Source organism: Rattus rattus, chromosome 6 (genome assembly GCF_011064425.1).
Source record: "Rattus rattus isolate New Zealand chromosome 6, Rrattus_CSIRO_v1, whole genome shotgun sequence".
Classification (NCBI taxonomy): Eukaryota; Metazoa; Chordata; class Mammalia; order Rodentia; family Muridae; genus Rattus; species Rattus rattus.
The window spans coordinates 124173916-124246004 of NC_046159.1; the positions used below are offsets into that span (position 1 = coordinate 124173916).

General features: G+C 40.3%; 2 protein-coding genes across 2 annotated transcripts; one reads left to right on the top strand and one right to left on the bottom strand.

Moving 5' to 3' along the window:
* The first annotated feature begins 28845 nt into the window (after positions 1-28845).
* LOC116902953 (vomeronasal type-1 receptor 100-like) lies at positions 28846-29844 on the top strand. The gene is given in 3 exon segments (XM_032905278.1): positions 28846-29406; positions 29408-29806; positions 29809-29844. Coding segments are annotated over 3 exon segments (990 nt in total). The 5' UTR covers positions 28846-28851.
* Positions 29845-43675: 13831 nt separating this feature from the next.
* On the bottom strand, positions 43676-44823 carry LOC116902954 (vomeronasal type-1 receptor 101). Its single transcript, XM_032905279.1, has one exon. The coding sequence runs from the start codon at positions 44796-44798 to the stop codon at positions 43866-43868; it is 933 nt and encodes a 310-aa protein (XP_032761170.1). The 5' UTR covers positions 44799-44823; the 3' UTR covers positions 43676-43865.
* Between the last annotated feature and the right edge of the window lie 27266 nt (positions 44824-72089).

The following is a 72089-nucleotide window of genomic DNA, read 5'->3' on the forward strand; positions in this document are numbered from 1 at the left end:
TCTGACAGTGATTACCTCCTTTCTGTGTGTGTCTGTTTTCCTGTTCTGTTTCCATGGAAGAGTGTTCTGCTCAGTCGGTATTGTTTCTACTGTCTTTTCCTGTGGGCAGTCCACCATCATCAAAAAAAGTTGGTCTTACCTCGGTCTCTGAGTCACTTAAATGCTGGGTTTCAGCTCTCCATGGGGCTTTGCCTGCCCTTTCTGGACCCTGTGCACAGAGGGCCCAGATGGCATTAGGTGTTTTTTTTAGAGTCAGAAATGTGGGCAGAGAGTAGTCTCCTCTGGTTTCCCAGGTGTGTCTGGCCCTCTGATCTAGACTCCCTCCAATGGGATTTGGGTGCAACCGGTCCCCCCATTGGTCTGACCACAGCATTCCTGCTTGGTGCCCCATATCTTCCTGTTCCCAGGTTCAGTTTCCTCTTGGGCCAGGGATGTGTGGGGAAGTGTGGGCAATACTGGCAGTCTTTCCTGACCCGCACTCTCAGGGGTGCCCAACTGTCTGGGCAATTAGATCTCTCTCCCACGGGGTTTGGGAGCAGGGAGCTATGGGCCGGAATCAGTGAGGTTAGGGCCCCAGCAAGAAACCCTGTTCACCTCTCAATATCTATTCAATATAGTGCTTAAAAAATTCTAACTATAGTAGGTCAGTAGATCAAAAGATACAAATTGAAAAGTAAAGTGTATCATTATTTGCAGATGATAGATCTGTTTTCTGTTCTACAAGGGGTCTTCAGCTGAAAACACCTTCACCAAGTGTCTAGATTAAATATTAGTACAAAAAGAATCAATAGTCCTATATACAATTGACAAACAGACTCACAAAAGTTAAAAAAACAACACCCTTCACAATAGCCACAAATGATATAAAATATGTTGGGGTAATGCGAACCAAGCATGGGAGAGGCCTAAATGACAGTAATTTAACAGTCTTGAGGAAAGAAATTGAAGAAGATATCAAGAGGTGGAAAGATCTTCCAAGGTCAGCGGATCAGTAGGATTAACACAGTAAAATGAACATTCTACCAAAAGCAATCTACAGACTCAACACAAGTTTTATAAAAGTTCCAACACAAGCCTTTGAAGACCATGAAAGAGCAATATTCAACTTCATGGGGAAATTTTTTAAAAATCTCTAGATAACTAAAACAATCTTGTACAAAAAAATTCTGAGGGTTACATTATACCTGATTTCAAGTTTTATTACAGAACTATAGTGATAAAATCCACATTGTATTTCCATAAAAACATACAGGTTTATCAATGGAATTGAATTTAAGACTCAGATATTAATCCACACACCGATGGGCATCTGATTTTTGATAAAGAAGACAGAATTATGTATTCGGAGGGGGGGCATATTCAGCAGCTGGTGCTAGACTTACTGGGTCTCTGTGTTTGGAAGAATGCAAACAGATCCTTATATTTCACCCTGCACAAACTCAAGTTCAAGTGGATGAAAGCCCAGATACAAACCTCATAAAAAAATATGGGGTCTTAAACACACTATTGATTCAATACCTATTTGAATGTTTCATATGTGGCTGATTTGCTTGATAAGGTCTCTGTGAGTCACGCAGACTTCCATTGAACTACACATTCCCAATCTCCATCTCCTGAGTCCTCAGTGCAGGTGTGTGCACCATGCCTGCACAGGAGACAGGAGCACAATGCCTATAGTTCCATTGAGACAAAGCACAGCCTCTCCCTGACTTCATCAGTGGGGATAAGGTGGACATTTCTGCTCCTCAGAGGCTGTGGTCCAGTCAGACATAGCATCATTCATGGCCAACTATGTTCAACTTGCCTGTGGCCACCTCACCTCTGAAGTTTGTCTCTTGTCTCTGTTTACTATTTCACTTCTTTTAAGTTCACTTTTAGAATATACTCATGTCTTAAATCCTGAAACACAGGTCAGAAGTCTTGGAACACAGAAACAACACTAAATGGAAACAAGGCACTCCATGAAAGGACTGGTCTAGTGAGAGTCTGTCAGTCAACACTATAAGGAGAGAGAGGACCCTCAGAGCCTTGAGAATTAATGGGAGAGGCACAGGAGTCATACATCTTAATGAGAGGCAGTAAGAAGAATTAAATTGGTCCCAATTAAGTCTAGGGAGTAAAGGGAGAAAAGTTAGAGTGGTCTGTAGGGCATAAACTTTCTGATCCCAACCACAGGTGTGACTAGGCAACTCAAAGTTGTCCTCGGCCTTCTGCAGATGACTACCATCCAGGAAAGTATAAGTAAGATCAGTAAGGAGGTAGAATGCTCCTCTGAGATGCCATGCTTCTGTCCTCCCCAGCAGTTACTTTTTAAGTTGCAAGCTGAAGAGATGCATTAAAAAGTCCCTTCACCAAAGTAGGATCTCTTCAGTCACAATGCCCTCCCCTCATGCAATGCCCATCTGGGTAAGTGCCCTGTATCCAAGTGCAAAACTAGAAGGGTGATGTCCCAGGCTGGATAAGGAAGGAGGATCAGGGGGCAGCAGGATGGTTTTCAGCATCTATAGAGGAGAAGATGAGCTCTAATGGCCCTTCAGCTTAGGGGACTGTGCTTTGCATGGGTACGTGCTCTTAGGATATTTCCTGAAATCTCTAAAAGTTAGTTACTTTTTGTTTGGAATCATCAAAGTTTTATATTTACATTTTGCTTTAATTAAATGACTCACAATGAAGAACTCCATCGTTGCTCCTTGTATGATGTTGTATACTATAGTAATTTAAAACACTTTTGTGTACCTTTTTTTTTTTTTTTTTTTTTTCTTTTTTTTTGGAGTGGGGACCAACTCAGGGCCTTATCTTCCTAGGCAAGCGCTTAAAGCTAAATCCAACCCCTTGTGTACCTTTTGTGTATGTTTTAATTTCACATCTTTATTAAAATCCATCCTTTTATTTTGTTATATCCTTAACTGAAACAAAACTGTTTATGATGTATGTCATTCTGTATTTTGAGTAATGAAAATCAATTCCAGTGTCTTTAGTAGGAAATGTTCTCAGTGTGCCAGCATCATCTAGTAGGAGTAAACCTCCCATTATTTCAAAGTTCCCATTATTTCAAAGTTCCCACCAATATTTTATCCTGAAGTCATTTTATCCAGATTCACTTTCAAAAATTACACACCAATGCTCTTGGCTAGTTTTCTGTGAGGAGACCTTCATGAGGAGATTTCTAGATATTAAGTACACAGTGAACACAGTGATAGTTTCCACTCCTGGTATATAAAGAACCAGGATACAAATTCCATGAGCTTAAGAGAAACAATGTCCCTCAATTCTTCCATTGTCCTAGTCAGAGAAAGTTGGTCAAGCCTCACTTTGTCCTTTTCTGTTCTTAGCTTTCAGATTTTTGCCATCTGTATCTTTTCATAAACCCCTCAGAACAAACACGAACACATGCTTTCTTATTGCTCACATGCAGTGACTAAGGCTCAGATGGAGAGAAAGAAGGAGAGGGAGAGGGATAGGGAGAGAGAGACAGAGAGGGAGACGGAGATGGAGATGGAGAGGGAAAGGAGGAGAGAGAGAGAGAGAGTGATGTGCAAAGAACTGGTCTTGACTGGTGTTTCCTCACTGAGCTCTAAAGGCAAGCAGAGCCTGCTAAACACTGTGGTCTCCCAGGCTGACAGCTGGGACAAAGGTGAGGCTTCTCTGCAGACACCTGTGTCTGTATTTTAAGAAAGGAATTAACTCTGATGCTGCTTCTGGGCATGAATTTGGGGCTTTCTCTTCTCTATTTATATTAAAACCAAATTTCTTCATATATTCATAAAGCAAATGTTGGGAATTGTGATCTGTCAATTCAAACCTTTCTCATTCCACCTACAATTCACCATTTCCTCCAAGTGTGATCTTAATTACTCTAAGGCTGAGCTCCCGTCATCTCCTCCTGAACATATACACAGCCATGTGCCAGTGACAGGTGGACACTAGTTGTATAAGAACGTGCTGTTTACACACCAAACATGGGAGTGTCAAAGCACAAGCAGGCCTCTGTGAATATTTCACATTCTGGTTCTCTCATGTACATGTTCTTAGGGAGAGATAAGGCAAATAGATCATAGTGACTGGTCAGCTCCATTTCTGCCAGAAAAAGAAAATAAAAGATAACAATTACAATACAGCAGAACATTGGAATAGAATCCCTTCCAGGTCCTTGCACCCAAATCCCATGGAGAAGAGAGCTGAACATCCGGGAGTGCAGGCATTCTGAGACCGCAGGACAGACTGACACCTCTGCATACCTCTGTCCACATCCCCAGTCCAAGGGAAAACTGCACAGTGCCTCTGGACACAGGGATATAGGAAGAGACAGCTGCTGGTACGCATGGTTCTGCTGTGTGCCCAGGAATGACCTGAACTGGCCAAACATCTCCCTGCACCCAAATCCCGTGGCAGAGAGAGCTGGACCCTCATAAGTGTGAATACTCCTTAGAAATCCGAAGAGACTATTCTCTTCCCACAATCCAGACCCAAGAGGGAATCACATAGTGCCAACTGTGCCTTCTGGGTGCAAGGACCGAGGAGCAATCAGGGACAGGACCCTTTGATTACTGCCCATGCCAAGAGCTGGGAGACAATCTCCAGAAGCGCCAACACACCTGAGAGCAGAGGTAAGACCCACTTTTCTGCTATTAAGTGACCTGGCTGGTGGATTCAGGATGCATAGAGGCAGAAGTCCTCTGGGTAAGGGCACTAACAGTTTCTGGCTCTGCCCAGAAGTGAACTGATAAAATCCCAGTTACAAGCACTCAAATCCTATGGGGAAGAGAGTTAAACAGCCAGGAGTGCAGACATCCTGAGATCACAGGACAGACTGCAACCTCTGCACACCTCTGCCCACACCCCCAGTCCAAGAGAAAACTGCACAGTGCCTCTGGACCCAGGGATATAGGAACATACAGTCGCCAATGTCCATGGTTCTGGTCTGCGCCCAGGACCAAACTGAACTGGCCAAACAGCTCCCTGCACCCAAATCCCTTGGGGAAGAGATCTGGACCCTCAAAAGTGTGGACACTCCTGAGAAGTCTGCCCACTGTCCGGACCCAAGTGGGAATCACCTAGTGCCAACTGTGCCCCCTTGGTGCAAAGACCTAGGAGCAATCAGGCGCAGGGCCCTTTGATTGCTGCCCATGCTGAGAGCTAAAAGACAGTCGCCAGGAGCACAGACACAACTGAAATCAAAGTGCCTGTTCTCAGAAAAGGCTGAAAGAAAACAGGAAAACAGTTCTACAGGACTGCTAACAGAGAGGCCTACAGCAGGGTCAAGTCACTCTCAGAAACAGCAAGACAATAAACACCAGAGGCAACCCAATGGCTAGGGGCAAGAGCAGGAAACTAAGAAACCAATATTACTTAGCATCATCAGAGCCCAGTTCTCCCACCAAAGAAAATACTGGATATCTGAACACACCTGAAAAGCAAGACTTAGATTTAAAATCACATTTTTAATAATGATGAAGGACTTTAAGAAAGACATAAAGAACTCCCTTAGAGAAATGCAGGAAAACACAAATAAACAAGTAGAAGCCTTTAGAGAGGAAACACAAAAATCCCTGAAAGAATTAGAAGAAAACAGTACCAAATAGGTGAATAAATTGAAATTGGAAATAGAAACAATAAAGAAAGCACAAAGGGAGACAAACCTGGATATAGAAAACCTAAGGAAGAGACAAGGACCCATAGATACAAGAATCACCAACAGAATACAAGAGATAGAACAGAGAATCTCAGGGGCAGAAGATACCATAGAAAACATTGACACAATTGTCAAAGATAATGTAAAATGCAAAAAGCTCCTAGCATAAAACCTACAGGAAATCCAGGACACAATGAGAAGATCAAACTTAAGGATAAAAGGTATAGAAGAAAGTAGACTCACAAATTAAAGGGCCAGTAAATATATTCAAAGAATTATAGAAGAAAACTTCCCTAACTTAAAGAAACAGATGCCCATAGACATACAAGAGGCCTACAGAACTCCAAACAGATTGGACCAGAATAGAAATTCCTCCCGTCACATAATAGTGAAAACACCAAATGCACAAACAAAGAAAGAACATTAAAAACAGTAAGGGGAAAAGGTCAAATGACATATGAAGGCAGACCTATAAGAATTACACCAGACATCTCACCGGAGACTGTGAAAGTCAGAAGATCCTGGACAGATGTCATACAGGCCACAAGAGAACACAAATGCCAGCCCAAGTTACTGTATCCAGCAAAACATTCAATAAAAATTGATGGGGAAACCAAGATATTCCATGACAAAACTGACAAAACCAAATTTATGCAGTATCTTCCTACAAATCCAGCCCTACAAAGGATTATAGATGGAAAACTCCAACACAGGGAGAGACAATACACTGTACAGAAATCAAGAATATAATTTCCTTGCAATGAAACAAAGAGACAAAGAAACATAATTCCATGTCTAACAATGAAAATAGCAGGAAGCAACAATCACTATTCCATAAAATCTCTCAACATCAACGGCCTCAATTCCTCAATAAAAAGACATAGACTAACAGAATGGAAAACTAAAGAGGACCCAGCATTTTGCTGCATGCAGGAAACACACCTCAGAGACAAAGACAGACACTACCTCAGAGTAAATGGTTGGAAAAAATTTTTCCAAGGAAATGGCCTGAAGAAACAAGCTGGAATTGCTATTCTAATATCAAATAAAATTGACTTTCAACCAAAAGCCATTAAAAAAAGATAAAGAAGGACACTTCATGTTCATCAAAGGAAAAATCCACCAAGATGAACTCTCAATCCTAAATATCTGTGCTCCAAATGCAAGGGCAACTGCATTCATAAAAGTAGCCTTACTAAAGCTCAAACCACACATTGCACTTTATACAATATTAGTAGGAGGTTTCAACACCCCATTCTAATCAATGAACAGACCATGGAAACAGAAATTAAACAAAGACATACACAGAATAAGAAAAATCATGAACCAAATGGACTTAACAGATATTTATAGAACATTCTATCCTAAGAGAAAAGGATATACCTTCTTCTCACCACCTCATGGTACTTTCTCCAAAATTGACCATATAATGGGTCATAAAACAGGCCTTAACAGATACAGAAAGATAGAAATAATCCCATTCATCCTATCAGACCACCACAGGCTAAAGCTGGTCTTCAATAACAACAATAATAACAGAAATATGCATGAAAGTTAAACAATGCTCTACTCAATGACAACTTGGTCAAGGAAGAAATAAAAAAAGAAATTAAAGACTTCTTAGAATTTAATCAAAATGATGATACAACATTCTCAAACGTATGGGACACAATGAGAGTGGTACTAAGAGGAAAACTCATAGCTCTGAGTGCCTGCAAAAAGACACAGGAGAGAACATAGGTCATCAGCTTGACAGCATACCTAAAAACTCTAGAACAAAAAGAAATAAATAAACCCAAGAAGACTAGAAGGCAGGAAATAATCAGACTCAGGCCTGAAATCAACCATGTAAAAACAGAAAAGACTATACAAATAATTAACAAAACCAGGAGCTGGTTCTCTGAGAAAATAAACAAGATAGATAAAATCATTAGCCAAGCAAACCAGAGGACACAGAGAATATAGCCAAATTAACAAATTAATAAATGGAAAGGGAGACATAATAATAGAATCTGAAGAAATTTAAAAAATCAGATGCTATTTCAAAAGTCTATGTTCAACAAAACTGGAAAATCTGGAGGAAATGAACAATTCTACAGACAGATACCAGGTACCAAAGATAAATCAGGAACAAATACAGCATTTAAACAATGCCATAAAATCTAAAGAAATAGAAGCAGTTATTAAAAGTCTCCCAACCAAAAAGAGCCCATAAACAGATGAGTTTAGTGCAGAATTCTATCAAACTTTCATAGAAGACCTTATACCAATACTGTCCAACCTATTCCACAAAATTGAAACAGATGGAGCACTACTGAATTCCTTCTATGAAGCCACAATTACTCTTATACTGAAACCACACAAAGACCCAACAAAGAAAGAAAATGTCAGGCCAATTTCCCTTATGAATATTGATGCAAAAATGCTCAATAAAATTCTTGCAAACCGAATTCAAAACGATCATCCACCATGATCAAGTAGGCTTCATCCCAGAGATGCAGGGATGGTTTAATATATGAAAATCCATCAATGTAATCCAGTATATGAACAAACTCAAAGATAAGAACCACATGATAATTTCATTAGATGCTGAGAAATCATTTGACAAAATTGAACACCCCTTCATGATAAAAGTCCTGGAAAGATCAGGAATTCAAAGTCCATATCTAAACATAGTAAAAGCAATATATAGCAAACCAGTAGCTAACATCAAACTAAATGGAGAGAAACTTGAAACAATCCCACTAAAATCAGGGACTAGACAGGGTTGCCCACTCTCTCCCTATTTATTCAATATAGTAATTGAAGTCCTAGCCAGAGCAATAGGACTGTGAAAGGAGGTAAAAGGGATACAAATTGGAAGGGAAGAAATCAAAATATCACGATTTTTAGATGATATAATAGTGTACTTAAGTGACCCCAAAGGTTCCAACAGAAAACTCCTTAACCTGATAAACAATTTCAGCAAAGTGTCAGGGTATAAAAATAACTCAAACAAATCAGTAGACTTCCTCTACTCAAATGATAAATAGGCTGAGAAAGAAATTAAGGAAATGACACCCTTCACAATAGTCTCAAATAATATGAAATATCTTGGTGTGACTTTAACCAAGAAAGTGAAAGATCCATATGACAAGAACTTCAAGTCTCTGAAGAAAGAAATTGAGGAAGATCTCAGAAGATGGAAAGATCTTCCATGCTCATGAATTGTCAAAATTAATATAGTAAAGATGGCCATTTTGCCAAAAGCAATCCATAGATTCAATGCAATCCCCATCAAAATCCCTACTCAATTCTTTATAGAGACAGAAAAAGGAATTTGCAAATTCATTTGGAATAACAAAAAACCCAGGCTAGCAAAAACTATACTCAACAATAAAAGAACTTCTGGGGTAATCACCATCCCTGACTTCAAGCAGTATTACAGAGTAATAGTCATAAAACTGTATGGTATTGGTACAGAGATAGGCAGATAGATCAGTGGAACCGAACTGAAGACCCAGAAAGGAACCCACACATGTATGGTCACTTGATCTTTGACAAAGGAGCTAAAACCATCCAATGGAAGAAAGATAGCATTTTCAACAAATGGTGCTGGTGCAACTGGAGGTCAGCATGTGGAAGAATGCAAACCAATCCATTCTTATCACCATATACAAAGCTTAAGTGCAAGTGGATCAATGACCTCCACATCAAACCAGATACACTCAAACTAATAGCAGAAAAAGTGAGGAAGAGTCTCAAACACTTGGGCACGGAGGAAAATTTCCTGAACAAAAACACCAATGGCTTATGCTCTATGATCAAGGATCAACAAATGGGACCTCATAATCTGCAAAACTTCTGTAAGGCAAAAGAAACACTACCATTAGAACAAAATGGCAACCAACAGATTGGAAAAAAATCTTTACCAATCCTACATCTGATAGAAGGATAATATCCAAAATATACAAAGAATTCAAGAAGCTAAACTCCAGAGAGCCAAATAACTCTATTAAAAATGGGGTACACAGCTAAACAAAACATTCTCAGCTGAGGATTATTGAATGGCCAAAAAGCATCTAATGAAATGTTCAACATCCTTAATCATCAGGGAAATGCAAATGAAAACAACACTGAGATTCCACCTCACCCCAGTCAGAATGGCCTAGATAAAAAACTCAGGTAGTAGCAGATGCTAGCAAGGATGTGAGGAAAGAGGAACACTCCTCCATTGTTGGTGTGATTGCAAACTAGAACAACCACTCTAGAAATCAGTCTGGGTTTCCTCAGAAAATTGAACATTCTATTACCTGCGGACCCAGCTATACCTCTCCCAAAAGATGCTCCAACATACAACAAAGACATAGGCTCCACTATGTTCATAGAAGCCTTATTTATAATAGCCAGAAGCTGGAAAAAATTCTGATGCCCTTCAACAGAGGAATGGATTCAAAAAATGTGGTTCATCTACACAATGGAGTACTATTCATCTATCAAAAACAATGACCTCATGAAATTCATAGGCAAATGGATGGAACTGGAAATATCATCCTGATTGAGGTAACCTAATCACAGGAAAACACACTTGGTATGCACTCATTAATAAGTGGATATTAGCCTAATAACTCGAATCACCCAAAATGCAATCCACAGGCCACAGGAAGCTCAAGAAGAGAGATAACCAAACTGCGGATGCTCCCACTCCTTAAAAGGTGAAAAAATATCCATAGGAGAGGATATGGAAGCAAAGTTTAAAGCAGTGACTCAAGCAAAGGATATTCAGAGCCTGTCCCACATGTGGCCCATATATATACAGCCACCAAAACTAGGGAAAATTGATGAAGCTAAAAAAATGCATGCTGAAAGGGACCGGATATTAATCTTTCCTGAGAGACACATCCAGAGCATGTCCAATATAGAGGTCAATGCTAGCAGCAAACCACTAAGCTGAGAAAAGGACCCCTTTGGGAGGAATTAGAGGAAGTATTGAAAGAGTTGGAGGAGCTTGCAACCCCATAAAAACAATAATGCCAACATCCAGAGCTTCCAGGGACTAAACCACTACCGAAAGAATATACATGGATGGACTCAGGGCTCCAACTGCATATAAAGCAGAGAATAGCCTTGTTGAGACACCAGTGGAAGGGGAAGCCCTTGGTCCTGCCAAGGTTGAAGCCCCATGCAGGATAATGGGGGGTGCAGTAAGGAGGATGTATGGGGGTAATACCGGTATGGTGGAGGGGAGGGGCGGGGAGGAGATTTATGGACAGGAAACTGGGATGCAGAATAACATTTGAAATGTAAGTAAAGCCAGTCAGAATGGCTAAGATAAAAAACTCCGGCCACAGCAAATGCTGGTGAGGATGTGGAGAAAGGAACATTCCTCTATTGTTGGTGGGATTGCAGATTTGTACAACAATTCTGGAAATCAGTCTGGAGGTCCCTCAGAAAATTGGACATTGAACTACCTGAGGACACAGCTATACCTCTCTTGGGCATATACTCAAAAGATACTCCAACAAATAACAAAGACACATGCTCCACTATGTTCATAGCAGCCTCATTTATAATAGCCAAAAGCTGGAAAGAACCCAAATGCCCTTCAACAGAGGAATGGATACAGAAAATGTGGTACATCTACACAATGGAATACTATTTAGCTATCAAAAACAATGACTTTATGAAATTCATAGACAAATGGACTGAACTGGAAAATATCATCTTGAGTGAAGTAATACAATCACAGAAGAGCACACATGGTATGCAGTCATTGATAAATACATATTAGCCCAAATGCTTGAATTACCGTTGATGCACAGAACACATGAAACTCAAGAAGGATGACCAAAATGTGGATGCTTCACTCCTTTAAATGGGGAACAAGAATACCCTTGGGAGGGAATAGGGAGGCAAAGTTTAGAACAGAGGTTGAAGGAATGACCATTCTGATCCTGGCTCACATGTGGCCCATATATATACAGCCACCAAACTAGATAAGATGGATGAAGCAAAGAAGTGCAAGCTGACAGGAACTGCATGTAGATTTCTCCTGAGAGACACAGCCAGAATATGGCAAATACATAGGCAAATGCCAGCAGCAAACCACTGAACTGAGAACAGGACCCCCGTTGAAGGAATCAGAGAAAGGACTGGAAGAGCTTGAAGGGGCTCAAGACCCCATATGAACAACAATGCCAAGCAACAAGAGCTTCCAGGGACTAAGCCACTACCCAAAGACTATACATGGACTGACCCTGGGCTCCAACCTCATAGGTAGCAGTGAATTGCCTAGTAAGAGCACCAGTGGAAGGGTAAGCCCTTGGTCCTGCCAGGACTGAACCCCCAGTGAATGTGATTTTTGGGGGGAGGGCAGTAATGGGGGGGAGGATGGGTAGGGGAACACCCATATAGAAGGGAAAGGGGAGGGGTTAGGGTGATGTTGGCCCAGAAACCTGGAAAGAGAGTAACAATCGAAATGTAAATAAGAAATACCCAATTTAATAAAGATGGAAAAAATGTAAGTAAAGAAATATACCTAGTAAAAATATTTTTGAAAAAAACCTAATACCAATATTCTTCAAAATTTTCCACAACATAGATACAGAAGGAACATTACCCAATTCCTTCTTTGAAGCCATGATTATGCTTATATCTGAAGCACAAAGACCCTACATTGAAAGAGAACTTCAGACCAATTTGTCTTATGAATATCAAGGCAAAAATACTCTCAATGATCAAGTGGGCTTTATCCCAGTGATGCAGGAATGGTTAAATAAATGAAAATCCACCAACGTAATCCACTATATAACTAAACTCAAAAACACACACACACACACACACACACACACACACAATTATCTCATGAAACGTCCAGAGAGCATTTACAATATATATCATGCCTTCATGATGAATGTCTTGGAAAGGTCAGAGATTCAAGGGCCACACAAAAACATAGTAAAACCAATATACAGCACACCAGGAAGCAATATCAAACTAAAAGGAAAGAAATTTGAAGCAATTCCATTAAAAGCAGGGACTAGAAAAGGCTGCCCATTGTCTTCCAATCTCTTCAATATACTATTTGATGTCCCAGTCCGTGCCATTAGGCAAAAAAAGTAGGACAAATGTATACAAGTTGGAAAGAAGCAAATAAAAATATCACTATGTTTGGTCGATATGATTGTATACTTAAATGACCCCTAAAAGTTCCCCCAGAGAACAACTTAGCCTGATAAACAACTTCAGCAAAGTGGCTGGGTACAAAATTAACTCAAAAGAATCCGCATTCCTCCTCTACTCAAAGGATAAACAGGCCGAGAAAGAAATAAGGGAGACAACACCCTTTGCAAAAGTCACAAATAACATAAAATACCTTGGTGTGACTCTAACCAAGCAAATGAAAGATTTGTATAACAAGAACTTTAAGTCTCCAAAGAAAGATAACAAAGACGATATCAGAAGATGCAAAGATCTTACATGCTCAGGGATTAGCAGGATTAATATAGGGAAAATAGCCATCTTGCAATTAGCAATCTACAGATTCCATGCAGTCCCCATCAAAATGACAACTCACTTCTTCATAGACCTAAAAGGAGCAATTTGGAAATTCATTCTTATCTCCTAGTACATAGCTCAAGTCCAAGTGGATCAAAGACCCCACATAAAACCAGATACACTGAAACTAATATAAGAGAAAGTGGGGAAGAGTCTCAAACACATAGGCACAAGGAAAATTTTCCTGAACATAACAACAATGGCTTATGCTCTAAGACCAAGAATCAACAAGTGAGACCTCAGAAAATTCCAAAACTTCTGTAAGGCACAGGACACAATCAATATGGAAAAAATGGCATCCAAATGACTGGAAAAAGACCTTTACCAATTCTACATCAGATAGAGGTCTAATATCCAATATATACAATGAACTCAAGAAGTTAGACCCCAGAGAACCAAATAATCCTATTAAAAATAGGGTACAGAGCTAAACAAAAATTCTCAACTGAGGAATCTTGAATAGCTGAGAAGTACCTAAAGGAATGTTCAACATCTTTAATCATTGGTGAAATGCAAATCCAAACAATCCTGAGATTCCATACCACACCAGTCTGAAAGGCTAAGATAAAAACTCAGGTCACAGCAGATGCAAGTGAAGATGTGGAGAAAGAGGAACACTCTTCCACTGTTGGTGGGATTGCATGCTGGTACAACCCCTGTGGAAATCAGTCTGACGATTCCTCACAAAATTGGACAGAGTACTAACTGAGGACTTAGCTATAACATTCTTGGCCATATACCCAGATGTTACTCCCACATACATGAAACAATATGCTCTATTATGTTCATAGCAGCCTTACTTATAATAGCTAGAAGCTGGAAAGTTCCCAGATGTCCTTGAACAAGGAATGGGTACAGAAAATGTGGTACAATTATACAACGGGGTACTACATAACTATTAAAATTAATGACTTCATGAAATTCTTAGGTAAATGCACAGAGCTAGAAAATATCATTCTTAGTGAGATAACATAATCAGAAAAGAACACAGATTGTATGCACTCACTGATAAGTGGATATTAGCCACAACAATCGATATACCCAAGATAAAGTCATAAACCACATGAAGTTCAAGAAGAAGGAAGAACAAAGTATGGATGCTACAGTCCTTCTTAGATGGGGGAAGATAATACACATAAGAAGAAATACAGAGACAAAAGTGTGGGGCAGAGACTGAAGGGAATGCCATCCAGGAACTGTCAGACCTGAGGATCCATCCCACATACAGTCACCAAACCCAGACATTATAGTGGGTACCAAGAAATGCATGCTGACAGGAGCCTAATAAATGATCTGTCGGAGCTTGACAAATACAGAGAAGAATGCTTGCAGCCAAACATTGGGCTACAAATGGGGCTCCTCAATGGAGAAGATAGAGAAAGGACTAAAATAGATGCAGTGGTTTGCAACTCCATAGGAAGAACAAAACTATCAAAAAACTTGATGGCCCCTGATCCCCCAGGGACTACAGCACAAACCAAAGAGGACAAATGGAGAAACCCATTACTCCATCTGCATATGTAGCAGAAGATCGCCTTTTTGGGCATCAATGGATGGAGAGGCCATTGGTCCTCTAAAGGATCAATTCCCCAGTGTAGGAGAATGTCTGGGTTGGGAGGAGGGAGTCAGTTTGTGTGTGATTGGGGGAGCAACCATATAGAAGCATATGAACTGGTGATGTTATACAGGGTTTCTGGACAAAAACTGGGAAATGGGATAACAGTAAAAATGGAAATATCCAAGAAAAGAATAGAAAAGAAGAGTGCTTGTGACGTTGTGCACTGGTGGTTATTGTAAGATGCACAGACTGGAGTATCACAGCAGTGAGTCTAGACAACAAATATCATAGAGAGCTCGCAAACGGGTCAGTGAGCATGAAAGCTTGACCTTGAGTCACTCCGCACAACCTACATAAAGTTAGTAAGAGAACAAACTCTACAAAATGGTCCTCTGGCACACAGAAGGACATAATGATTTTTTTTTAATCTTTATTAATTTGGGTATTTCTTATTTATATTTTGATTGTTATTCCCTTTCCCGGTTACCAGGACAACATCCCCCTAACCCCTCCTCTTTCCCTTCTCTATGGGTGTTCCCTTCCTCATCCTCCCCGGATTACTGCCATTCCCCCAACAATCACGTTCACTGGGGGTTCAGTCTTGGCAGGACCAAGGGTTTCCCCTTCCACTGGTGCTCTGGTTGGTTGGCAAGGTTGTTCATGTGGGGGTCTCGAGCCCCTTCAAGCTCTTTCAGTTCTTTCTCTGATTCCTTCAATGGGGGTCCCATTCTCAGTTCAGTGGTTTGCTGCTGGCTGCTCAGAAACCAGCACCTAGGAATATATTCATTCAAACCTCAGATGCCTACGTAGCAACCACATGAATACAACCAACATCAGCCAGGGCAATATGGCACCACCAGCACCTAGCTATCCTGTGACAGCAAGACATGAATACTCCAATGCAATAGAACATAAGAAAACTACCTTAAAATCAAATTTATTAAGATGATAGAGGTTCTTAAAGACGAAATAAATAAAAAATCCCTTAAGGAAAATGATAAAAAGAAAAAATATTCAGGATATCAAAAAATCCCTTAAAGACTGTCACGAAAAAACAAAAACAACAACAAAAACAAGGATAAAAATAGGTGAAGGAAATTGTTCAAGACCTGAATATTGAAAGAGAAACAACAAAGAAAACACAAAATGAAGGAATTCTGAAAAGGAAAATCTAGATAAGTAAAGAGGAACAATAGATGTACGCATCATCAACAGAACACAGGAGTTGAAAGAGAATCTTGGGTGTTGACACATGATAGAAGAAATAGAATCCTTAGTCAAAGAATATGATAACATTAAAAATTCCTCACAAAAACATTGAGGAAATCTGGGGCACCATGAAAAGACCAAACACAACAGTAATAGTAATAGAAGAATGACAAGGTTCCCAGCTCAAAGGCCACCAAAAAAGGACACCAAAGTCAAAGAAAATTTACCTAATCTAAAGAAAGGGATGCCTATAAATTTGATTACAACCAGAATACTAAATGTACCAAACAAAAAAAAGAAATTAAAATCTGCAAGGAAAAGGAGCCAGACAACATGTAAAACAAACCTATTAGAATTACAACTGACTTCTCAACAGAGATTCCATAAGTCAGAATGGTTTGGACAGATAGCTAGCCAATTTTTGGACACCACAGCTACCATCCCAGATTACTATACCAATAAAAACTTTCAATCATCATACATGGAGAAACCAAGATATTCTATGACAAAATAAAATTTGCACAATATATATCTACTAAACCAAACCTATAGTAGATAATAGAAGGAAAACTCTCGCAAAAGGAGAGTACTACACCCAAGAAAACACAAGACATTAGTTGTCCTACAACAAATGTAGAGAATCACACATCCACACAATGCAACCACCAGCATCAAAACAAAGTAACTATCAATGGTCACTAACATCTCTCAACATCAGTGGACGTGATTGCCCAGTAAAAACACAGACTAACAGAATGGATGTGAAAATAGGATCCATCTTGCTGCTGCATGCAAGTAACACACATCAACATAAAAGATATATATTACGTCAAAAAATGACCTTCAAAAGCTTTTCCAAACAAATGGATTTAAAAAATCAAGCTTTGTTGGAGAGATGGCTCAGCAATTAATAGTATTATCTTCTCTTCCAGGGAGCCTGGGTTCAATTCCCAGCTCTCATGTCTCAGCTAACAACTGTCGATAAATTCAGTTGCAGGGCATGAAACACCTTCACATAGACATACATGCAAACAAAACACCAATGAACATGAAAAATGAAAAATTTTAAATCATTAAAAAACACTTTTAAAGTATGCATCTGACTCTTTCAGCTGCTCCTTGGGCGCCTCAGAGGGCAGCCATGCTAGGCTCCTGAATGTATGCACAGCATCCTATCAGGAGTAGTGTCTGGCCTTAGAGTCTCCCCTTGAGAGCTAGATACCAATTCAGGACATTCACTAAATCTCTTTTCCTCAGGCTCTACTCCAATTTTTCCCTACAGTTCTCTTGGACAGGAAAAATTCTGGGTCAGAATTTTTGAATGTGGAATTGCCACTTAGGCCCTCCAGTCTTTCTACTGGAGATGGACTATACAAGTTCCTCCTACCCACTATTGAGCATTTCTTCTAATGTGAGGCTGCCGTGCCTGGGGAAAGGGGCTCTCCACAGAGATCTCTGGCCTGGCTAAGTGCATGTGTTTGGGCAAAGGGAAGAGAGATCATACAGAGAAAGGGGACTGCTTCAGCCTACTCTGCTGCTGGTCCTGCTCCTTTCCACCACAGCCAATTCAGTTGCTGGGGCTGGGCTGATCAAGCAGGAGACAGACTAGCTGGCAAAGGGAGCAGGGGAGCTTCTGGTGGCGATTTCAGGATAGCCAAACTCTTCTCCAAGCAGTGGTGTTACAGCTCTTATGACAGAAGCTCTCAGAAGATAGAATAATTCCTGCACCCTGCACCCTTCAATCTTGAACACAATTCTTAAATACAGTTTTTGGATGGGTGAGTGTCTGACAGCAGGTACTTCCTATATGTTTTGCCTGAAAGCTTGGGAAGACCTCATTTACTTATTTGGGAGTGTGTTCCTGTTTCCAGGATTGATCTGTCTCTACCCTATTTTACCTGTGGTCACCACTTCGACTGTAGAGGAGGAGCTTGGGGCATTTCCCTACGTGATTAGTCTATCTCAAACCTCTCTACAGGGTTTTGTGTGGGACTGCAGCTAGTGAGCCCTTCTTCTCCTAAAAGGCTGGGAATGTGCCTGCCATCCCTTTTAGAGTATCTGGGGACCAGCCTATCTTAACCAGGAATCAGGGTAGCTTTCACAGCCTGACAGTCCACAACCTAAGGTCCCTCCCTTTGAGTCTCAAGCATCAATCACCTCCTAGGTCTCTAGTACACTAGATGGTCCCTCCACCTTCCTTAGGGAAAGGTTGTAATGAACTGAGGAGGAAGAAAAATCCATAGTAAGAGCAGCAGTCTCAACTAACCTGGAAATCAGAGATCTCTCAGACATTAAGCCACCAACCAGGCAGCATACACCAGCAGATATGAGGTCCCTGACACATACACAGCAAAGGACTGCCTGGTCTGACCACAATGAGAGAACATGTAATTAACACCTGATATACGTGAGGGTGTAGAGATTGTGGAGGTCTGGTGCAGTGAGGTTGGGTGTGGGGACAACCTCTTGCTGATGGGGGAGGAGGTAGTGGATGAGGAGCATTTAGAAAGGGGGCTGGGCCGAACCTTGCTGATCCCATCCCACAGCTCCCTGCTCCCAAACCCCGTGGGAGAGAGCTGATCACCCAGAAGTGTGGGCAATCCCGAGACTGCAGGACAGGAGAGACTGCCACTTCTGCCCACCTTTGCCCACATCCTTGGCCCAAGAGGAAACTCTATAGTGCCTCTCAGCATGGGAAGTTAGGAGCAGTCAAGCTGGAGGAGCCCTGAGGTCCGGATTGTGTCCAGATGTAAGCCAACCGGGTCAGACAGCTCCCAGCACCCAAATCCCGTGGGAGGGAGAGCTGGACCTTCAGAGGGGCAAACATCCCTGGGAAACCAGAGGAGACTACTCTCTGCCCACATTTCTGACTCTAGAGGAAAACACCTAGCGCCACCTGGGCTCCCTGCACACAGAGACACAGGAAAAGTAGGGGTAGGCCCTTCTGGTTCCTGCCCTCATGGAGAGCATAAAGTCAGCCCTGAGGAGTGTCTTCTGGCCTGAGACCAGAGGTAAGACCAACTTTTCTGCCCCAAGTGACATGCCTGGTGGACTCAGAACACACAAAGGCAAAATTCTTCTGGGACCAGGCACTTACGGTTTCTAGCTGGCGCCCAAACCTCGCTGACCCTGGCCCACAGCTCCCTGCTCCCAAACCATGTGGGAGAGAGAGCTGATCGCCCAGAAGTGTGGGCAATCCTGAGACTGCAGGGCAGGAGAGACTGCTACTTCTGCCCACCTTCGCCCACATCCTTGGCCCAAGAGGAAACTATATAGTGCTTCTCGACATGGTAAGTTAGGAGCAGTCAAGCTGCAGGAGCCCTTCAGTCCAGACTGTGCCTGGATCTGAGCCGACCTAGTCAGACAGCTCCCTGCACCCAAATCCCGTGGGAGGGAGAGCTGGACCTTCAGAGTACTTTGGTACTTGGTATCTGTCTAGAAAATTGTACATATCCTCTGGATTTTCCAGTTCTGTTAGGTATATGCTTTTGTAATAGGATATGATGATTTTTTTAAAAGTTCCTCATTTTCTGTTGTTATGTCATCCTTTTCATATCATATTTTATTAATTTGGACACTGTCAATTTGCCCTAGGGTTAGTCTGGCTAAGGGTTTATTTATCTTATTGATTTCTCAAAGAAACAACGCCTGGTTTCGTTGATTTTTGTAGAGATTTTTTAATTCTACTTGGTTGACTTTGGCCCTGAGTTTGATTATTTCCTGCCATCTATTCCTCTTGAGTTTCTTTACTTCTTTTTGTTCTAGAGATTAGTTTGTGCTCATTTGCTTGAGGGGAAAATTAGAAAGTTGGGTTGACCACATTGTGTCCCTATCTAACTTGCAGATGTGTCAAGGAAGCTTGGAGAAAAGTTTGGGCCCAGCTCTCCCAGGACAGCTGTTACCCAACAGAGCAGAATCAACTCAACAGGTAAAATGTTCCACTGGGATACGCTATGTCCCTGCTCTCCAGTGAGAACTTGTCACTGACAGCCACTAAAATTAGAGGCTACAGAGATGCATTAAAGACTCCATTCACCTAGGCCTGTGCAGGATCTCCTCAGACTCAGGGTCCACCTGCCCTGCCACTTCCATGTGAGTAAGTGCCCAGCACTGGAGCACAGAGTCAGAAGGTGGTTGGATCCCAGGCAGTCTGTGGGAGGAGCTCTGGAACTGCATGGGGAGTTTCAGCACCTGCTATGGTGTGGCTGAGCTCTGAGGGACCCTCAGCACAGGGCACTGTGTTCTGCATCAAGTGCATTTTCTTCCTAGGATATTCATTTCCTTAAGGTCCTAAAATTAATTAATTTTTATGGGATGTAAGTTAATTTTAATTGCAATATAATTTTCTAACCTAAATATCAAATTTACTTTATCATTCGTCAGTTGTAAGGTATAATTTCTATAGTGTTTCAGAAGTGAGCCTTTGTATGTGTCTGGAAAGGTAGCTATGTTTTACTTTCAAATGTAAACAAATACACTTGATTTTGCTTATGTTGATTATGTACTATAAAAGGAATAGTGTTGACATACTGGCTCCTAGAGTATGAAGATTTTAGAAGTTCTAAAAGCCTTTGAAAATCAAATGGGTTGTATGTTCAAACCTCACCTAACAAAGGGCTCCTTGCTGACTTTTACAGACTGCAATTTCTTAAGAACCTTTCCATTTGCTGTTAAAATTCACAAATATGTCATCCTTTTTTCTCATTCTGCCTGGTGGAATGGTCACCTGAGTCACTTTGGTGATAAGGTCACATGGCAGATTGTTAAAAAACAGTGAACATAGTCCTAATGGACATGTTATTTGTGTTCATTAATCATGTCCGTGTTGTAGTCTTTAAACAAATGTCCCCTGTACTGTTCTGATACTAGAAATGCCAGACAAACACACCGGGAGGGAGATCACAGCTGCTTAGCAGCAAAGCTGAGCATCTGAGGAAGCGTCACTGGGTAATGAGGGACGCAGGTTCTGCTGCAGCACTGTGTGGGGTCCATGTCGGTGGCTATGCTATGATGCTCCTCCTCTGGGATATCTGTTCCTGCTGATTCTGGAGGCTTATTTAGAAACACTGGAAACATTCTCACTGCCAGTCTAAGCCTGAAGACACAGATACAAAAGTTCTAAGATTTAAAAATACAATTCTTATACAGTCTTTCATAAACAGTTGGCATACTTGAGTTCAAGGTCTCTTTCTATGGTTTCTCCATTACATTCTCACGGTTCATTTATTTCTGGTTTCTCTGAAATGGCACTGGAACCTGCTTTTGTCTTCTGAAATTTGCCAGCCTTTTCTGCCTACTTTCCTTCTAGGTTTAAGTTAGGATTATGTGAAAGGTAGACAGCCTGACTGAGTAACCTCATCCTCAAGTCCTTTTCATTAAGGGCCAGTGTCACCTCCAAACTCACCTATTTGATGATCATATTATAGGTCATGTTTGTCCTTGATTTGGGTAACTGCGCAATGACATAAAGGCAAAACTCAGGGCTTCCTTGATTCAGGCTGTACACAGAGTTTCAATTCCTCTGCACTGAGCAGCCACGGCCTTCACAGTGGACTTGTACTGAGCACTGCTCGGGTTCCTATTTCCCATGTCATGTTCCATACAGGACTCCTTTCCTAATCTGCCCAAATGCCTTCCTTTCCTTTCCCCCAGTGAAGGCTCACCTAACTGACCCTGTTTCAGAAACCAGTGACCTTTCCTGCGCTATGTACACTAGGCACAGAATTCCATGTCTCTTGGAAATAGCCTGTTTTGTTACATTGTGCAAAATGCAAAGTGCATGCTACAACAGATCATCCCAGGCCTGTCAAAGGTTACTATCTCCTGCCCTCTATGTTCCATGAGTGTCCCTTAAACATTCTGCAGATTTGAGAATATGGGAGATCTCTCATGGTCTCCTAAGCCATGCTCAGCCAAAAAGGTCTGATCTGCTGAGGCTCGGCTGGGAAGGGACAGGGTAGAGAATTCTGTTTGGTGAGAATCTGAGGAGGGCTCATACTCATCAGAGTGTTTCCCATAGAAAGTACACATCTGTCTGCAATCTGCATGCTTTATTGATTCTTTTTTTGTTTGGTGTTTCAAGACAGGGTTTCCATGTGTAGCCCAGGCTGTCCTGGAACCTACTCTGTAGACTAGTTAGGCCTTAAACTAGAGCATGCACATAACTCTGCCTTTGAAGTGCTGGAATTAAGGTGTGTGCTACTATTGCTCAGAAATGGCTCTTACGGTACAAAATTATACATATTTGTATGGCTAGGAAATTTGAAGGTAGCAGGATGACTAGAGAAATGCTAATCTGTGTCTTTCCTGGTAAGCTGGTGTTTGTGTTGGCAAGCAATCACATCACTGTAAGTTTTGTCTTTGCAACTGTGGAATTCCACCTGCAGAAATATGGATTCCCAGAATTTCAAATTCAGAATCCCTGAAGCCATAATATTTACAATATCACTGAGGAGTCACAGCCTCTGTGCCTGCCTGACCTTCCTAACAGCTTCAGGTTTGCAGGGCTAAGGTTTCTGAAGTGACCCTGCCACTAGCACAGCCTGCACCCACACAGCAGAGCTGAGAGCACACTGCCTGAGTGGTCTGACAGCATGATATGTTCATAAAAATCATGTTTTATTTTATTTTATTTTTTCTTGGGTATTTTTATATTTACATTTCTTTTTTTTGGGGGGCTTTTCATTATAGTCTTTAATTAGAACTCAAACCCCAATCCCTTTGACATATTCCGATACCATAGACACCAAAAAACTTACAGAACATGCTACCAGAAAACCACAGTATCTCCCAGAGTGTGTAACTTTGCCCATCAACTTGCGAAGATTTTGGGGCTGTGGAATAACAAGGTTTGGGGGACTCAAAGAATAGACAAATCTAAAAAAAACATAGGATTCTGCCAGTTGAGTCTATGATGAATCAGGCTTTTATTTTTATAACTTTCTTTTTCAAGTTATTTCTAAAGGAAATAAAACCACCCTTTTTCTTCAGTGGCTCTGCTACAGACAGATTCTGGCCATTCACTATGATAAATTGATGGATGTTTAGTTTCATCTGTCAATTTCTTTAAAGTAAGTTATATTTAGGAACATTTATCTCCTTTTAGCCACTGGTTATGTCATTTGGATTTAGTTACTAATGGCATGTATTACTTTTAGTTTTTAAAATGAGTGACCATTCTTAACAGCAAGATGTCATTCTTTTTAACTTAAAAAAAAGTGGTTGTGAGAAAAGAAAAGAAACCAACGTTGATTTTTTGGGAAAGTGAACTTGAAGACATTGTTCCCGTCAGTGTCCCAGAAATCAACTCTTCTGTTTGTGATTGCTTTGAAAACTGAATCCTAGGAAATACATTTTTTTCCTCAGGAGACTCTCATGAATACCAAGAGCAATGTAATTCTTCATTTGTGCTTGCTTGTCATTTGAACTCCATGAAACTTAAAGCAAAATTTGAAGCTCAATGAAAGCACTAATGTTTGCTTTAGTAGCTGTCTTACTTGCATTTTTGCCCTTTTGAAAGACTGTGTGAGATTGCTACTTATTTCTTATCATAAACTATATTTTTTTCTGGAAAGAATCATGGTATGAAAATAAATAAGATAGAAGATGTTAATAATTACAAGAAAGACAGAGCCCAGGGAAAGTCATTGCAACATTGTTATCCTGATTATTATAGAGAGAAGGTATAGATACTTACTAAGCAGAGAAAGAAACAGTTGGTTTTGATTATATTAAAGTGATAAGACTTATAAAATAATTTAAACATAGCAACACAGTGAAACATAATGTTTAAAAAACATTTTTTTAATCCTTCAGGAAATGACATTAGAGTGATGAAGTGTCAGGTCTTGTTTTGGCTTAATAGTCCCTCCACCTCTACCTATAAGTTACCCTTATCCTAGGTGATCTTTCTAGCCTAACATGGAATACATTACTACATACATCTTTGATAATTTGCTTTTTTCTCTCAAGGTTTTGATTTTTATCTTTGTAAATCAATTTTAACTCATGATAATTACTTAATGTGTTTGTGTAAGCACTCCACAATGCATTTACTAGGTCCATTATTAAGGACATTTAAGATTTTTTTTTTTTTTTTTTATTAACTTGAGTATTTCTTATGTACATTTCTGAGTGTTATTCCCTTTCCCAGTTTCGGCAAACATCCCTTCCCTCCCCCTTCCTTATGGGTGTTCCCCTCCCAACCCTCCCCCATTGCCTCCTCCCCCGACAGTCTAGTTCACTGGGGGTTCAGTCTTAGCAGGACCCAGGGCTTCCTTCCACTGGTGCTCTTACTAGATATTCATTGCCTATGAGGTCAGAGTCCAGGGTCAGTCCATGTATAGTCTTTTGTAGTGGCTTAGTCCCTGGAAGCTCTGGTTGCTTGGCATTGTTGTACATATGGGGTCTCAAGCCCTTCAAGCTCTTCCAGTTCTTTCTCTGATTCCTTCAACGGGGGGCCTATTCTCAGTTCAGTGGTTTGCTGCTGGCATTCGCCTCTGTATTTGCTGTATTCTGGCTGGAAACACATTCTTTTTGTAATCCATTTTTCAGTAAACATACAAAATAATAGAGTTTGAAGTAAGCTCTGAGATAACTATTTTCTGACATGTACACAGTCAATCACAGTAAGTAGTACTTTTCAAATCAATAAGCCCAGGAAAAAAGATTGATTTGCATTTCTATTTTTTAAATATATAAGATATTTTATTATATTATTTTAATTAATCCATTAAATTAATTATTATAATGGCTCAGCCGTTAAAGGCTAGGCTCACAACCAAAAATATTTACATTTCAAATGCTATCCCTTACCTCCTCTCCAAAACCTCCTCCCCAACTAAGTTTCTTTTTTTCCTTTCTTTTCTGATTAGCTCAGTGTAATTAAATAAATGCACACATTTCCAGAAACAATGTTGGAGAAAACATTTTAGAATTCTTGTACTCCTTAGTCAGCTAGTGATAACAGGTATATGATGCTGGCTACTAATTTGAACTCTAGAGGTGTGACTTCCTTCCATGAAATGAAATTACAGTCCTTTGCCACTCAGTACACAGAGATCACAAAACAACCTCCATAGTGTGTGCTCCTGGTGGCGTTTGCCCCATAAATCAACTACCATTGTCCTTGATCATTGGGAAACAGAACTATCTCCTTCTCCCCATCCCCAACTTCCACTGTGTTCTGATTCTTGTGATGGGGATTGGGAAAACACACCCATAAGTTTTATAAAAAAAACTGCACAATACAACGGAAATAATTAGCAACTATCCATTATATGTAAAATATTATTTAAAAACCTATCTAGAATACATGATCAATAATCTTATAAAGGATGAACCTTTTCTAACTATGCTATAGAATTTTTTATTCAGGACATCTGCACTGTTAACCATTTTCCCCAACTAGACTGCCTGAGGTCTAATGCCTTAACCAATACCCCATACTTTTGAACTTAATCCCATTTACCTCCCCTTAATAACTTCCATTACAATATCCCATGCTCTAAATAAGTTATAAGACAATTTCATCCACAGCCTTGTCTTTCGGTGATGAATTTTTACTCTGTAAAGCAGTATTTTTATTACATAAAGGAATTTGGTTACAAAATTACATGTCCCATAGGGTGGTGTCTCTGCTACATACTTTCAGGTCAACTTGACACAAGCTAGAGTTAGTTTAGAAGAGGGAACCTCAACTCTGAAAAGGCAAATACCAGACTGGCCTGTGAGCATGCACATGGTGCATAATCTTGGTTGATGATTAATTTGATATGGAAGAGCCCAGCTCACTATGGATATTTCCCACCTGGGCTGGTGGTCCTATGTACCATGGGAATGTAGATTGAGCACGCTATATGGAGCAATGTGGTAAACAACACTACTTATGCTTCTCCATCAGTTACTGCTTCCAGGATCCTGTCTTAAGCTATTCCTCAGCCACCCTGGATGAAGAACTATAGGCTGTATGGTGAACTAATCTCTTTCCCCATCTTGCTTTTGATCATGGTATTTTATTACAGAAAAAGTGAAGAACTGACCAAGACAGAATATGTTAATAGAGTATGAGGTATTTCCGTGACAGAACTGGTGATGTGATTTTTGAAGAATGTGGAAGGATTTGGAAACTTTGGGCTGTAAAATACATAGAATGCTGATACCTTTGTTGGTTATTCTGTGTGGTCTTAGTATATAATGCTGGGACCAGTGCAGATGTTGGAGGCTTGTCTTCCGAAATTCCATAGGGAAGTTAGGGAGCCCCTTAAAGATTCTATGAGGGCCATTCATATTTTAAGTTAAGAACCACTAAAGTAGAATCTTTGCTTTGCTGGAACAATTAAAATTTTCTGAAGTGTTTGTTGGGCTCATCACACAGACATGGTGGTCCAGATATTGCTGAGGCTGAATCTTGTGCAAGCATCCAAGTTCTTAGCTTAAAAGTCTCAAATTGTACTGGTTCTAAATGCAGGAAGGGATCAGGGAGTGGTGCTGTGGCTTGTCACCTTAGAGCAAGGTTAGAGTCCATGAACAGAGTTAAAGAGAGGCTACCAATGAAGCTTCAGCCCAATTGAAGTACAGATCCAATCAATCTAGGATGTCGGTATCACAGGACCCCTACCAAGGGCAGCAGCACCTGCTGTATCCCACGTAAGTCTAGGAGATAAGCTGTGTGTGCTATGGAGGGCTTTCCCAGCACTGTGGAGGAGTCCAGAGGATTCTTAATGAGTCCCAGAAAGTGACACCCTTTTATACCTGTTGAAGTTCGTTGAATTTGTTTTTGACTTTGCATTGGTTCTTCCTTTTGGAAACAAGAAAATACTTAAGCTGTTATTTATTTTACAGGAGCCCATGATTAAGGGACTTTGAACTTTTCAAGGGATTTGGAGTTTTATGAAGAATTTGAAGATTTACAGAGTTTGTAAGTATTTTAGAGAAACTTTGAAAATATTAGGGAAATAATATTTTACAGACTGAAAATTTTGGAGAAGATTTGAATGTTGAAAGAGATTTGAAGATTTAAAAAAGATTTAAGTTATAAAGTATTTGTAACTTTCACATTGTGATGTTGATATTAGTATAATATCTTGGGAAAGAAAAATAGACAAGGTTACAGTATAACAGTGATGTGTTTGAGTGTCAACTTGACAAGGGTTCACCTGTGCCAGCTATTTGGTTCATTCGTTTGTTTGTTTGTCTTTTTGACCCACGATAGACAATTTCAGAAGAGGGAAAGGAATGTCAGTTCAGATAATTCTCCCACTAGACTGATATATGGGCAAATTTGTGATGAATTTTCTTGATTGGTAATCTATGTGAGAGGACCCAGCTCAGTGTGAGTATAGGTGCTGGGCTGGTGGATACTTAAGAATACAGACCAGGAAAGCCAAGAAGCAAAAAGCCAGTAAATCCCACACTTCCATGATTGTCCATCAGTTCTTGCCTATAGGTCCCTGCCTTAAGTTCCTCCCTCAACCACCATGGACAATGGATTGTTAGCAGTAGCATGCAATAAAGGTTTTTCTAACTTTTGCTTCTGTTGATTATGTACTATAAAAGGAATAGTGTTGACATACTGGCTTCTAGAGTGTAAATATGTAGAAGTTCTAAAAGCCTTTGAAAAGAAAATGGGTTGTGTGTTCAAACCTCACCTAAGGAAAGGCTACTTGCTGAACTTTATATACTGGAATTTCTTAACAGCTTTTCCATTCCCTGTTTAAATTCACAAATTATGTCATCCCTTTAGCATTTCAACAAAATATATAGGACATTGATGAATATGAACTTACAGTTGGCATATCAGGAAATTGGAGAAGAATCAAACCTCAATTGTGGAAGGAGGGAATGTAGACTCCTATAGAGTTTCTCTTTCAAGACTGAGTTGGACCATTACCCTATAACACTGCAATAGGAGATATACCCAACTCTTTTCATTGTAGTTATATTCCCCCTGACTTAATATGCTGAAGGCAGACATGCAGAAAATTCCTGCTGACATTGGCCCACTTTGTTCTTCTCTTAGAGGGTGTTATGAACTGAGATTAAAAACATGAAGGTACCATTTCAGAGTATTACTCAAAAACTGAATTGTCTACCTGAGGTCTCTGGAATAAACTCCATTCCAATGTTCTGCTGAATTGTAACTTTTATCTTTTATGTTCTGTTTTAGACAGGAATGGAGCTGACCAGTCACTATGACATGCCTTATATCTCCAAGAGCGTAAATATTAGGCATGGCATGAGAGGACCAGCAGGTGAAATATCCACAGAGACCTGCTTGTACTGGAACACTGCCATGTTTGGTGTTGTAAACAGCATGCACTTATATAACTAGTGTCAAACTGACACAGGTCCATGGCTGTATATATGTTCAGGAGGATGTGACTAGAGATCAGCCTTAGGATATTTAAGATCACACTTGGAGGGCATGGCAGAATGTGGGTGGAATGAGAAAGGTTTGAATTCAAAGATCACAATTCCCAACATTTGCTCTAAAAATATATTAAGAAACTTGGTTTTCCTATAGAGTAAAGAAAAGAATAAGTGCATACTCAATCCAAGAGACCCCTTTCAAAGGGAAAGACTGTTTTCTTTCACACAATTCCTCATTGAAAGTCACCCAAAATTAGTAAAACTGTATAATGTTCCTGAAAATCAAGATGTTGTGGATGAAAACAAGGTAAGATGCTGCTCCTGCTCCAGGAAAACCAGCACATGATGGATAAGAAAAGACAATCTATTATGTGTGCAGTATTTAATGTTAAAAGAGCTCATGCACTGATACAGCCACGATAGAACATAGGATCCAGCCATGGCTCAGCTAAGGATAAGTGAGATCAAGAGGCGGATGTGTGGGGTATGAGGTAAAGCTGAGGTCTTCAGTGGAATAAGGTGAGGGGAGCAGTGTTGTCAAGGAGTGATGAGTGAGTTTCCATTCTTTTCTCCTCAGCCACTGTTCTCATATGTGATGAATAAGAACAGCAGACTCCACACTGATTCTAACATAAGGAATACCCTTTTCACTGAAATTGGCATTGGAATCTTAGCCAACAGTCTCCTACTTCTCTTCCACATCTTCAAGTTTATTCGTGGACAGAGGTCCAGACTCACTGACCTGCCCATTGGTCTCTTGTCCCTAATCCACCTACTGATGTTACTGATGGGGGCATTCATAGCCACAGACATTTTTATTTCTTGGAGAGGATGGGATGACATCATATGTAAATTCCTTGTCTACCTGTACAGATGTTTTAGAGGTCTCTCTCTGTGTACCACCTGCATGTTGAGTGTCCTGCAGGCCATCACCCTCAGCCCCAGAAGCTCCTGTTTAGCAAAGTTCAAACATAAGTCTCCCCATCACGTCTCCTGTGCCATTATTTCGCTGAGTGTCCTCTACATGTTCATTAGCAGTCACCTCTTAGTATCCATCAATGCCACCCCCAATTTGACCACAAACAACTTTATGCAAGTTATAGCAGTCCTGCTACATTATACCCTTGAGTTACCTCATGCAAAGCATGTTTTCTACACTTCTGGCCATCAGAGATATCTCTCTTATTAGTCTCATGGTCCTCTCGACTTGTTACATGGTGGTTCTCTTGTGTAGGCACAGGAAACAGATCCAGCATCTTCAAGGGACCAACCTTTCCCCAAAAGCATCTCCAGAACAAAGGGCCACACAGACCATCCTGATGCTCATGACCTTCTTTGTCCTAATGTCCATTTTCGACAGCATTGTCTCCTGTTCAAGAACTATGTATCTGAATGATCCAACATCTTACTATATTCAAATATTTGTAGTGTACATCTATGCCACAGTCAGCCCTTTTGTGTTTATGAGCACTGAAAAACATATAGTTAACTTTTTGAAGTCCATGTGTGTGAGGGTGAAGAATGTTTGAATATTCATTAATGGACAAGATCCTTTAAGAGGAGCCAATGTAGGCATCAGAACTGTCAATCATGGTGTGCTGTCTATGTGCTTTGGTATATGTGAATCATGAAGTTGTTTTTCTGTTAAAATGATTTACTTTAACCAACTCATGATTGTAAACATGGAACAGAAGATTAAACCACATCCCCTTCGATATATGACAAGGATGATTTTATTGACTTTCATTGTTATTTCTCAATAGCCTTTAAGGGTGTCCTGTGAGGTGACACTTGTCCATTATGGTCTTATCCCACATTGTTTGTAAGTATGTTTTAGTGGGTAATTTTTAAAATCAAACTATGCTATCGCCAGCTATTCACTAGCACCAGCAGTCTTCGGACTTCCGTGGCTTTCTCTGAGTGGTATTACTCCAGTTTCCCTGCAGTCTGCCTGCTGCTGATCAGCTCACATTTCCATACCCATGTATACTTCTTTTTGTATCTGTTTTGTTGATTTCACCATGAGTTTGATTATTTCCTGCCTTCTATTCCTCTTGGGTGTATTTGCTTGTTTTTGTTCTAGAGCTTTCAGGTGTGCTGTCAAGCTGCTAGTGTATGCTCTCTCCAGTTAGACACCAGAGAATCATATAAGCCTATAATATAATGGGGTACAGAGCTAAACAAAAAATTGTTAGCTGAGAAATATTGAATGGCTTTGAAGTGCCTAAAGAAATGTTCAACATCATTAGTCATCAGGAAAATGCAAATCAAAACATCCCTGAGATTCCATCTCACACCAGACAGAATGATTAAGATTAAAAAAAAACTCATGTAAAAATAGATGCTGTCGAGGATGTGGAGAAAGAGGAACACTCCTCATTAGTTGGTGGGATTGCAAGCAGGTACAGTCACTCTGGAAACCAGTCTGAAGTTTCCTCAGAAAATTGGACATTGTACTACTTGAGGACCCAGCTATACCACTCCTGGGCACATACCCAAATGAGGTTCAACATACAACAAAGACACATTCTCCACTATGTTCTTAGCAGCCTTATTTATAATAGCCAGAAGCTGGAAAGAACCCAGATGCCCTTCAACAGAGGAACAGAAAATGTGGTACATCTTCATAATGGAGTACTACTCAGCTATCAAAAGCAATTACTTCAGGAAATTCATAGGCAAATGTATGGAACTAGAAGATATCATCCTGATTGAGGTAACCATACCTGCACAGGAGGCAGAAGCACAATGCATATAGTTCCACTGAGACAAAGCACAGTGGAATATTGGTGGCCATTCCTGCTCCTCAGAGGCTGTGGTCCAGTCAAACATAGTCTCACTCCTGGTCAGGTGTGTTCCACTTGCCTGTGGCCATCTCAACTCTGACATTTGTCCTATTCTCTATTTTTTATTTCACTTTTTTTAGATTCACTTTTAGAATATACTGGTGTCTTACATCCTGAAACACAGTTCAGAAGCCAAGAAACACAGAATCAACACTAAATGAAAACCAGGCACTCCAGGGGAACACTGGTCCAAGTCAACACTGTAGGAAAAGGACCCTTGGAGCCCTGAAAAGTAATGGGAGAGGCACAGGAGTCACCCATCTTAAAGAGAGGCATTACAAAGAATGAAATTGGTCCCAATTAAGTGAGAAAAGTTAGAGTTGTCTGTATGACATAAAATTTCTGACCCCAACCACAAGTGTGGCAAGGCAACACAACATTGTCCTCAGACCTCTGCAGATGGCTACCATCCAGGACAAAGTGACTGAGATCAATAGGGAGGTAGAATTCTCGACAGAGATGCTATGCTTCTGTCCTCCACAGTGATAACTTTTCATCCTCCACAGACTTAAAATTGCAAGCTGAAGAGATGCATTAAAAACTCCCTTCATCTAAGTAGGATCTCCTCAGGCACAAAGTACCCCCAACACCGCATGTCAAGCTCCTCTGGGTGTGTGCCCTGCACCCAAGTGCAAAATTAGAAGAGGAAGGTCCCAGGCAGGATAATGGAGGAGGAGCTAGGGGCTTCAGGAAGGTTTTCAGCATCTGCAGAGGAGATGATGAGCACTAATGGCCCCTCAGCTTTGGGGACTTTGTTCTACAGGGTGTAGAGCATGTTTTCATCTTAAGATATTTCATGAAACACCTAAAAATCAGTTAATTCCCCTTTGGAATCATCAAAGTTTTATATTTACATTTTGTTTTAATTGACTGACAATGAAGAACTCCATGTTTGCTCCTTGCATGATGTTTTATAGTTTAGTAATTTAAAACTAATTGTGTATCTGTTATAAAATTGATGGTTTCATTTCATATCTTTATTAAAATACATCCTTTTACTTTTGTTATATTCTTAACCGAAATAAAACTACTTGTGATGTATGTCATTTCTGTATTTTGAGTAATGAAAATTAATTCCAGTGTGCTTGGAAGGAAATGTCCTCGATGTGCCAGCATCATCTAGTAGGAGACAACCTCCCATTACTTCAAAGTTCCCACCAATATTTTCTCCTGAAGTCATTTTATCCAGATTCACTCTCAGAAATTACACACCAGTGCTCTTGGCTAGTTGACTGCATACTATAAATGTCCTGTAAGGAGATCTACCTGAGGAGGTTCTTAGATATTAATTACACACTGAACACAGTGGTAGTTTCCATTCCTGATGTCTAAAGAACCAGGATCCAAATTCCAAGAGCTCAAGAGAAACTATGTCTGTGAATCCTTCCATTGCCCTAGTCAGAGAGAGTCTGTAAAGCCTAACCCTGTAAAGCTGTGTGATTAGCTTTCAGATTTTCTCCATCTCTATCTTTTCATAAGCCCATTAGAACAGGCAAACACAAGCACATGTCTTTCTTAGTGCTCACATGCAGTAACTAATACTCAGAGGGAAAGAGAGAGGAAGAGCTGTACAGAGAGCTGGTCTTGGCTAGTATGTTCTCACTGAGCTGAAATGGCAAGCAAAGTCTGCTCCAGGCTGTGGTCTCCCAGGCTGACAGCTGAGGCAGAGCTGAGGCTTCTCTGTAGACTCCTGTTGTCTGTAGTTCAAGAGAGGACTTAACTCTAATTCTGATTCTGGGTATGTGTGTAAATGTTGTTTGACATCCTAGCTACTAGTCTGAAACTCAAGAGGTACTCAAAATGGTTTTATTTTTTTTAAAAAGTGACAAGATACTTGTCAGAAGTAGCCACCATTTCCTATTCCAGTTGTTCTCTAGGCATCTGCCATAGCAGTCCTACAGTCTTGTACTTCATGCCCCCAATGGACACAGTGCTGACAACTGTTTGCTGGTGGCTTTCTTCCTTGGTGCACCAGTGTCTCCCAAATCTTCCTAGTTCTCCAGATAGAATTGTGCAACAAAGAGAGGACATGATTCAGTTCCAACTCATCCCAATCCCACTTGCCTGTGGAAAAGTCTTTTCCCATTCTAAACCCATGTCAATCTCACATTAGCTCACAGAGGGGATGAGGGGATGAGAACATGGTAAGTGTAGGCTGTGTGATGGTGAGAACATGATTCACAGATCTATGAATGGAAGAGCAGACAGGAGCCCATCAAAGCTGACATACTCCATGCATTTCACATGCCCTTTCCACACCAGGACATGGCAGGCTGACTTCCTATTGAGAGGATGAAAAAGATGTGTCTGTCCTTCCTACTTCTCCTTGCGTCAGTGCACTTACAGTTCTATAAGCACAATCCTTCAGGACATCTGCAGAGGGGTTTCCTCCTCCCATTACACTCTCTATCTCCCTCAATATCACAAGTTCAGGTAACTGTCCTGAGCACTTGTCATCTGTGTGAGGCTCATTTAGTGATGCCAGGCAATACATGGCTCTCCCTGCATAGCACTGTGTCTGCAGTCATAGCTTCATTGAACTCTGCAGTGCAGGGAAAGGTAACTCTGTCATCTTGCAGGGGACATTCCCACAAGTGACTCTAGTAAAAGAGAGTTCTGGTTTTTCTTGGTCATTTCATCCTCCTTGACTATATCACTTTCCTGATCTGTCCATCAAACTATTTCTGCCCTTTTTTTCACATGGGACCAACTTTCCCAAACCTATATCAACTTTTCTGTGATTTACTTCTTTTTACACAGAGTGTCAGGTATCTATGAATAAGCCTGTGTTTTCACTGTGTAATTAAGGATATGTATTCACACCAAAAGAGGTTTTCTCAGGAAACTCACATAGCAGTCATTCTTTTCTGATTGGGTGATGTGTCTTAAATGACATTGCTGATTGTGTACAACCTCTGTCCCTCTCTTCTGAGGCCATGCTATGCTGGGCTGTGTAAGCAGTGAAGACTTGGCTGAGAAGGACCACTCCATAGGATGCCTATGATTTGCTGATGGTTCCATCTCCATCACACTGCTACTCATGAGATGACAAGTCTAGAAGTTACTGTGTACATTTCTTCCTGTCATAGATCATTTAGAGACGTTTATACCACATAGTTTAACTTGCATGTCTGATTGACAAAAGCGTGGTGCAATATTAGCAGATAGCAGGATGACAGCAGAAATGTCATGTGTCTCTCCTGGCCAGGTGACACTGGTGATAGCAAGATGGCATGCCCCCTTCCTGGTCAGTCTTCTGGATCAAAGAGGCATCTGAGATGTTTGCCTCTACAAGATCAAAGTTTTCAAATGGTTTAAATGACTCTTCCCCTAAAGTCATTGTTTTATGAGATTGTTCCCATTTCCTAGTTCATGGATTTCACACTAGCATAAAGATAATAGATACCATTGCTAAGGTAGGATAAATACATTGTTAACAGTGTTTTGCAATTAAGGTTTAATAGTTTGCTGCTAATACTTCTCCTTCCCTCCTTCTCCTCCTACTCTTCAGCCTTCTGCCACATTTTTGGCTTTGTTTCTGACTTCTGCTGAAATTGAGACCAAGGCAATCAAACTCATCATATAAAGAATATAATACTGCTCCCAAACACTGTGGGAGAAAGAGCTGATAGCCCAGACGTGTGGGCAATCCTGAGATTGCAGGGCAGGAGCGGCCGCCACTTCTGCCCACCTTTGCCCACATCCCTGGCCCAAGAGGAAACTGTATAGGGCCTCTGGCACAGGAAGATAGGGACAGTCAAGCTGCAGGAGCCCTGAGGTCCAGACTGTGCCCAGATGTGAACGACTCCAGTCCAACAGCTCCCTGCACCCAAATCCTGGGGGAAGGGGAGCTAGACTTTCAGAGTGGCAGACACACCTGGGAAACCAGAGGAGACTACTCTCTGCCCACATTTCTGTGCACAGGAATCCAGGTGAAGGAGGGACAGGTCCTTCTGCTTGTTGCCCTCATGGAGAGCTGAAACCCAGTCCTGAGGAGTGACTTCAGGCATGAGACCAGAGGTAAGACCAACTTTTCTGATCCAAGTAACCTGCCTGGTGGACTCAGGACACACAAGGGACAATTCCTCTGGGACTGGACACTTCCAGTTTCTAGCTGGCACCCAAATGTAGCTGATCCCGGCTCACAGCTCCCTGCTCCCAAACCCCGTGGGAGAGAGAGCTGATTGCCCAGACATGTGAGCAATCCTGAGACTGCAGGGAAGAAAGACCGCTACTTCTTCCCACTTTTGCCCACATCCCTGGCCCAAGAAGAAACTGTATAGGGCCTACAGGAACAGGAAGATAGGGGCATTCAAGCTACAGGAGCCCTGCGGTCAAGACTGCACCTAGATCTGAACGGACCCACTCAAAGAGTTCCCTGTACCCAAATCACAAGGGAGGGAGAACTAGACCTTCAGAGGGACAGACACACCAGGGAAATCAGAGGAGACCACTCTCTGCCCAACCTTCTGAATCTAGAGGAAAACACCTAGCACTATCTGAGCCGCCTACCCACAAGGACCCAGGAGAAGTAGAGGCAGGCCCTTCTGGTTCCCGCCCACAGGAACAGCTGAAAGACAGTGGACAGAAATGATGACACGCCAAAAGCAGAACACTCTGTTCCCATAACTGGATGAAAGAAAACAGGAAAGCAGGTCTACAGTACTCCTGACACACAGGCCTATAGGGTAGTCCAGGAACTGTCTGAAATATCAAAACAAGGTAACAACAGAGACAACCTAATGGCAAGAGGCAAGCACAGGAACCCAAGTAACAGAAACCAAGACTACATGGCATCATCGGAGCCCAATTCTCCCACCAAAGCAAATACTGAATGTCCAAACACACAAGAAAAGCAAGATCTAGATTTAAAATCACATTTGATCATGATGATGGAAGACATTAAGAAAGACATAAAGAGCTGCTTTAGAGCAATGCAGAAAAGCACAAGTAAACAAGTAGAAGCCCTTAGAGGAAACATAAAAATCCCTGAAAGAATTATAGGAAAACAAAATCAAAGAGGTCAATGAATTGAAAATGGAAATAGAAAGAATAAAGAAAGCACAAAGAGAGACAACCCTGGTTATAGAAAAACAAAGGAAGAGACAAGGAGCCATAGATGCAAGCATCACCAACAGAATACAAGAGATAGTAGAGAGAAACTCAGGAGGAGAAGATTCCATAGAAATCATCATCACAACTGTCAAAGATAATGTAAAATGGAAAAAGCTACTGGCCCAAAACACACAGAAAATCCAAAACACAATGAGAAGATCAAACCTAAGGATAATAGGTATAGAAGAGAGTGAAGACTTCCAACCCAAAGGACCAGTAAATATCTTCAACAAAATCAAAGAAGAAAACTTCCCTAACCTAAAGAAAGAAATGCCCATAAACACACAAGAAGCCTACAGAACTCCAAATAGATTGGACCAGAAAAGAAATTCCTCTTGCCACATAATACTCAAAACACCTAATGCACAAAACAAAGAATATTAAAAGAAGTAAGGGGAAAAGGTCAAGTACCTTATGAAGGCAGACCTATCAAAATTACACCAGATTTCTCACCACAGACTATGAAAGCCAGAAGATCCTGGACAGATGTCATACAGACCTTAAGAGAACATAAATGCCAGCCCAGGTTACTGTATCCAGCAAAAGTCTCAATTAACATAGAGGAAGAAACCAAGATATTCCATGACAAAACCAAATTTACACAATGTCTTTCTACAAAACCAGCCTTACAATGGATAATAAATGGTAAAGCCCAACACAAGGAGGCAAGCTATACCCTAGAAAAAGCAAGAAACTAATTGTTTTGCAATAAAACAAAGAAAAGACAAGCACACAAACATAATCTCAACTTCAAAAACAAAGAGAACAGGAAGTAGAAATCACTATTCCATAATATCTCTCAACATCAATGGACTCAGTTCCCCAATACAAAGAAACAGATTAACACACTGGATATGTAATGTGGAGCCAGCATTTTGCTCCCTACAGGAAACACACCTCAGGGACAAAGACAGACAGTATGTCAGAGTAAAAGGCTCGAAAACAACTTTCCAAACAAATGGTCTGAAGAAGCAAGCTACAGTAACCATTCTAATATCCAATAAAATCGATTTTCCAACTTTATTAAGATTACAGAAGTCCTTATAGAAGGAATGAACAAAAAAATCCCTTAAAGAAAATGATAAAAAGACAAAATGTTCAGGAAATCAAGAAAACCTTTAAGGACTGCCAAGAAAACAACAACAAAAACAAGAATAAAAATAGGTGAAGGAAATTGTTCAGGACATGAATATTGAAAGAGAAACAATAAAGAAAACACAAACTGAGGGAATTCTGGAATTGGAAAATCTATATAAGGGAACAGGAACAACAGATGTTACATCATCAACAGAACACAAGATTTGGAAGAGACTCTTAGGGGTTGAAGTACAATAGAAGAAATAAAATCCGCTGTCAAAGAAAATGATAACATTGAAAATCCCTCACACAAAACATTGAGCAAATCTGGGGCACCATGAAAAGACTAAAGCCAACAGTAACAGGAATAAAAGAATAACAAGGTTCCCAGCTCAAAGACCCAGGAAAAAAGTCCAAAAAACTCAGAGAAGAAAATTTACTGAACCTAAAGAAAGGGATGCCTATAAATTTACCAGAAGCTTATGAAACACAAAATACATTGGACCAGAAAAGAGATCCTCCTACCATATGATTCTAATCAAAACACTAACTGTACAGAACAACAAAAGAAATTAAAATCTGTAAGGAAAAGGAACCAAGCAACATGTAAAACAGACTGATTAGAATTACAACTGATTTCTCAAAAGAGATTCTAAAAGTCAGAATGGTTTGGACAGATAGCTAACCAATTCTTAGAGACCATAGATGCCACGCTAGACTACTATGCCCAGAAAAACTTTCAATCCCCATACATGGAGAAACCAAGATATTCTATGATAAAATACAATTTGCAAATTATATATCTACAAAAACCAACCCCACAGAAGATACTAAGAGGAAAACTCTAACAAAAAGAGAGTAGCTACACCCAAGAAAAACACACATGAAAACACAACAAATGAAGAGAATCACACACACACACACAATACTACCACCAACATCAAAACAAAGTAACTAATAATCAATGGTCACTAACATCTCTCAATATCAATGGACATGATTCCCCAATAAAAAGACACAGAATGGATGTGAAAATTGGATTCATCTTGCTGCTGCATGCAAGTAACACACCTCAACACAAAAGATATATATTACCTCACAACAAATGACCTTCAAAAGCTTTTCCAAACAATTGGATTCAAAAAGCAAGCTTTGCTGGAGAGATGGCTCAGTAATTAAGAGCATTATCTTCTCTTCCAGGGAGCCTGAGTTCAATTCCCACCTCTCATGTGTCAATTAACAACTGTCTGTAAATTCAGTTCCAGGCCATGCAACACCCTTACAAAGACATACATGCAAACAAAACACTAATGAACTTGAAAAATGAAAAAATTTAAAATTACTAAAAACATTTGTAAAGTATGTATCTGACTCAGCTGCTTCTTTGTCCTCTCAGAGGGCAGCCATGCTAGGTTCCTGAATGTACACACAGCCTACTATCTATAATATTGTCTGGCTTTAGAGTTAGATACCAATTCGGGACATTCACTGAATCTCCTTTCCTCAAGCTCTTCTCAATTTTTTCCCTATAGTTCTTTTAGACAGGAACAATTCTGGGTCAGAACTTTTGACTGTGGAATGGCAACTTAGTCCCTCCACTCTTTCTACTGGAGATGAACTATACAAGTTCCTTCTCCCCACTATTGAGCATTTCTTCTAATGTTGGGCTGTGGTGCCTGTGGAAAGGGGCTCTCGACAGAGAACTCTGGCCTGGCTTGATGCATGGGTTTGGGTAAAGGGAAGAAAGATAAGACAGGGAGAGGGGACTGCTCTTTTTCCACCACAGCCATGTTACTTTTCTGGGGCTAGGCTGAGCCAGCAGGATACAGACTAGCTGGGGAGGGGGGCAGGGGAGCTTCTGGTGGCAATGTTAGGAGAGCAGAACTCTTCCCCAAGTGTCAGTGTTACAACTCTTATGACAGAATCTCTCAGAAGATGGAATTATTCCTTCACACTTTTGATCCTGAACACAAGTCTTAAATACAGTTTTTGGACAGGTCAGTGTCTGACAGCAGGTACTTCCTACTGGTTTGGCTTGAGAGCTTGGGAAGAACTCATCCACATATTTGGGGGTGTGACACTGTTTCTATGACTGATATGTCTATAGCCCATGTAACCTGTGTTCACTTTCTCAACTATGGAGGAGGGGCTTCGGTCATTGCCCTATGGGATTGGTCTGTCTCAAACCTCTCTACGGGGTTTTGTGTGGGACTGCAGCTAGTGGGGCCTTCTTCTCCTGGGAGACTTGGAATATGCCTGCCATCCCATTTATGGTCTCCAGGGATTCAACCTATCTTGACCAAGAATCTGGGTATTTTCACAGCCTGCCACCCCACCATCTAAGGTCTCTCCCTTTGAGTCCTGTCTATCACTCACCTCCTACATTTCTAGTACACTCTAGAGTGTCCCTCCGCCTTCTTTAGGGAAAGGATGGATAGAGCTGAGGAGGAAGGTGACTCCATGATAAGACCAGCAGTCTCAACTAACCTGGAAATCAAAGATCTCTCTGAGAGTGAGCCACCAACCAGGCCACATACACCAGCTGATAAGATCCCCCCAACACATATACAGCAAAGGATTGCCTGGTCTGACCACATTGAGAGAACATATAACTAAGCTCTGAGACACTTGAGGGCACAGGGATTGTGGAGGTCTGGTGCAGTGAGGTTGAGTGTGGGGACACCCTCTTGGTGAGGGTGAGGAGGTAGGGGATGAGGAGCATTTACAAGGAGGACTGGGAGGGAGATAACAACTGGAATGTACAAAAAAAATGAAGAATAATAATTAAAAAATAAATAAAAATTTCAAAACATGGTTAAAAAGAGAAAACACAGCAAACCTACTGCTATATCTGTCTGTCTAGGACAAAATGAGATACTCCAAATCCTATATACAAACAGAGACTGGAGTGCACTGTAGCCTCACCATTTGAAGAGTGCAATGTACCCTCACCTTGTCATACCTAACTTTTCACTCTTACTTTTTTTATTTTGCTTATTAAAATAGAAAATTCTGCATTTATTAAAATATATACTAAAAAAATAAATTAGTAAGTTCTCATACACGTGAATTAACAGTACACCTGAGAGCTCTGTAACAAAAATAAATAATCCCACCGAAGAGGGATAGACAGCCGGATAAAAGTCAAACTCAGGGATAAAACCAATAAAATAGAAAAAAGGAGAACACCAGAAAGAGCCAATGAAACAAAGAATGGGTTCTTTGAGAAAATCAACAGGATAGGCAAATTTTTAGCTAACCTAACTAAATGGCACAGAAAAAATATTCAAATTATCAAAATAAGAAAACGGGGGTCATTACTGCAGTCACAGAGGAAATTCAAAGTATCATTAGGTCTTACATAGAAATTTTTACTTCAAATTTTTTTAAAAAATCTAAAAGTAAAGCATATTTTTGCAATAGATATAACTTACCAAAGTTAAATCAAGATCAGGTAGACTATTTAAATAGTCCTAGTGGCTCTTAAGGAAAGAGAACCAGTCATAAAATGTCTCCCAACCAAAAAAAGCCCAGGACCAGGTTTTGGCAATATATTAGACATTCAAGGAAGAGCTAATATCAATATTCCTCAAATAATTTCACAAAACAGAAAAAGAAGGAAATTGTAAAATTCCTTTTATGAGACTGCAGTCCTTGATATCTGAACTGCACTAAGATTCAACAAAGAAAGAGGATTACAGATAAATTCCTCTTGTGAACATTGATACAAAAAATATTTAATAAAATACTTGCAGAGTGAATCCAAGAACATATCAAAAAGATCATCCACCATAGTAAAGTAGGGTTTGTCCCAGAGATGCCGGGATGTTTCAACATATGGAAATATAACAATGTAATCTACCATTTAAACAAACTGAAAGGAAAAATAAAATGATGTCATTAGCTTCTGAAAATGATCTTAACAAAATCCATCCCCCCTTCATGATGTATGTCTTGGAGAAATCAGGGATTCAAGGCACATACATAAAAATAATAAAGGCGATATAAAACAAGCTGATATCCAATATCAAATTCAATGGAGCAAACTTAAAGCAAATTCCACTGAAATCTGAGACAAGACAAGGCTGCCCACTCTATTCCTATCCAATGTAATATTGAAATTCTAGCAAAAGTGATAGGACAATGAAAGGGGACCCAGGGGATACAAATAAAGAAGTCAAAATATCACTATTGGTAGATGATATAATAGTATATATAAAAATTATATATATTCTCCAAAAATTCTACTGAGAAATTCTAAAGCTGATAACACCTGCATCAAAGTGGCTAGATAACAAAATTTACTCAAAGAAATCTGTAGTGTTCCTTTATACAAATGGTAAGTGGGCTAAGAAAGAAATTAGGGGAACAACACCCTTTAAAAAGCCCATGAATAATATAAAATATCTTAGTGTAACTCTAACAAAGCAAGTTAAAGATGTGACAAAAAAAAGTCAAGTCCCTGAAGAAAGAAAATGAAAAAGATTTCAGGAGATAGAAAAATTCCCCATATTAATTGTTAAGGTCATTTTCAGAAGCTAATGAGATGACTGGTATGATTAACATGGAAAATGGCCATCTTACCTAAATCAAACTGCAGATTAAGTGCAATTCCAGTTAAAATTCCAACACAATATTTCACACATATGAAAAGAGCAATTCTCAATTTCATATGGAAAAACAAAAACCCAGGATATCCAAAACAATCCTGAACTACAAAAGAACATCAGGAGAAATGACTGTCTCTGACCTCAAGCTGTACTACAGAGCAATAATAACAAAAATATTCATGGTAATGGTACACACACAGACTGGTTGTTCAGTGGAATCAACTCAAATTCCTAGAAATAAACCAATAGACCTAAAAAAAATGTGATTTGATAAAGAACCAAAATTATACATTGATAAAAATAAAAGTATCTTCAAAAAATAGTGCTGGTCTAACTGTATGTCCACGTTTAGAAGAATGGAAATAGAAAATTCAATACATCATGAATGGAATTAGAAGAATTCAATACATCATAAATTTTTCAGGCAAATGAGAGAACTATAAATATCATCATGAATGAGGTAACCCAGAGCAAAAAGCACATGCATGGTTCGTACATAATTCTACGTGGAGAATAACCATAAAGTACAAGATGACCACACTATAACCAACAGAACCAAAGAAGCCAATTCACAAGGAGGGCCCAAGAGAGAATGGTTGCATCTTTCTCATAAGACTGAATAAAAAAGATATTGAAGGCGGATGGAAAGAGGCAACAAGATGGGAGAAGGGATGGGGAGGAATCATGTATACAGAGAGCAGGAGAAAGATAGAAATCAGTAAGGGCAACATTTCTGGGACATGTCAGAGACCTGGGATGGGGAGGTTCCAGGGTTTCTCTGGGGGCAACTCTACCTGAGAGTTCTAGCACTGGAGATAAGGGATCCAGAAGTAGCTGTTTCCTGTAGCCAAAAAAAACTCCCAGTGGAGAGCTAAGGACAAACCTTCTACCTATAATGTGTCCTACCTACAAGATGTGCAGTGACACAAATAGAGCGGAGAAGAAAGGAACACCAACCAATTCCAGGCCTAACTTGAAAACTATCCCATGGGCAACAATCAATCCTTGACACTATTAATGAGACCCTGTTATGCATGGAGACAGGAGTCTAGCATACCTGTTCTCTGATAGGATCCAATGGGCATGAAGACCAACAGATAAAACTAAAAGATCCTAGAGTGCTCACTGAGACTAAACCAGCAACCAAAGACTAAGAACAGGCTGGACATTCCAGCAGCCAATGGAAAGAGATACTGAGAAGCACAGCCAGACATTGGATGGATCTCTGCGAGTCTTATGAAAGTGTTGGCTGAAGGATTCAGGGAACAGATGAGGACAGGGACACCATAGGAAGACCAACAGATTCAACAAACCTGGACACTTCGGTGGTCCCAGATATTCAACTACCAGCCAAAGAGCCACCACAGGATGGACCTATGTCTGCTGCAAATATGTATCAGATGTATGTATGGCTTCGTCTTCATGTAAGTCCTCCAAGAATTAGAATGGGTGCTGTCCCTGAATCTACTGCCAGCTGGTGAATCCTCTTCCCTTAACTGTGTCTCCTTGTCTTGCCTCAGTGGGAGAGGATATGCCTAGTCCTGCAGGGAATTGATGATGTGCCACATTGAAGGAAATGGTACCCAAAGTAGACTACACTTGACAGAACAGAAGGGGAGAGGATATGGAGGGAGGACTTGTGTGAGGGGTACTGAGAAGAGAGGGGGCTGACATTAGGATGTAAAGTGAATAAATAAACATTCAAATGAAATTTTATTTTGAAAAAAAGGTGTAGTTTGTGGATTAATTTTCTTTTACATACTTTTATACACATAAAGTAAACACATTTAAGAGAAATAAGATAATTTTATATGTTAAACTTAAATTAGACAATGTTTTTAATATGTCATGAGCCATAACTCTGATCACAATTTACTAGACTATATTCATGATCCATACTCATCAGTGAATAATCAAGTATTTACTATTCTGCCACACATTGACCTAAAAAACTTGATTATGTGCTTTTCAGAAAAAACAAACACAAATGGGCTGATGGTGGCATAGCTATGGGACACAATAATTTGGACACAGTAGAAGATTGACCCATCCTTGAACTTAGTCCTTGAGTGGAAGATAACAGTGCCTAAAATGTAGAAAACCACAAACAAGGTCATAAGCAGCAGGATGGTCCTGGTGGCCCTTTGCTGTGGGGATGATTTTGAAGAAAGGCTGATGCTGTGAAGATGCTGGACCTGCTTCTTGTGCCTCCATAGGAGAATCACCATGTACCCACTGGACAGAGCCATGAGACTGATAAGAAAGGCTTCCCTGGTGACCATCAGTAAGGAAAATGTGCTTGTTCTGGAGTAACTCATGGGTAGAAGAGAGCAGGACTGAGTAACATACATAAAATGATCTGAGGTTAAATTGGAGGTAGCAATGACCAATACAAAGAGGTGACTGCTAAAGGACATATAGAGAACACAGAAGAAAAGAAAGGCACCTGAGATGTGATGGGGAGATTTATGTTTAAATGTTGTTAAACAGGAGCTTCTAGAACTGAGAGTGAAGGTCCAAAGGATATGCAGTAGACAGGCAGCACAAAGGTTGAAACCCCTCAAAAGTCTGTGAAAATAGATAAGGGACCTGCACGTGGTAGAATCCCATATCCCCTGAAACATAAACATGTCTGCAGCTATGAGTCCCATGGTTACAAGCAGCATTAGTTGGGTTAAGGATAAGAAAGCAATGCAGAGATCAATGGGCTTAGACCTGTTCTCTTCAAAGAACATGCAGAGGTGGGCAAAAAACAGGACACTGTTAGCTGAGATCCCAACACTCAATTCGGAGAACAAGGTGATTTTCATGTTAGTGTCAGAGGGGAGTATGTTGTCTTTATTCATTGTGTGTTGGTTTGAAGCAAATACCAAAAACCTGAGAAGAAAAGAGAAAACACTTCATTACAAAATACAGCCTTGTTCACAAATGCCAACCTACAATGAGATGGCAACAAGATGTCACCTAATCCCGATTCCATGTCACCAACGTCAGCTCCAGCTCACACTACCTCAAAGCCATCCTTACTGTCTCCACTGTCTTAATGCTTTCCAATAAAGGCTGAATTGACTGCACTATTGTGAGGCAGCTACCTCAGAATATAAACTTTCCTGTACATTAAAAATTTCCATGAATTCTAAGAATTAGTTCCCTCTCCAGGTCCATGGGTTTGGGTCATTCTGGGGCAAGAGCCACAACTCATTTGATAATCAGACGCAAAATAGCTTTACATATCTGTTTAGTTTGAATGGAGAAGATTGAATAAAATTAGAAATATTTCCTCCTAGTGGACTTGGTGCCCATAGGTTCCAGTGGACAGGGTCATTTTATTTCAGTGTCTGCTTTATTCTGCACCTTTACAACCATGACAGATATTCATTCTCTCTCTCTGTGTGTGTGTGTGTGTGTGTGTGTGTCTGTTTCTACTACACTTTTTCCTCTTCTCTCCCTATTTTTAATATCCTTGCCACTGTTTCTCACAGAGCTTTTCTCTGTGTAGCACCACTACCTCCCAAGAGATTGGATTAAAGACATGTGCCAACGTTGCCTGGCCAGCCCAAATATTCTTAATAAATCTCCAGAAGAATTGGTTACCAATTTGAACTCTGAATCAAAGTCTACACACTGCCATTTCCTCAGAGACTGACTTTAAGTACTTAGAGCTCCAGTCACCTCCTCTACAATATATGGAGAGTGACTCCTGTACCTGTGTCAAAGGACCCTAGGGGTGAAAGAACGTGCTGTATATATACCCACTTAGTCAAGGTTTCTACATCTGCAAAAACATCATGACCAAGAAGCAAGTTGGGAAAGAAATGGTATATTCGGCATACACTGCCACATGGCTGTTCATCACCAAAAGAAGTCAGGACTGGAACTCAAGCAGGTCAGGAAGCAAGAGCTGATACAGAGGAAATTGAGGGATGTTTCTTACTGACTTGCTTCCCCTAGCTTGCTCAGTTTGTTTTCTTATGTAATCCAAGACCACCAGCCCAGGAACCGCACCACTGACAATGGGCTGGATCCTGCCCCCTTGACCACTAGCTGAGAAAATGCCTTACAGCTGTGTCTCATGAAGGCATTTCCCCAACTAAGGTTCCTTTACTGTGATAACTCCTGATTGTGTCAAGTTGACACACAAAACAAGCCAGTACCCCCAACAAAACTGAAACTGTTTCTGGTACAGAATGATCTCTACAGACATGTCAGCTGATGGTTTTCTCATGCAAGGTCTTGTCATGTGGACTGGGAGAGACAATTCAGCTCTGATAATGAATAATCTGTTCTTTCCCTGACTAAAGACAAAAAGACAAAAATAACCAATACAGTAGAATGATCCAATCATGTTCTCTTTCTAAGCAATTTGAAATCCTGGGCTTTCTCCAAATTCTTACTGACTCTGCATCCAACATCTCACTTCAATCTTCTGCCATGATACCTCTATCAAAATAGCCTGGAATCAAATATCACTGTGAACATATACTTACTTTTTATCTTTTGGCATGTAAAATCAGGTTGGAAATTAAAAATACAGTTATAATAGACTAAGGTCATCGCATTCCATGATCATAATTAAATGAAAAGTATCCACCCAGTCTTGAAAGATAGGCTCCACAGGAGTCTTCCATGTCCTTCTAGGTGCAGGAGGCTTCTCCAGATTTCAGAGAAACCTGCACAAGGGACATGAGAAATGCAGAGGTTATTTTATGTAGAACTCAGCATTTCCTTTAATGAACATTTAGTAAGTGTGAGGCCTATACTGTTGTAAAATAATTCCTAGATACATAGTAAAGGATTATGAGCTAAAAATCAAGGGTATGAGATGAAATAATTTCATACTTCTTAGTCCATATTCTACTGTAATATATTACATAAACAAGGAGCAAAATGTTTAAAATATTCTAAATATTTATCAAGAAAACTTGTCTTTGCAACAGAAAAAGACCAGGACAAATAACTGTGGGTCCATGTTCAATCTTGCCAATGCAGGGAGCTGGACTCCGTTTCTACAGTGCAACCACTGTTGGGCCTGGGCTTCCTGGCCTTCAGGAAAGATTTGAGACTTGGCTCTTAGAACAGGAAAATGCAATCTAGGATATACATAGGTGGAACTTGATATTCCCTGACTCCTGGGCATCTAGTTGCTGCCAGAAATTTACACAGAGAAGTTGTGAATGAAATGTCAAGGAGCCACTGGTCCATGAAAAGGTCAGCACCTGGGGGTTGAGGAGACATCTAGCCCTGAGATGGGGCTGGGACTGCAGGCTTAGCTCAGCCAGGAAGATGGCAATGTTTTTCTGGAAATACAAAGAGACTTTCTATGGGAGGTTTATACAGCAAGGCTCTGTAAGCAAAGGCCTACTCCAACTAACTGCTGCAGTGACACATGAAAGAGACAGTCGGACCCAAACCCTTGAGGAAGAGAGCTGACCACCCAGGAATGCAGACCTTTTGGGACCACAGGACAGACTACCACCTCTACACACCTCTGCCCACATCACTGGTCCTAGGGGAAACTGCGTAGTGCCTGTGGGCACAGGGATATAAGAACAGACAGTCACCAGTACCCACAGTTCTGGTCTGCACTTAGGTAGAAACTGAACCAGCCGAACAGCTCCCTGCACCTAAATCCAATGGAGGAGAGAGCTGGACCTTCAGAAGTGTGGATACTACTGAGAAATCAGAGGAGACTACCCTCTGCTCACAGTCCAGGCCCAAGAGGGAACCCTTAAATCACTATTGCTTAAATAGGTCCCGCTGAGTGCAAGGACCTATGAGCAATCACAGGCAGGACCTATTGATTCCTGCCCATGCCTCGAGCTGTAAGACAGTCTCCAGAATCAGAGACACACCTCACAGAACAGGTAAGACCCACTTTTCTGCTACCAAGTCACCTGTCTGGTGGATTTGGGATACGCAGAGGCAGAAGTCCTCTGCGTCAGGGCACTTCCTCTTTCTGGCTCTGCCCAGAAGTGAACTGATACATTCCCACAGTTCCCTGCACCCAAATCCCATGGGGAAGAGAGCTGATCAACCAGGAATGCAGACATCCTGAGACTGCAGGACAGACTGCCACCTCTGCACACCTCTGCACACATCCCTGGTACAAGGGGAAACTGCACAGTGCCTCTGGACACAGGGATATAGGGACAGACAGCTGCCTGTTTGCATGGTTCTGGTCTGCACCTGGGATGAAACTGAAATGGCTGAACAGCTCCCTGCACCCAAATCCCATGGAGGAGAGAGCTGAACCCTCAGAAGTGTAGGTACTCCTCTGAAGTCAGAGGAAACTAGTTCTGCCCACAGTCCAGATTCAAGAAGGAATTGCATAGTGCCAACTGTACCTGCTGGGTGCAAGGACCTACAAGCAATCAAGGGTAGAAGACTTTCATTCCTGCCTGTGCCTAGAGTTCAAGGAAAGTCTCCAGGAGCACCAACACACCCGAAATCAGAGCACCTGTTCTCAGGAAAGGCTGAAATAAAACAGGAAAACAGTTCAACAGGAGTGCTGAAACAAAGGCCTACAGCAGGGTCAAGTCACTCTCAGAAACAACAGACAAGCAAACACCACAGACAACCCAATGGCTAGAGGGAAGCACAGGAACCTGATGAACAGAAACCAAGACTTCTTGACTCATCTGAGCCCAATTCTCCCACCAAAAAAAATACTGGATATCTGAACACACCAGAAAAGCAAGATTTAGAATGAAAATCACATTTTTGATAGTGATTGAAGACTTTAAGAAAGACATAAAGAACGCCCTTAAAGAAATGCAGGAAAACACATGTAAACAAGTAAAAGTCCTTAGAAAGGAAACACAAAGAAAGAAATTATAAGAAAGAATTATAAGAAAACTCAAACAAACAGGGGAATGAATTGAAAGTGGAAAGAGAAACAATAAAAAGGCACAAAGGGAGAAAAGCCTGGAGATAGAAAACCTAAGGAAGAGACAAGAAGATGTAGATACAAGCATCACCAACAGAATACAAGAGATATAAGAGAGAATCTCAGGGGCAGAAGATACCATAGAAAACATCAACACAACTGTCAAAGATAATGTAAAACACAAAAAGCTCCTAGCCCAAAACATACAGAAAATCCAAAACGCAATGAGAAGATCAAACGTAAGGATAATGGTTATAGAAGAAAGAGAAGACTCCCAAATTAAATGGGCCAGGGAATATATTCAAGAAAATTATAGAAGAAAACTTCCCTAATCTAAAGAAAGAGATGCCCATAAGCATACAAGAAGCCTGTATAACTCCAGATAGATTGGACCAGAAGAGAAATTCCTCCTGTCACATAATAGTTAAAACACCATATGCACAAAACAAAAGAAAGAATATTAAAAGCAGTAAGGGAAAAAGGTCAAATACATATAAAGTTGGACCTATACGAGTTAAACCAGACTTCTCACCAGAGACGATGAAGGCCAGAAGATCCTGGACAGATGTCATACAGACCCTAAGAGAAAACAAATGCCAGCCCAGGTTACTGTATCCAGCAAAACTCTCAATTAACATAGATGGAGAAACCAAGACATACATGACAAAACCAAATTTACACAATATCTTTCTACAAATCCAAACCTAAAAGGAAAATAAATTGTAAAGCCCAACACAAGAAGGCAAGCTACACCCTAGAAAAAGCAAGAAACTAATCTTGTAGCAAGAAAACAAAGAGACTACAAGCACACAAACATAATCTCACCTCCAAATACGAATATAAAAGGAAGCAACAATCACTGTTCCTTAATATCTCTCAACATCAGTGGACTCTATTCCTCAGTAAAAGGACACAGATTAACAAACTGGATACATAATGAGGACCAAGCATTTTGGTGGCTACAGGAAACACACCTCAGAAACAAAGACAGACAGTACCTCAGAGTAAAAGGATGGAAAACAACTTTCCAAACAGTCTGAAGAAGCAAGCTGGACTAGCCATTCTAATATCGAATAAAATCGATTTTCAACCAAAAGTCATCAAAAAAGATGAGGAAGGACACTTGATATTCATCAAAGGAAAAATCCACCAAGATGAATTCTCAATCCTAAATATCTCTGCTCCAAATACAAGGACACCTACATACATAAAAGAAACCTTACTAAAGCTTAAAGAACACATTGCATATGACACAATAATAGTAGGAGATTTCAAAACCCCACTCTCATCAATGGACAGATCATGGAAACAGAAATTAAACAGAGACATAGAAACACTAAAAGAAGTTATGAACCAAATGGACTTAACAGATATTTATAGATGTTTCTATACTAAATCAAAAGAATATACCTTCTTCTCACCACCTCATGGTACTTTCTCCAAAATTGAACATATAATAGGTCATAAAACAGGCCTCAACAGATACAGAAAGATAGAAATAATCCCATGCATCCTAACAGACAATCACAGGCTAAAGCTGGTATTCAATAACAATAAGGAAAGAACACCCACCTATACATGGAAGTTGAACTATGATCTACTCAATGATATCCTGGTCAAGGAAAAAATAAAGAAAGAAATAAACACTTCTTAGAATTTAATGAAAATGTAGTTACAACATACCCAAACTTAAGGGACACAATGAAAGCTGGGCTAAGAGGAAAACTCATAGCTCTGAGTGCCTGCAGAAAGAAACAGTAGAGAGCATATATCAGCAGCTTGACAGTACACATAAAAGCTCTATAACAAAAGGAAGAAAATGCATGGAGGAGGATCAGAATGTAGGGAATAATCAAACTCAGACCGGAAATCAAGTAGAAACAAAAAGTTCTATTTAAAGAACCAAAAGAACCAAAAGCTGGTTTGCTAAGAAAATCAACAAGATAGATAAACCCTTAGCTAGACTAATGAGAGCACACACAGAGTGTATCTAAATTAACAAAATCAGAAATACAAAAAAGGAAGCATAACAACAGAATCAGAGGAAATTCAAAAAATCATCAGATCCTACTTCAAAAGCCTATATGCAACAAAACCTGAAAATCTGGAAGAGATGGATCATTTCCTAGACAAATACCAAGTACTGAAGTTAAATCAGGAACAGATAAACCATTTAAAAAACTCCATAACTGCTAAAGAAATAGAAGCAGTCATTAAAAGTCTCCCAAGCAGAGAAAGCCCAGGTTCAGATGGGTTCAGTGCAGAATTCTATCAGACCATCATAGAAGACCTCATACTAATACTTTCCAAACTATTCCACAAAATAGAAACAGACAGAGCACCACCAAATTCCTTCTATGAAGCCACAATTACTCTTATACCAAAACCACACAAAGAAAGAAAACTTCAGACCAATTTCCCTTATGAATATTGATGCAAAAATACTCAATAAAATTCTTGCAAACCAAATCCAAGAACACATCAAAACGATCATCCATCATGATTAGGTAGGCTTCATCCCAGGGATGCAGGGATGGTTTAATATATGAAAAACCATCAATGCAATCCTATATATAAACAAACTCAAAGATAAGAACCACATGATCATTTCAGTAGATGCTGAGAAAGCATTTAACAAACTTCAACACCGCTTCATGATAAAAGTCCTGGAAAGATCAGGAATTCAAGGCCCATATCTAAATATAGTGAAAGCAATATGCAGCAAACCAGTATCTAACATCAAACTGAATGGAGAGAAACTTGAAGCAATCTCACTAAAATCAGGGACTAGACAAGGCTGACCACTTTCTCCTTACTTATTCAATATAGTACTCAATGTCCTAGCCAGAGCAATCAGACAGTGAAAGAAGGTCAAAGGGATACAAATTGGGAAGGAAGAAATCAAAATATCACCATTTGCAGATGATATGATAGTGTACTCAAGTGACCCCAAAAGTTCCATCAGAGAACTACTTAAGCTGATAAACAACTTCAGCAAAGTGTCGGGGTTTTAAATTAACTCAAACAAAACAGTAACCTTCCTCTACTCAAAGGATAAAGAGGCTGAGAAAGAAATTAGAGAAATGACAACCTTCACAATAGCCCCAAATAATATAAAATATCTTGGTGTGACTTTAAACAAGCAAGTGAAAGATTTGTTTGGCAAGAACTTCAAGTCTCTGAATATAGAAATTGAGGAGACCTCAGAAGATGGAAAGATCTTCCATGCTCATGGAATCAGGATTACTATAAAATGGCCACTTTGCCAAAAGCAATCTACAGATTCAATGCAATCCCCATCTAAATTCCTACTCAATTCTTTATAGAAATAGAAAAAGCAATTTGCAAATTCATTTAAAATAAAAAACCCAGGATAGTAAAAACTATACTCAACAATAAAAGAACTTCTAGAGGAATCAGCATCCCTGACTTCAAGCAGTATTAAAAAGCAATAGTCATAAGAACTGTATGGGTACTGGTAAAGAGACCGGCAGATCGATCAGTGGATCAGAATTGAAGGCCCAGAAATGAACCCACATACCAGTGGGCACTTGATCTTTGACAAAGGAGCTAAAACCAACCAATGGAAGAAAGATAGCATTTTCAAAAAATGGTGCTAGTTCAACTGGCAGTTAGCATGAAGAAGAATGCAAATCGATCCATTCTTATCACCATGTACAAAGCTTAAGTCCAAGTATATCGAGGAACTCCACATCAAACCAGATATACTCAAACTAATAGAAGAAAAAGTGGGGAAGAGTCTCGAACACATGGGCACTGAGGAAAATTTCCTGGACCAAATACCAATGGCTTATTCTCTAAGATCAAGAATCAAAAAAGGGACCTCGTAAAACTGCTAAGCTTCTATAAGGCAAAAGACACTGTCTTTAGGACAAAACAGCAGCCAAGAGATTGGGAAAAGATTTACCAATCCTCCATCTCATAGCTGGCTAATATCCAAAATATACAGAGAACTCAAGAAGTTAGACTCCAAAGAGCCAAATAACCCTATTAAAAATGAGGTACAGAGCTAAACAAAACATTCTCAGCCAAGGATTATGGAATAGCCAAAAAGAACCTAAAGAAATGTTCGGCATCCTTAGTCATCAGGGAAATGCAAATCAAAACAACCCTGAGATTTCACTTCACAGAAGTCAGAATGGCTAAGATAAAAAAAACTCAGGTGATGGCAGATGCTGGCAGGGATGTGGAGAAAGATGAACAGTCCTCCATTGTTGGTGGGATTGCAAACTGGTACAACTCTGGAAATATTCTGAAAGTTTCTCAGAAAATTGGACATTCCACTACATGATGATCCAACTATACCTCTCCTGCATATATCCCCAAAATTTGTTCCAATGTACAACAAAGACACATGCTCCACTATGTTTCCAGCACCCTTATTTATAATAGCCAAAAGCTGGAAAGAACCCAGATGCCCTTCAACAGAGGAATGGATTCAAAAAATGTGGTATATCTACACAGTGGAGTACTATTCAGCTATCGAAAACAATGACTTCATGAAATTCATAGGCAAATGGAATGAACTAGAAAATATTATCCTAAGTGAGGTAACTCAATCCCAGAGAAACACACTTGATATGTACTCACTGATAAGGGGATATTAGCCAAAAAGCTTGAATTACCCAAGATGCAATCCGCAGACAAAAGGAAGTTCAAGAAGAAGGATGATCAAAATGCAGATGCCCGCACTCCTTCTTAAAAGGGGAAAAATATCCATAGGAGGGGATTTGGAGGCAAAATTTAGAACAGCAACTCAAGGAATGGCCATTCAGAGCCTGCCCCACATGTGGCCCATATATATACAGCCACCAAAACTAGATAAGATTGATGATACAAAAAAAATGCATGCCAAAAGGGACATGATATAGATCTTTCCTGAGAGACACATCCAGAGCATGTCCAATATAGAGGTAAATGGTAGCAGGAAACCAGTGAGCTGTGAACTGAGTATTGAAGTAGCTTGCAACCCCAAAAAACAACAATGCCAACCAACCAGAGCTTCCAGGGACTAAACCACTACTGAAAGACGATATACATGGAGTGACCCAGGGCTCCAACTGCATATGTAGCAGAGAATAGCCTTGTTGGGGCACCAGTGGAAGTGGAAGCCCTTGGTCCTACCAAGATTGGACCCCGAGTGCAAGGGAATATGGGAGCAGTAAGGGCGATGTATGTGGGGAATAGCCTTATGTGGGAGGAGGAGTGTATGGGAGGGGATTGGGGCTTATGGACAGGAAACTGGGAAGGTTAATAACATTTGAAATGTAAGTTAAGGAATATATCTAATAAAAAAATTTTAAAAAGAGACAGTCCATACTTCCAAACTGTTTATCAGTGGTTCGTTGTGGAAAATAGTTGTGTACCTACTTCTCAAGTTGGGCCAGAGATTTCATACCTTTTTGAGAAGGAATGTACAGGAAGGGAAGCTTATTGGCTAAACTCTCACTGCCTTGAAGGGACACATTAGCATGGAAAACTCTGTTTTGTGCTATTTGACAAACATAGGGAGCTTAGCACATATTCTACCCCAGGAATCTGGCAGGGAGCAGGGAGGCACCTACTCTATCAGGAGTGGATACTCAGTTTCTGGAGTCTCAGAGTTGCTCTAAATTACCAAGTTTCCTGACATGGCCTACTGTTCCACAGAAAAGCAGTCAATTTGTAAAGTTGGGGATCCCAGTCTCAGTGGATCCATCTACCAAAGAATTCCTACAGCTGAGGCTCAGAGAACACTGCACAAGTTGGGTGTAATCATTGAAAAGCTGGGCCATCAGGGAATTTACTGTGAGATGATGTCTCCTGGTCCTGTTAAGGAGATGTATCTGCCTAAACATGAGCTAACCAGGACAACACTGAGACATGCCAAGGTACAGGAAAGCCCACTACTCAGACTACACAAAAAACTGCAGACAGCTAAGGAATGCTAAAGACAGGAAGAATCATCTTCTCCAGAGGAGAGCACACCAATTGGACGTCCAAAAACAAAATTAGCATGGAAAACTCAAGACGGATGATCAAAATGTGAATGCTTCACCCTTCTTTAAAAGGGGAATAAGAATACCCTTGGCAGGGAATAGAGAGGCAAAGATTAAAACAGAGACAGAAGGAACACCCATTCAGAGCCTGCCCCACATGTGGCCCATACATATACAGCCACCCAATTAGACAAGATGGATGAAGCAAAGAAGTGCAGGCCGACAGGAACCGGATGTAGATCTCTCCTGAGAGACACAGCCAGAATACAGCAAACACAGAGGCGAATGCCAGCAGCAAACCACTGAACTGAGAATAGGACCCCATTGAAGGAATCAGAGAAAGAACTGGAAGAGCTTGAAGGGGCCTTTGAGACCCCATATGTACAACAATGCCAAGCAACCAGAGCTTCCCAGGGACTAAGCCACTACCTAAAGACTATACATGGACTGACCCTGGACTCTGACCTCATAGGTAGCAAATGAATATCCTAGTAAGAGCACCAGTGGAAGGGGAAGCCCTGGGTCCTGCAAGACTGAACCCCAGTGAACTAGATTGTTGGGGGAGGGCGGCAATGGGGGGAGGGTGAGGAGGGGAACACCCATAAGGAAGGGGAGGAGGGAGGGGGATGTTTGCCCGGAAACCAGGAAAGGGAATAACACTCGAAATGTACATAAGAAATACTCAAGTTAATAAAAAAAAATTAGCATGGAAAACACACATACGAGGAACAGTCCACACACTGAGCATGTTGTAATGATTCATTTGAGAATATGTGTTATGTAATGAAGAGAGGCCATCAAAATAAATGACAGCATAGGAGGGTAAAGGGTTTTGAGGAGGATATGAGATACTATAAATCCTAGTATAATAATTTTTTTTAGAAAATCAAAGAATTTTGAAGTGAAGCAATAGGGAAAATGTGGGAATTCATCAAACCTGGGTAAGAATTAATAATTCAGAGCTGGGGTGAATAGTTAGTGAAAATATTTAATAATTTGTCTTTGTGAAATAGGTTGGGCAGGAAGAAGGTAAGGTTTAGAAGGCAGAACAGGAGAACAAAACACACCTCGAGCAGGAAATGACCAGAAGAATCCTGAGCATTCCTTGATAGAGCAACTGTAAAAGCCTCAAATAAACAGGAGAGCAGAGATGGCCCCTTGTTCTACATGGAGCCAGGAACCCAAGGCTGTAGGCACTGTGCCATCCTTCATTTCAACAAATCATGGACAGCCTGAGATTTCTGGCATCATCAATAGGTCACAAGTTAGTGGCCAGTGTTCAGTACAACAAGGATTTGACCTTGTCATCTCCAAGGGAAGTAGAAATTAGAAGGAAGGAGCAGACCTCACTGCAGAACACACTGCATGCTGGATGCTTACGGCCCTGTGAGTGCACTGCATCCAGGGAAGAGAAAAGCAGAGTGTCTGTCCTCCTCTATAACATGGGTACAGTCTACCTACACCCTGGTGCTGAGAGGCTGTGTAAAGAGCAGGGTTAAATCAGGTCTGAGCAATCCCTGCCTATTCTTATGTTTATGAAACAGTTTGCTTATGTTTGTCATAGTCTCACAGCTCAGATTTACCACACTACCATTGCTCTCACCCCCGCTGTGCCTCCTCTTACAATGGACCCAAGCTTTGGAATGTGGGAATGCCTCTGCTTCATGAAAGTACGTTCTGTTTAGAATGCAGTTCCATCAGGCAATAATCTTTATCCAACAATTCGACTTGGAGAACAACTTGGAAGACAGTGAGAAGAAACCACCAGTGACTCATACAAGGAAATCCATCAGTAAGCAGATGTCAGCACTGTGTCCAGAAAGGCCATGAAGAAAGGGGACTGTATGGTTGTGATGGAGGAAACCCTGAAGAATGTGTTGGCCAAGAAGTGACTGAAATGCTTTATATTGTCCTCTGGGCTCTCACTTGTAGCTAGACTGTTGCAGTATTTCAAAACACATCTCTAAAACCTCCAAAAATGCCAATGTGTTCTTATGGTGAACGGACAAGAAGTCCCAGTAAAGCCTTGTCACAGACCTGACAGGAGTTTTGTCACAGGTGCCTGCTGTTACTATGGAGACTGAGTCATTCTGCAGTAGAAATTTTTGTGTTATAACCTGTGATGTGATGGATGAATCCCATGATGGAACAAGGAATTAATGGCCTTACTGTCCAGCAACTTTGATCATCTCTCTGTAATACAGAGAGAGAGATAGAATTAGGCTTATATCTCTCTAACCCCATGAGAAGATACAAGTTGGAGAATTGTTGGATGTAGTAAGAGAGACCAGGGCTAGAGAAAGCAACAAAAAACAGGTTGCCCCATTGTTTGAGTGTTGTGTAATTGTTAATCCTAAGAAACCAGAGTATCAATTCCTGTTCTTAGGGCCCGGGGAAACCATTAGCCAAAACCACAACCAAGTTTAGCATGGCCTTGAAATTTCAAAACTGGCAAAAATGTAACCTAGCTGAGACATCCCATGGGGCAGAAAACAGGCTGACAACTTCTGAGTTCTAGTAGCTCTAGGTGAACTGGGATTGAGAAACAACACAGTGTGAGGATGTGCACTGTGCAGCCTTGATCATGCAGGTTCATTTCCATGGAAAGCTTCTCCTGTCATACTTAGGGTTTTATTGCTGTGAACAAACACCATGACCAAGAGAACTCTTAGAAGGGCAACATTGAAGTAGGACTGGCTAACAAGCTCCAAGGTTCAGTCTATTACCATCAAGGGAGGAACATGGCAGTATCCGGGCAGGCATAGTGCAGGAGGAGCAGAGGGTTCTACATCTTGTTCCAAAGGCAAACAGGAGAAGACTATTTTCCTGGAATCTAGTAGGAGGGTCTCAAAACTCAAGCCACAGAGAACCACTTCCTCCAAAAAGGCAACACCTACTCCAATAAGGTCACACCTCCTAATAGTGCGACTCCCTGGGCCAACCATATTCAAACCACGAGATTCCACTCCCTGGCCCCCATAGGCTTATATAGGCACCTGAGAATATGCATAGTATAGTATAGTATAGTGTAGTATAGTATAGTATAGTACACATAGTATAATAAACAAACAGATTTAGGCCAATTTCCAACATCCTAATACTGCATATCAGTCTCAAACATGTAAAATATTCAATGTTTAAAGTCTCCTCAAGATTCATCCAATCATGTAATAGTAATCTGCAAAGCAAGACAGGACACTAGCTGGGCAAATTCCAAATTCTTCATCTCCATGTCTGAATCCAAAATGGTTTCAGAACTCCAACTCCTTTTTCACCTTTGTCAACTGCAACAAACTTCTTTTCCTGGGCTGCTTCCACTGCCTATTGGCAGCTTTCCTCAGCAGATATCACACAGCAATGGCAGCTCAAACATTTTCGGGTCTCCAAGAAAATTTCTACATTAGAGCTTCTTGTTCCAGTCTGCAATCCACACCTGATCTTCTGATATGCTCCAAAGGGCTTGGACTACACATTAATATTCTGCTCCTCTGAAAACTCTAGAGCCAGGCTTCCACAGTTCAACTCATCCTCAACAACAAACTCCTCCATATTCCTAATAGGATATCACATAAGCTCCACTTACAGCATCCCACTGCACTCCAAAGGCCCAAGGGTCACATTCTTCCAAGAAAAACATGGTCAGTCCTATAACAGCAAGACCACATTCACTGTCATAACCTTCATCTTAGAGATTTACTGATATGAACTGACACCTTGACCAGGGCAACTTTTATAAGGACAACATTTAGTTGGCACAAGCTTACAGTTCAGAGGTTCATGATCATCAATATGGCTTCCAGGCATGCATGGTGCAGGAGAAGCTGAGAGTTCTTCATCTTGTTCCAAAGGCAAACAGGAAAAGACTGGCTTCCAGGCAACTAGGATGAGGGTATCAAAGCCCTTGCCAACAATAACACACTTCTTCCAACAAAGCCACACCTACTGCAACAAGGCATTATCTCCTAATAGTCTCACTACCTGGGCCAAGCATATTCAGACCACTACAGCTTTATATCTATGAATTATTCAAACCACAGAAGTCATGTCCAATAACAATTTGAGACACCCAAGGTGAAGACATTAAATAAAGCTGTGGGTTTAAGGTTGTCTTGATAATGTGAGATGTGGTAATGTGAGATCTGTAAGAAAGAATAAGTCAGGAAATTCAATGTGACTTAAGGGCTGAAACAGAAAATCAGTTAATTTTGAAAAATGAGTGCAAACCAAACATCTATGAGTATTCCAAAAGTGAGCAAAATCTATGAATTTTAGGTGTTACTAAAAATGATTATTCTCAGAAGACACTATGTTCGTTACCTAAGTAGCATTTCCCTGTGCTGAGCAGCCACCAGAGCTCAGCATCTCCATTGCAGATGCTGAAAACCTCCTTGTAGCCTGCAAATTCCTCCACGCTGACCTATGTGGGTGTCTGAGACCAGACATTCTGATTCTGCACTTGGGTGCAGGGCACTTACCCAGATGGATGTGGCATGGGAGGACTCTGTGCCTGAGGAGATCCTGCATAGGATAAAAGGAGTCTTTAATGTACATCAGCAATTTACAATTTTAGTGTTTGTACAATGTGACAAGTTTTCACACTGGAGCATGGAGAAGTGGCATCCCAGTGGAGCATCTTCCCTGACTTTGATCTTATTCCCTGTGATCTGGATAAAAGCCATCTGGGGAGGTATGGACACAAACTTTATCTGAGTTATCTTGGAATGCCTGGGGAGGGATCAGAAAGTTTTCACCAACTAGACAACTCTAACTTTGCTCATTTTGAACCTCAGGTGTAATCAAACCCAAGCAATTTCACACTTTGCAATATGTCTTTCCAGGGATGAGACACTCATGGTCTTCCCATGATTTCCCAATGATTCTAAGGTTCTCACCCTAGAGTGCTAACTGGGAGCCTTTTGCTCAGTCAGTCCTGATGGGGAACATCTGTTTTCCATGTAGTGTTGGTTCTGTATGCCTTAATTTCCATGCACTCAGCTTCAGGATTTGAGCTGTGAGTGACATTTACAAGTAAATTTAAAAAGAAATGATAGGAAAGTAGAGGGAGACGGACAGAGCTGGTGGCCTTTTTTGAGGCAGTCTTGGGCACATGAAAGCAGCTTAGTCCAGATTTAACCTAAACTCATAGTACCACTTACTTTTCACTCTCTGATTCATGTTTGGAGTCAAGATGTGAGTTCTCATTAAGAGGATACCTTAAGAGAATAAAATTTACTAGAGGCTGAAACTCAACTTTCACTTGATGCAGAACATTGAGGTTATCATGAAAGAATTAAAACTTTGCATCAGAAGCTGAACAAAGATCTTGACAACATCATGGTTTGACTCCAAATTTATATAAAGTGATGGTGTTATCAAATAATTAGTCTCCATAGTGATTGCTGGGGAGTTATGTTGACACCTAGTGCACAGTGATGAATTGAAGCTGTGAGGAGCTCAGAAATCTGATACGTTTCCAGTGAAATCCTGCTTCGGATTCAGTGCTGAAATATTTCAAAGAGCAAGCTTGATGACTTCCCTTCATTCCCATAGTGTACTGCTGTACAAACATTTCTGGTGAGTCACAATGGACCATGCTGCTTTCAACTGAGCCAACACAGGTCCTTGATCCTCAAAATCAGGTGATACATTATCCTCATTCTTTTGCAAACCACAGTCTCAGATATTTTTACTCAGAAGAAACTATACATATACTAACCCTGCATATAGAAGTCTCATCAAGAAATAGGAGATAAAGGCTTTGCTGAAAACAATGGTAACAAAACAAATGAGCTTGATGTTTGCATCTAATTTGTTTCTCTTTTTTTCTAATAAAATGACCCAACATTTACTGATCTTAATTGCACTCAGTCACAATTACTTCTGTTTTAACCGTATTTATTCTTCCCATTCTCATTTGCCTTGAATTAAGCTTGATTATAAGAGACATATACTGATGACTAAACTGGAGCAGTTTGAGCAACTTGGCCAACTCAAACAACCAGTAAATTGGATGACGAAAATCCCTTATTATAAGCGTGTTATGCAGCAGTTTCATCCAGAGTTAAAAATCTTCCATCTTGGAGGGGAAATGTATTAGTCATAGAATGAAAGTGAGACACCAGGATATTTTAGGACAGGATGCTTACAAGGAGGTGAGACAAGATTTCTAGAGCAGAGTTCCTCACCATCCCTAACACTGCAACATTTTAATACAGTTTCTCATGTTGTAGGAACCCCAACCATAAAATTATTTTTGTTGCTACTTCACAAATATAACATTGTTATTGTTGTGAATCTTTTTTTATTTAACAAATATTTCAAACATCTAAATTTCAATTTTGTAATGAGAATCTCTTCTAAGTATTATGTGACAATAAAGAAGCCTATGGACAATGTGCTGAGTTAGAAAATAGGAGGTGGGACAGCCAGTAAAGGGGGTGGGGATATCATAAGGTTCAGGAGAACCACAGTGGTTTAGACATGCTAACCAGCCCAGCCTACATGGAGTCCAGCAGCCTGCCATATGAGCACACTGTCACCTATTACTCTGCCTGAGACAGTGTCACGGCCTGCATCTGAGCTGTGTCAGAAATACTGAAACAGGAGGAAAGTGTCATGGGCCAGAGAGAACAGATGAGTTTAGTCTGAAGACTTGCTTAAAATTGTGTTTAGATATTAAGGAACAGAGCAAGAGTACTAAGAATCCATTCATACTTTGTCAGGAAACTTCTTAGTCACCTTGCATTGAAAATTCAGGGAGAAGCAGTATGAAACTTCTGAAATTGTTCCACATTAAAAAAAAGATATGAGTTATCAGTTCCTTATTCCAGCTACCATCCCTGCTGCTTGCTGGCATCCTTTCTCCCCACAATAGTGCCATAAGGCAAATGAATTGGAACATTTCCAAAAGGTTGAGTAGATCTAGTGAATGAATAGTTCTGTAGGAAACTAGCCAAGTCCTGAATGAATGTGCCTAATTTGACATTGGCACAGCTCTATCAATGACCAGTGCTCAGACCCATATTAAGGACAAAATATTCTCTGGGAAAAGCTCAGTGGGATTGCAAAACCTTCCTCTAGTACAAGTTGGAATGTTCTCAGTGTGTGCAGAGAATTTCCACCATAACTTCCCCTTGCCCAGAGTTACAGCCTGAAGAATGCCCCCTACAAAGATAATTACTCTTAAGAGCAGGTAAACCTTAATCCATGTTCAAGTGCATGCAATAACCTACTTCCTTCCTTATCTGTGCACAATTACATCACTTACTTTGTCCACCAATTATAATATACTCATATAGGGGTACAGTGTATTCTCCATCATAATTACAGTTACAGGAAACCAAACCAGGACATGAAGCATGATTCTGGTAGGTCTTAGTTTGCTCCCACAGGCAACACCTCAGTCAGAAAAGATGTTTGAAGCATTTACACTCAGCTTTGCCATTTAAAGAAGTATGTCCATTATAAAATAATTTGTGGTGAAAATCTGTATGTGTTTATTTGCTTGTTCTTTTTTCATTTCCTCAGTGCCTGTAGACTTCTGGGATCCAAGCTGTAGACAGAAGAGGCTCAAGATGAAGATCAATATTTCCAGAAGATGAGGTTTGTTCAACAACCACATATAGCATATGCTATGAAGACAAGTGATCAAAGCAAGGACATGAATGAAGGGAGAGGCTGATTGCTCTCCAGATGTTTAGAGATGGAGAGTATCCATCTAATAAGTAGTAGAAGTATCACAGGTATGAAGGTCAGTAAGAACGCCCCCCCCCCGCTCTAGTCAACTCTTCATTAAATCCAGAACTGAACCTGAAGGTTGATAAGCTACCTAACCATGGAATTTCAACTATCAAACAAACTAGGAGATAGAGTTATTTTAGGAGGACTTCTTCAAGCACAAGATTGTAAAGATAGGATAAAATTTTCCATCTCAAAGAACATTTTCCTGAAGGGAAGGATTTCAGAGGTTCTGTGAACTAATAGAATATTTCAGCACTTGCCACAATGTATGTATCCATGCTTTCCTCCAAAATCAATATTGAATCTCCCATATGTATCATTATTAGAATGCTAATTTTAAGGAGTGTCATGCAACTCTTCCTTCTTAGATTAAAAAAGAACTTCATATAAAGGTAGGCACAGACCAGACAGAATGGAGCACAATGTAGACAGTAGGGCTTCACTATGGCCCAGTAAAGAGAAAGGATTTCCAGGTGCTGAAGATGTCAAAATATGGGAGGTACATCTGGCCATGCTAGGAGACGTGAGTTTATGAACTGCTGGCTACCTGTTACCTTGGTGGGTTACCAACTACTGGGAAGAAAGTTATCTACTAAGGAACAAAAATGTACTATCATCCCCTTACTTAAGTGCAAATGTGCATGGGCATGTCAGCATTATGAACAGAATAAAGCCCTTGGGGAAGTGGATTGTTCCAGAGGCCTTGGGAAAGTAGGAAGCCTACCTTGTATTTCGAGCCAGACAATAGGCTCTGTGGCTCTCATCCCTAAACAGTGAATTTCTGCAAGTCACCATTGATCACTTTTACCATTGAGAATTCATCATGCTATCCTGTAATAGACTCTTGTAATCTGCACTATGCTCTGTGGGAAGTCATTCTGAAATCACCAGGTTCAGGGAACCCAAAGAAAACCACAGTGTGATCTTGGGAAGTCATCCTCTCACAATATTCTAACACTAGTCCCCGAGAAAACACAGCAAAGATAAACATAAGTGCATCTGTCCCTCACATGCAGACTTCCACCTGGCATACAGTTTTGACATTGTGCACTGAAAGTTGCTGCTAGGACACAGTTTTTTGCATTATAGTGGTTTTCACCACAAATGATTTTATAATGGACATACTTCTTTAAATGGCAAAGCTGAATGTAAATGCTTCAAACATCTTTTCTGACTGAGTTGTTGCCTATGGGACAAACTAAGACCTACCAGAATCATTCAATTTGCTTCATGTCCTGGTTTGCTTTCCTGTAACTGTGATAAAATACTGTGACCAAAAGCAATGCACAGACATTAATTTGTTTGAAGATCCAAGCCATATAGACTGCTGGTGAAGGAAGCCAGGGCAGGAGCTCAAGTAGGATCTGAAACAGAAACTACAGAAGAAGGTTTCACACTGACCTTCTGCCCTGGCTTCCTTAGCAACCTATCTTATTAGGAAGCCAGGAGTTGACTCTAAACTATATCAAATTGACAATTGAAGTTAACCAGATGATTTTATTTGGGTTTCTCATTCATGCAACGGTCAGTTTAAAGGCCAACATTCTATTGCCCATTTACAAAATCATGTAACACAAACACTTGAAAGCTTCTGCTTGCAACTTTCCCTAAACCCCTAGAGCCGGATATCATATGTCCTGATCAAGCAACACCCAAGAGGCCACCAGGAATGTTACAATCCCAATGTAAGCACTGGAGAGTCTTTATCTGAGGTCAGACCTGGTCATACTGTCAGAGAACATTGCAAGATCTGCTCCCATAGTATACAGAGATGTGCTGCAGTGTTCTGCTAGTGAGTTTTTGTCAGTGTGACTCAGGCTAGGGGCATCTGAGAAGAGATAATCTCAATCCTAAAACAGATTGTCTCATGAGTAAGACTGTGGGATATTGCTTAATTTATGATTGATTAGGTAGGTCCCATCCACTGTGAATGGTGCATCCTTGGGCAGGTGGTATATGAGAGCAAGCCATCAGAAGCAAGGCAGTAAACAAGCAATGTTCTTTTGTTTATTGGCTACTTTCTTTACTTATATCTCAAATGTTATCCCTTTTTCTCATTAGCCCTCCAGAATCCCTTTACACATTCCCCCTCCCACTGCCTCTATGAGAGTATTCTACCCACCCAACCTCTCTCTCCAATACACCCACCCTGGCATTCCCCTACATGGGGACATTGAGCCTTCATGGGGCCAAAGGCCTCCCCTCTCCTTGATGACCATTAAGACCATGCTCTGCTACAAATGTAGTTGAAGACATGAGTCCCTCAATGTGTACTCTTTGGTTGGTGGTTTAGTCTGTGGGAACTCCGGGGATGCTGGCCAGTTGATGTTATTCTTCCTGTGGGATTGAAAACCACTTGAGCTGTTTGAGTGCTTTTTCTACCTTTTCAATTAGGGACCACTTTTCAGTCCAATGATTGGCTGAGAGCATCTGACTCTGCATTTCTCAGGTTTGTCTAAGCTTCTCAGGAGACAGCTATGCCAGACTCTTGTCAGTATGAGTTTCTTGGAATCTATGATATTGTCGAGGTTTGGTGACAGTATATGAGAGGTATTCCTGGGTGGGACCATCTCCAGATGACCCTTCCCTCACTATCTGCCCCACACTTTGTCTTTCTATTTCCTCCTGTGAATGTTTTCTTTTCCCTTCTAATGACTGAAGCATCCACTCTGCTCTTCCAACTTTATGAGCTTTATATGATCAATGGATTTTATCATGGAAATTCCGAGACTTAGGGTTAATATCCACTTATCAGTGAATTCATACCTTGTGTGATCTTTTGTGAATGGGTTACCTTACTCAGGATGATATTTTATAATTAAATCCATTTACCTAAGAATTTCATAAAGTCGATGTTTTTAATAGCAGAGTAGTAGTCCATTGAGTAAATGTAGCACATTTTCGGTATTCATTCCTCAATTGAAGGACATCTGGGTTCTTTCCACCTTCTGGCTTTTGTAGATAATGCTGTTATGAACATAGTGGAGAAGGTGTTCTTGTTATATTTTGGAGCATCTTTTGTGTATATGCCAGGAAGTGGTATAGCTGGGTCCTCAGGTAGTACTATGTCTAATATTCTGAGGAACCTCCAGTCTGATTTCCAGAGTGATTGCACCAGCTTGCAATCCCACCAACAATGGAGGAGTATTCCTCATTCTCTATATCCTTACCGGCCTGTGTTATCACCTGAGTTTTTGGTCTTAGCCATTCTGATTGGTATGAGATGAAATATCAGAGATTTAAATTTGCATTTACCTGATGAATAAGGATGTTGAACATGTCTTTATGTGCTTTTCAGCCATTCGTATTCTTCAACTGAGAATTCTTTGTTTAGTTCTATTGCACACGTTTTAATAGGGTTATTTGATTTAATGGAGTCAAACTTTTTGAATTCTTTGTATATATTGGATATTACTCTGGTATTGGATATAGGGTGGGTAAAGATATTTTCCCAATATATTTGTTGCTGTTTTGACCTAATGACAATGTCCTTTGCCTTACAGAAGCTTTGCAGTTTTATGAGGTCATATTTGTCAATATTTGACTTAGAATATAAGCCATTCATGTTCTCTTTAGGAAATTTTCTCCTGTGACTATGTGTTTGAGGCTCTTCTGCATTTTCTCTTCTATTAGATTCAGGGTGTCTGGTTTTAGGTAGAGGTCAATAATCCATTTGGACTAGAGCTTTGTACAAGGTGACAAGAGTGGATTGATTTGCATTCTCCTACATGCTAACCTCCAGTTGAACCAGCATCATTTTTTAAAGTGCTTTTTTCCATTGGATAGTTTGAGCCACTTTGTCAAAGATCAAGTGACCATAGGAGTGTGGGTTCATTTCTGGGTATTCAATTCCATTTCATTGATTCACATGCCTGTATCTGAACCAACACCATACAGTTTTTATCAAGACTGCTCTCTAATACAGCTTGAGGTTGTAGATAGTGAATCCCCCAGCATTTCTTTAAGTGGTGAGAGAAGTTTTCAATTTGCTAGGCTTTTTGCTATTCCAAATGAATTTGCAAATTGCTCTGTCCAACTCTATGAAGAATTGAGTTGGAATTTTGATGGGGATTGCACTGAATCTGTAGATTGCTTTTGTCAAACAGGCCATTTTTACTATGTTAATCCTGCCAAGCCATGAGCATGGTAGGCCTTGCCATCTTCTGAGATTTTCTTGGATTTTTTCATCAGAGAGTTGAAGTTCTTGTCATACATATATTTCATTTGCTTGGTTAGAGTCACACCAACGTATTTTATATTGTTCGTGACTATTGGTAAGGGTGTCATTTCCCTAATTTCCTTCTCAGATGGTCTATTCTTTAAGTAGAAGAAGGCTACTTTTTTGTTTTAGTTAATTTTATATCCAGCCAATTTGCTGAAGTTGCTTATCAGGTTTTGGAATTCTGTGGTTTACGGTCAGTTAAATATACTGTCATTACATCTGCAAATAGTGATAGTTTGTCTTCTTTCTTTCCAATTTGTATCCCTTTGATCTCCTTTTGTTGTCTTGATTACTCAAGGACTTTGAGTACCATATTGAATAGGTAGGGAGAGAGTGGGCAGATTTGTAAGGGGTCTGATTTTAGTGGGATTACTTCAAGTATCTCTCCATTTGCTTTGATGTTGGCTACTGGTTGGCTATATATTGCTTTTCCTATGTTTAGCTATAGGCCTTGAATTCCTGATCTTTCCAAGACTTTTAACAAGAAGGGGTTTTGCATTTTCTGAAATTCTGTCTCAGCACTTAATGAGATGATCATGTGTGTTTTTTCTTTGTGTTTGTCTGTATAGTGGATTAGGTTGTTAGATATCCATATATTGAACCATCCCTGCAACACTGGAATGAAGTTTAATTAATCGTGATGGATGATCATTTTGATGTGTTCTTGGATTCCGTTTGCAAGAATTTCATTGAGTATTTTTGCATCGATTCAGAGATTGCTCTGAAGTCTTCTTTCTTTGTTGGGTCTTTGTGTGGTTTAGGTATGAGTGTAATTGTGGGTTCATAGAACAAATTGGTCAATGTTCCTTCTGTTTCTATTTTGTGGAATACTTTGAAAAGTATTGGTATTAGGTCTTCTATCAAAGTCTGATAGAATTTTGTAATAAACCCATCTTTCCTTGGCCTTTTTTTGGTTGAGAGATTTGTATTACCTGCTTCTATTTCATTGAGGATTATAGGACTGTTTACATGGTTTATCTGATCCTGATTTACTGTTGATACCTCATATCTGTATAGAAAACTGTTGATTGCCTCTGGAATTTTCAGTTCTATTGGGTATATGCTTTTGCAATAGGATATGATAATGCTTTTAATTTCCTCGATTTCTGTTATCTCTCCCTTTCCATATCTGATTTTATTAATACTGTTCGTTTACCCAAGAGTTAGTCTGGCTAAGGGCTTATATATATTACTGATTTTCCCTATGAACCAGCTCCTGGATTTGTTGAATCTGTATAGTTCTTTTTCTTTCTACTTGGTCGAATTCGGCCATGAGTTTGATTATTTCCTGCCATCAACTTCCCTTGGGTTTATTTGTTTCTTTTTGTTATAGAATATTTAGTTGTGCTGCCAAGTTTCTGATGTATGTTCTGATCAGTTTCTTTTTGGAGGCACTCGGAACTATGTGTTTTCCTGTTAACACTGCTTTCATTGTATCCCATAAGCATGGGTATGTTGTGACTTTGTTTGCAATAAATTCTAAAAAGTCTTTAATTAATTTATTTATTTCTAGACCAAGTTATCTTTGAGTAGAGCATTGTTCAGCTTTCATGTATATGTGACCTTTCTGTCGTTTTGTTTTTATTGAAGAGCAGTAACAGTCCATGGTGATCTGATAGGATGCAAGGGATTATTTCAAACATTTTGTATTTTTGAGGATTGTTTTGAGACCAACTATATTGTCGATTATGGAGAAAGTATCATGAGGTGCTGAGAAGAAGGTATATTCTTTTGTTTTAGGATGAAATGTTCTGTAAATATCTGTCAAATCTATTTTGTTCATAGCTTCTGTTAGTTTCACTGTGTCCTGTTCAGTTTGTTTCCATGATCTGTCCATTGATGAGAGTGGGGTGTTGAAGTACCCCACTATTATTTTGTTGGGTGTAATGTATGCTTTGAACTTTAGCAAAGTTTCTTTTTATAAATATAGGTGCCCTTGACTTTGGAGCATAGACAATCAGGATTGAGAGTTCATCTTGGAGAATTTTTCCTTTGATGTGTATGAAGTGACTTTGCCTATCCTTTTTGATAACATTTGGTTAAAAGTCAATTTTCTTTGCTATTAGAATGGCTACTCCAGATTGTTTCTTGCAACCACTTGTTGGAAATTTCTTTTCCAGTCTTTTACGCTGAGGTAGTGTCTATCTTTGTCATTGGGGCACATTTCCTCTATGCAGTAAAATGCTGGATCTACTTGATATATGCAGTTAGTCTATGTCTTTTTATTGGGGAATTGAGTCAACTGATGTTAAGAGATGTTAAGGAGTACTGATTGTTGTTTCATGTTATTTTTGTTGTTAGAGGCAAAATTATGTTTCTATGGCAATCATCTTTTGGGTTTGTTGAAAAATTATTTTCTTGCTTTTTGTAGTGTGTAGTTTTCCTCTTTGTGCTGGAGATTTCCATATATTATCCTTTGTAGGACTGGCTTTGTGGAAAGTTATTGTTTAAATTTGGGTTTGTCATGGAATATTTTGATGTCTCCATCTATGTTAATTGACAATTTTGGGGGTTATAGTAGCCTGGGCTTGCATTTTTTCTCTAATGGTCTGAATGTCATCTGTCCTGGATCTTGTGGCCTTCATGGTCTTGTTGCAAAGTGTGGTGTAATTCTGATAGGTCTGCCTTTATATGTCACTTGCCGTTTTTCCGTTACTGATTTTGATATTCTTTCTTTGTTTCGTGAAGGGAGGAATTTCTTTTCTGGTCCAGTCTATTTAGAGTTCTGTAGGCTTCTTGTATGTTCATGGGCATCTCTTTCTTTAGGAAAGGGGAGTTTTCTTCTTTAATTTTATTGAAGATATTTATTTGCCCTTTAAGTTGGGAATCTTTGTTCTCTTCTATACCTATTTCCCTTAGGTAGGTTTGTTCTTCTCATTGTGTCCTGGATTTTCTTGATGTTTTGTGTTAGGAGATTTTTGCATTTTACTTTTTCTTTGAATGTTGTTCACTATTTTCTATGGTATTTTCTGCACCTGAGATTCTCTCTTCTATCCCTTGTATTCTGTTGGTGATGCTTGCATCTATGACTTCTGATCTCTTTCCTAGGTTTTCTATCTCCAGGGTTGTCTCTTTTTGTGATTTCTTTATTGTTTCTATTTTTATTTTTAGATCCTAGATGGTTTTCTTCAGTTCCTTTAATTGTTTGATGGTGTTCTACTGTATTTCTTTAAAGGAGTTATTCACGACTTTCTTAATGTCCACTATAATGATACTGAGATAAGATTTTTGACTTTGGAACATGCTTTTCAGGTATGATAGAGTATTCAGAACTTGCTCCAGTGGAAGAACTGGGTTCCAGTGATTTCAAGTAGACTTGGTTTCTGTTACTTTTGTTCCTGTGCTTGCCTCTCACCATCTGATTATCACTAGTGCCTGCCCTAGATGTCTGGGTCTGGAGCCTGTCCTACTTGTGATCCTTGTTGTGTCAGAACTCTGCATATTCCAGATGTTTTTGTGATCCTGTGATTCTAGGATCCTTTGATCCTGGGATACTGAGTGTGTCAGAACTCCTAGGAGTCAGGCTGTCTCTTTGGTACTAAAGTCCTGGTGTGACCAAGCTCCTAAGGTCCTATTGTGTCAGCGCTGCTGGGAGTCAAACTTCCTCTGAGTTTTGCAGGAGTTGGTGTGGGAAGGCCAGAGACCTGAGTTTTCTCCAGGCACAGATACAAGCTGGAAAGAACTCATGCCTCTGAGTGAGTGGGAGTGTTTGTGTCTCTGATTGCTATGCGGGTCCCAGTTATGCTGGGTGTTGGGGAATGTGTTGTGACCTAAACTGTGACCTTGAGTCTGTCAAAGATTCAATGGCCCTGGGTTTGTCCAATCTCCTGTGTGTGGAGCTTTCTCTGTAATGCAGTGCACCTGTGATTCTGGGCCTATTAGCATACATGTGATCCTGTGATTCTGTGATCCTGTGTTTCTTTAATTCTGTGCTCTTGTGATCCTGGGCATGTTAAAGCACCTAGGTGATGTGGGCATGCATGCAAGAGCATAGCCCAATGTCTGCTCAGGGCACAAGTTAAGACAGGTAGGGCACCATGTTCTTTTGTGGCTTCTGCATCAGTGCCTGACCCAGGGTTCCTGCCTTAGGTTTCCGGCCTGACTTCCTGCTCTAATGGCCTGTGATGCGTGAAGTATGAGCTGAAATAAGCCTTCGATGCCCCATGGTATTTCTGGTCATGGCTTTACCACAATTTAGACATACACTGAATAAGGCCCCACTTTGGAGTGATATTACTTCTAGTTTAGTTTTGTTTTGTATTGTATTTTTAATCAGAAGTAGCTTAAGAAGGAAAGTATTTGTTTTGGCTTATAATTGGTGGGGATGACATTATAGCAGGAATATAAAGGAGGTGACAAAATTTACACATTGGAGGAGCAGTGGGGCATATGATGGTACTTAACTGCTTTCTCCTTTTTTTGCTAGGCCATAGATGGGTTTTATTCAGAACAAGGGTGATTTTCCACCAAAAGTAAACTAGTCAATACATTTTGTCACAGACATGCCTAGAACATGCATAAGATCCTATTGTATTCTGGGTTCCTTAAAGTTGACAGGATTAGCTATCATACACATGCCCAACACGGGTCTGTTGGGTTGTTGCAACTATGCCAAACACTGACATGTTCCTTCCCTTAGTCTTGTCATGCTGAATAGCATTTGTGAGACAATGCACAGGAAATACACAGAAGCACAGGAATCTCAGATTTGGGTATTGATACCTATAGAAAAGGCTCTCCCTCTGCTTGTAGCCTTTTGAGGAGGCTAAGGAGAAGGCTGCTCAGGATCTGGTGCCTCTATCCCAGTCTCAGAGATCTAAGGACAGAATTAATAAGAGACAGGCTGTTCGTCTTTTTCTGTCCCAACAGCCTGAACAAAAAGCCCAGAAGAGAGGGCAGTGAGAAAATCCAATACCTGGTGATTTTTCACTATTGATGCTGGAAGAAAATTCCCTCACATGAGCTGTGTGGCTTGCGATGGTGCTCACCAGGCAACCTTCAACCAAAATCATGCTTACTTTTAAAATTTTTATTCAAGACTGCTCTGCAAGGACAGTAGAAGTACTTTAAACCAAAATTTAGTTTCAGAGTTCTCAAGTCCCAGACCCATCATGGCTATTTCAACCCTGTCACAATATTGTCATCCATTTTGCCAATAGTGACAACTTCAGCAGTCAATCACAGACATTTGTTTGTGTTGGTCACCATGGGTTAAGCACAGAAGCTTCCTGTAGTGTGATCATGCTCTTGTGAGAATGAAGTCTGTGTTTTCCTGACTTGCTTAGGGAGC

Bases quoted from the DNA above. Each gene is read 5' to 3' on its own strand.
- LOC116902954 (XM_032905279.1), bottom strand. From the start codon at position 44,798: ATGAATAAAGACAACATACTCCCCTCTGACACTAACATGAAAATCACC.